General features: G+C 34.5%; 5 protein-coding genes across 6 annotated transcripts; 2 read left to right on the top strand and 3 right to left on the bottom strand.

Annotated features, from left to right (window-relative positions):
* The first annotated feature begins 7,436 nt into the window (after positions 1-7,436).
* LOC121258507 (phosphatidylinositol 4-phosphate 5-kinase 1-like) lies at positions 7,437-12,047 on the top strand. 2 transcript variants are annotated; one of them, XM_041160037.1, is made up of 9 exons: positions 7,437-8,844; positions 8,929-9,093; positions 9,250-9,415; positions 9,612-9,722; positions 9,798-9,991; positions 10,094-10,224; positions 10,323-10,416; positions 11,142-11,254; positions 11,375-12,047. In XM_041160037.1, exons 1-9 carry the CDS (start codon positions 7,667-7,669, stop codon positions 11,443-11,445), a joined length of 2,223 nt encoding a protein of 740 aa, XP_041015971.1. In that variant the 5' UTR covers positions 7,437-7,666; the 3' UTR covers positions 11,446-12,047. The 2 variants fall into 2 exon arrangements, with proteins under 2 accessions (XP_041015971.1, XP_041015970.1); XM_041160036.1 differs by having other exon boundaries at positions 11,142-12,047.
* Positions 12,048-38,217: 26,170 nt separating this feature from the next.
* Positions 38,218-40,148, top strand: LOC121257884. The gene is made up of 4 exons (XM_041159139.1): positions 38,218-38,945; positions 39,477-39,590; positions 39,689-39,848; positions 39,975-40,148. The coding sequence occupies exons 1-4, from the start codon at positions 38,218-38,220 to the stop codon at positions 40,146-40,148; spliced, it is 1,176 nt and encodes a 391-aa protein (XP_041015073.1).
* Positions 40,149-41,559: 1,411 nt separating this feature from the next.
* LOC121258506 (probable calcium-binding protein CML29) lies at positions 41,560-42,214 on the bottom strand. The gene has a single exon (XM_041160035.1). It carries the CDS (start codon positions 42,195-42,197, stop codon positions 41,658-41,660), a length of 540 nt encoding a protein of 179 aa, XP_041015969.1. The 5' UTR covers positions 42,198-42,214; the 3' UTR covers positions 41,560-41,657.
* A 3,818-nt stretch (positions 42,215-46,032) lies between these two features.
* Positions 46,033-50,403, bottom strand: LOC121258505 (nitrate reductase [NAD(P)H]-like). Its single transcript, XM_041160034.1, has 4 exons — positions 49,332-50,403; positions 48,987-49,127; positions 48,249-48,481; positions 46,033-47,601 (listed from the first exon to the last, which is right to left on the bottom strand). Exons 1-4 carry the CDS (start codon positions 50,296-50,298, stop codon positions 46,270-46,272), a joined length of 2,673 nt encoding a protein of 890 aa, XP_041015968.1. The 5' UTR covers positions 50,299-50,403; the 3' UTR covers positions 46,033-46,269.
* Positions 50,404-60,193: 9,790 nt separating this feature from the next.
* Positions 60,194-71,377, bottom strand: LOC121258872 (mitogen-activated protein kinase kinase kinase 1). Its single transcript, XM_041160402.1, has 9 exons — positions 70,121-71,377; positions 64,773-64,857; positions 64,548-64,610; positions 63,774-63,928; positions 62,526-62,598; positions 62,367-62,426; positions 61,540-61,650; positions 60,798-61,014; positions 60,194-60,695 (listed from the first exon to the last, which is right to left on the bottom strand). Exons 1-8 carry the CDS (start codon positions 71,101-71,103, stop codon positions 60,826-60,828), a joined length of 1,719 nt encoding a protein of 572 aa, XP_041016336.1. The 5' UTR covers positions 71,104-71,377; the 3' UTR covers positions 60,194-60,695; positions 60,798-60,825.
* Positions 71,378-72,089: the final 712 nt, after the last annotated feature.

Below are 72,089 nucleotides of genomic sequence, written 5' to 3'. Positions count from 1 at the left end.
TTTTTTTAATTGTATACCGTAATTTTTTTGAGTACGTGAGGTTTGTACATCCTAAAACTATATCTAACATTACTCTATAAATAAAGAAGACCATGTGCTATCTATTTATCTATATATATAATTATATATATATATATTATAATTTCAAACACACAAAGACCCTTTTTTCCGTGTCCAAGTATTTTGGAATAAGTTTACGTCAAGAACCACCTCGGCAGTATCAAGCACTATCGATCACAATGCATTGTGTGAATGGCGCCCATCTTTCTGATTCAGAGCTTGAAATGACGACTTCCTCAAGCTATTAGAATTCTTTTGAGACATCCATTCTTCCATTTAGATTTTGTTTTATCTTAAATCATTATTATATTTGCAACGCGTATAATTTAATTTAAGGATGTGTTTGATAAGGGAAGTAGTCCTACTACTATTTATTACTATTTACAAACAACTCAATATTATTTACACATTATTCACTATTATTTATAGATTATCTGAAATCACTCCAGCATTCAAATTAGGGGTAGCAATTCGTGTTTTCGGATTGTGTTCGTGTCGTGTTAAGTCATGAATATTCGATTATATAGGTCAACTGAAATCCGACTCGTTAAACTAAACATGTAAAACTTTCAAACCCTAACCCGACCTGTTAAATTAAACGTGTCAAACTTTCATACCCTAACCCGATCCGTTAAACTAAATGTGTCAAACTTTCAAACCCTAAATCAACCTATTTAGATAACGGATCATGTCGTGTCAACCATTTTGACATGTTTAATAATTAATTAGAAATATGTCAATACGACACAACTCATTTAAACTCGTTTCATATAAATTAATTGAGCTAACACATAGAATCCATTTGACTTTATTAACATAATTTCACATAAAAGTTAAAATCTATATTAGTCACAACATCTTAAAAAAATAAGACTACATACTAACAAAAGATATCATTATTTTTTAAATTTTAACATATAATAAAACTAATAATACAAACCCTACAATAACAAATATAAACATAAGTCTAAAATTACAATTACAATATAAAAACATAAGTATATTAAGAAATATCAATATTACAACTTAACAATAATAAAATTGTAAATTTGAAATAAAATCTAAGCGGGTCAAAAAGGGTTGATTTCGAGTTAAGCGGGTTAACCCGTTTATAAATCGTGTCTTAACGGCTCAACCAGTTTGGACCTAAACCCGTTAACATCAAACCCAGACCCACTAATTTCGTGTCGCGTTTGTGTTAGTTTCACGGATCGTGTCATATATTGCCGCCACCCCTAATCCAACATACCTAAGAAAGTTGATATATAAAGTCATTTAAGATATGCCATATCATTAGATATGATTAAGAACGGCAAATATGAAATGTGTGTTCTTCGTTTTAAATTTTGTTATCTTATACTATTTATGTGATACATTTTAAATAATTAGTTTTTAAGTAGTTGATATATAAAATCATTTAAGATGTGTTCTATCATCAAATATGACTAATGAAAAACAAACTTTAATAGGAGAGTAAGTTACTCACGACCAAAAATAGTGGTTCAATGGTTTTTGGATTACTGATTGAGTTGTACTATATATATTTATAATATTAGGGTACAATACCCATTTTTATCATTTTTTTAAAATTCAAATTTTAAATATAAATCTTGTAATCTTTAATATATCAATAGTCGACATGTCAACACATTATTATGTGAGTAAAAATTATAAGTACGAATAGTATTTTTCTTACTAGTTTGACATGTACTAAATCATGAATTCGAATTTGAATTCACCTAGACTAATATTAAATTTTTTTTAATAGAAGTAGTGGTCCAAACCCCAATTTAGCTTGGGAGGCAACAACCTAAACACATCACATGCCTATGTGGAGGACACACTTACTTGAATTGGGCCACAAAGTGGGCCACGTAAGCTAAACTTGAGTCCATGCGAATATGATTCAGCTTGCACCACACACTCCATCTCCATGGCTCGGAGCACAAAGAGCTATGGTGGTTGGTGGCGATCCGTCTAAAACTTTTGTCATATTTTGATCCCCATGTTTCCATCATTCATTTATGCCTTTACCATTCGTATCCCAAGTACACCAAAAAAATTAAAAAAAAAATGATATTAATATTCCATAAAACGACGCGTATTCCAGATCCCAAACCGCATTTTACCCAATTTTGTAATGTTTTTCACATCCCAAAGGTGTTTCTATTATTCTAAAATAAGCAACCCTTCCAATTGGGGGACTATCTTATCTAACTCCCAAATATCATTTAGTTTTAAATGTACAAAGCTACTATTATTGAGAAGTTGCGCTGTTGCAAACCAGACGACATTTCATTTTTCATGACAATTTCTAGTACTAAAAAAAAATTGTTACTATTATAAAAAAATTTAATAAAAATAAATTTATAGACTAATATGATTTTATATGATATATTATATCATAAAAATAATTTTACAATCTAATTAATCATGTCATGATACGTCATTTTATAATTTTACTTTTATGTGATTTTTTTGTAATTGAAAAAAAAAAAAAAGCTGACATGGCGATGAGACAATATTAATCACATGCTAGTTTTTTTTTTTTTTTATAAGTAATCATATGCTAGTTAGGTTTGATAATATGGTTAACCAATATTTATTAAATACTTGTTTTGGTGTGTATTTCATCTTAGAATTGATATGGGTCAATTTTGTGAGGGGATTTTGTACCAAAAACTTTTTTTTTACGTGAAAAAGAATTGGAAAGAAGGGAAGGAAAAAGGGGAAAATGATATTCTTGTACTGAAAACGAAAAGACAAGAACAAGTTAATAAAAAAGTGGGTTAATACAGCCAGAAATAGTTGGCCGATTTCGTCAGGTCGCGATAAAACCAGAGGTTGGGAGAGTGGAGAGGAAGGATTAGGAATAACCTGATGCCATTGACAACAAAGAACACAGGAGGGGGGGTATGTTCGTCAGAAAATATGGTCGACGAGGCGACTTTGCCAAAGTGGACATTGATACTGTACAAGGAGAGATGAATTCATCCACCTCTGTCTCTCTCTGTTTCTTTTTTCTTTTCTTTTTTTCTGTTGTTGTTGGGGTTAACGCATACAGTCATAGTACACTTTCTCTCTCTTGTTTACTTCCTCTCTCTGTCTCTCCGTATGCATTTCTCTCTAGGACTGTTGTGTGCGCTTGTAGGATTCCACCTATTTTTCCCAAAGGAAAATGATTCTTTCAAGCAAACTTGTGCACCGACCGAAATTGACATGGAATGATTTAATGATACGAATCGTTTTGATTTTACTTGATGTGAATGAGTTTTGGCGGGATCTGAATATAAATGAAAAATTCGAAACGCATGGACCCACGGTTTTGCATTCTCTTTTCTCTGCGCCTCTTCCCCGCGTGCCTTCTCTCTACTCTGCTTCTCTTCTCTGCGTGCCTTCTCTTCAGGCCGTCGATTCTCGTTCTCTCTTCCACCTAAAAGCTCACATTTTTCGTTCAACCCCCACTTTTTGGACCGAATCCTAATCCTAAGCCGTCGTTCTCTTCTCTGTGATTTGTCGTCGAGGCGAACACAGCTGCTGCCACCGGTATCTGCAAGTCTGCGATTGTGCTTCTATTTGTGCGAGTCTGCGATTGTGCTTCTATTTTCATTTGTGCTCTTCTACTGCTGCCCAGATTATAGGATGGCATGCAAACCCACAAAGAAGCCCCAATCGATCTACGAATTCACTATCAAGGTCGTCTCTTGCATCAAAGCGTTGGCCTTTTATGATAAGTTGACTTATAAAGATTTTCCTTTTATCATTTTACCTGGGTTTCTCTAGAATAAAAGTGCACTCTTTACATGGGTATTCTTTTTTCCAGACTTGGGACTTGGGATCATATAGTTTATGAGAGACGACCAACGCTCTGCTCTCTCACCTTTTCGCTATGTTGATGCTCAGTCTAGGCAAGCTTAGCACTAGTAATCCGGTAGTTGCATTTCTATTGGTTACGAACTAGGTTGTACTTGCCTTGTTGTGATACTCTAGGCAATGATGGTGACAGAACAAGGATTGCTTGGATTGCTTTTTTCTCAGGTTTGATTGCTTTATTTTTGCTGGTAGTAGGCAGTAGCATTGTTGTTGTTATATTGTGAGAAGAAGTTTTCAGTAGCAGCATATTGGTTCGTTTATCTTTATATAAGGGGAAGATTCGAAGTTTACTTTATATTTGGTATGAGCAGGTCCCATTTTGTGTGCTTTTTTATTCTTATTATGAGCCAAAATATATCTGTATTATTCTCAGGGGCATTATTACCAACCCAATGATGGATTTCGGATCTCTAGATGATTTTTAATGTTATAAAAATCCATCAAATATTCTCTATTTGTACTGCTTAATTTGATCCTCTAGCTTTCAATCATTTTTTTGCTATTGGTATGAAAATTGGGATTTGCTTGTAGTGGTTTGCAACTGAGAATGTATATTGATTACCTAGGATGATTGGAGAACAGGTTATTAAGTCCAGGTTATATAGTTTCCACTTGAAGAACATGATTCCCTGTTCCAAGGCATATTTGTTTTTTTATAAGGTGCAGGTTATTAAGTCCAGGTTATATTTTTTCCAATTGTGGTTTGTAAGATACAGTTCTAAGACTTTTACCATTGAGAGATTGTAGCTTCTCTTGTGTAGCTAGCTTCTCTTATTTTATATATGCATAGTGCATGGCTGATCTACGTTGGAGTGGACATGAGACTGTCTATTTTGCTTAACATTCAAACATTGTTGATGTGAAAATTGTAAATTTGTCATATAGTTAATTTTCAGTTGTAACATGAATTTGTATCCACTTCACAGGTTTCTTACTTGGGTGAAGGTTGCACAAGATGCATATTGAAGGTTTTATTTCTGAGCAAGTTCAACCTCGTCAACAGTCACCCAAATCCACAATCTTGGGGTTAGAAGGAAGGAAGCTGTTTTTTTGTTAGAGAAAAAGTCATACTAGGCTTTTTGAGACCTGCAATATTTGCTATAATATTTGTTTACTTTGTGTTTCATTTGCTGTAATATTTGCCAGTTATGAACTCAATTCAAGAACTATTGTTTCTCATTTCAATGGAATCTCTCCAAAACCATGTGCACAAGCTGTTTGCATTACACAACTTTTCATTACAAATGTTAATTTAATGAACATACAGATACCCCTTTACATCATAACCAAAACACTTGAGAAGTACCATTACAATTGAAACATTAAAAAATGATCTACTCCATACACTTGAGATAGACAATATTGTCAACTATGATCGGAGGTGGATGGACATTTGCTTTCTCAGAATATTCTTGTGCGACTGAATCCATCACAGACTACACCAAGTGAAGATCATCTTCACAGCAAATCAGCAAAACAGCAGGCTCTTTCAGCCTGAGCAAACTCTGACCAAATGGAGGAACAACCAAAACTCCTTTAACAATTAAACTAACCAAAATTCTGGTAAACCAATAGCTTATTGGCAGCTTCCTAAAAAATGGTCATATCTTCCTTAACATTACAGATCACTATGTCATCTCTAGTGGCCCCAATCCTAATTCTCTTTTACCTTCCCTTGTCCATATAGTGCTTCAAACTTGAATCAAATCACTTCTTATTGGTGCATCCATTGATCTACGTTGTGCATCCTCATCATAACTGCAAAATTGAGGTATTGCCTTCAGCATATAGAAGATTAAAGAAAAGATTCCTTTTTGCAGCTCCAAACAAGTATGGATCGTTTTAAGCACCTTCAACAACCATTCAGCTGAACAGACCATTCAGAGATTCTAATCAACATCAAAATAATGCATTTATTAGTGAAGATAACAGGTAAATAACTATCAAGCTAAAAGTTCAATTTGCAACTAGATGCATGTATATTTTATTTTCAAGTCTCTTCACAAATGAGTGCTTATTGAAGGTACATATGACAAAAAACCAAATGAGTGCTTATATTTTATTTTATAACTTGGTGGATTAATTCAGAAAGGGCCTTCTAATTAATGGGCGTAAAAATGGACAAGGCATTGACTGACCCTAGAGTTTGGGTCATGGCTGGTGTCTTGGTACATAGCTGGTATCACAGTCCATGCTTCCAAAACAAGAAAAGCAAACTAAAAGCATTGATTCAATGAAGCAGTTGACTTTGAGTTATATGCATGCATGTGAACGAGCATGGAAGACTTTGAGTACGCATATCGTTTAATTTATTGAGCCATGACCTAATTTTTCGGGTTTTGAATCACCACCAACTTTCAACACATCATCACATAGATATAGATAATGTCACCCACTTGTGATGATAAGCTGCTGCTGCCTACTAGTACTTGAATCTTTAATTTTTGTTGTGTATTTATGCATGGAAAAAGAAAAGTGAATCCCCAATTGTTTGTTACTTCTTTTTTTTTTTTTCCTAAAAGAACTAGAAGTATGTTATCTTAGTTGGACACCAACTCTGGCTAAAAAAGAAGGCTGGTCTTCATTTTCGGAATAGCAATTAGGACCTCTCTATACCACTTTGCACCCATTCATACAAAGAAAGGCAAGAAAGTAAGCAGCTTCTACAGCCCAACAGCGAAACGCAAAGCAACAACACAACACACATAACAGAGTAGAAAGCCAATCGACAGTCTACCCCTTCTCGATATGAAGGGAAGATCTCATTGGTCATGAAAAGACATTCACTTACTGGTACCTAGAGAAGTGTCAACTCAATTGCGCACAATATAGTTAAATAAACTGTTTCAAACATTATGTATGGAAGCATTCCCATTCAAGCCGTCCCAAGACACCTCATTGTTCCAAATTTTATTTTCAACCCCCATAATCAGTTTTGAATCCCTGTCGTATTTTATTCAACGTGTCTTGGAATTTTAATCAAACATCCGGAGTGCATTTAAGCTTTATATGTGTATTTCCATCGAAAAGGACACACACCACCCAGTGATAGAACTAACAGAACACACAAATAGTCGGCTATGCAGGGGAACACCCAGTGATAGGGATAAAAGGAGTGGACAGCAGTAGAGATGAGGGAAATGAACATAAGCGATCAAAGAAAAAAAACACTACACCTTACCCTTGTAGACTGTGGTTCTTCTAGAAGATGACGGTAAAGATTTGACGACAGGCAAAATCTCGAATGTGGGTCGCGCGCGGAGGAGACTGGCCGAGCTGCAGTAGAGGGAGGAAGGAGAGAGCACCACCACCGAATCTTGGGATTTGTACGAAGGGGAAGTCTTCTTCAGAGGAGGGGGGACGAAGGGTAGTCTTCTTCTCTTTGTTTTCTTTCTTTCTTTTTATTTTTTTCTTATTAAATAACTCTGACTGCAGCAGTTACACGTGAGCTGCGTCCCCGAATTCGTCCACCAACCTGCTTGTATCTAGCAGAGTTGTTTCCCAAAACACAAAAGTACCAAAAAGGGAGTTTTGGAGTGAGAAATACCAGCTAGAGGAGAAAAAGGGTGGGTTCTAGAGAGAGAAACTGCCGGAAATTGCTCCACACTCCGGCCAGTCTTGACTCTTCCCCTTCTAGATATAGAATCAAAGTGAAACCCGCAAATGCAGTGAGCACTTGTAAATAGTTCGCATATCGGGGATTAAAAGAAGGGTGAGAAAGAGCTTGGCTTTTATGAATGACCCCAAAATGCGTGAAGCAGCAGCACTACTCTTTGATGAGTTCAACGACGTCGTTTCCGGCGGCAAGAAGAAGAAATCGGAGGTGGACAAGCTAGGTAGAGAGACCCAGAAACCGTCTCAACTTGTCGGCGTAGGCCGTAGCCGATACCAAGCCGCTACGCGGAGGGTGACGCCGACCACCTTGACGACCTCGCCTGCCTTGACCGCCAGCGTGGCGTCAGCTTCCGCCTCCGAAGTCGAGAAGGCCCTCCCGAACGGCGATCTCTACATGGGGAGCTTCGCCGGGAGCGCACCACACGGATCCGGAAAGTACCTGTGGTCCGACGGGTGCATGTACGAGGGGGATTGGCGGAGAGGGAAGGCCTCGGGGAAAGGCAAATTCTCGTGGCCCTCCGGGGCCACCTACGAGGGCGACTTCAAGTCTGGTCGTATGGAGGGTTTTGGGACCTTCATCGGATCTGACGGCGACACCTACCGAGGGTCCTGGAGCTCCGATCGGAAGCACGGGTACGGCCATAAGCGCTACGCCAACGGCGACTACTACGACGGTTACTGGAAACGTAACCTCCAGGACGGGCATGGCCGGTACGTTTGGAAGAACGGGAACGAGTACGTGGGAGAATGGAAGAACGGCGTGATTTCAGGCCGGGGCATCCTGATATGGGCCAACGGGAACCGTTACGACGGGGAGTGGGACAACGGAGTTCCCAATGGAAGTGGTGTTTTCACTTGGCCGGATGGTAGCTGCTATGTCGGTAGCTGCAACAAGGACCTCAAGATTCAGCTACCGAATGGGACATACTTTCCCGGAAATGGCAAAGAAGAATGTTTGAAAAGCAATGACGCTTCATTCGAAGGTGAGAATTTGATGATAACGATGCGGAAGAGGTCGTCAGTGGACGGCTCCAGAGGAAGCTTGACGGAGCGGAGTTTTCCGAGGATTTGTATATGGGAATCCGATGGAGAAGCTGGGGATATCACCTGTGATATTGTCGACAATGTGGAGGCCTCGATGTTTTATTGGAACGGTACGGGGTTAGATCGCGACGGGATTCGGCAGTTTCAGCGGAGACCATGTTGTTTCACTGGCGAGGCCAAAAAGCCTGGGGAGACGATATCCAAGGGCCATAAGAATTATGATTTAATGCTTAATCTTCAGCTGGGGATTAGGTAATTGGTTGAGCTGAGGTTCTGGGCTCCTTTTTGTTTCTATTATCATGTTTATTAAAGGGGTTATATTTGGTTTTTTCGCAGATATTCTATCGGAAAGCATGCGTCTATATTGCGTGAGCTTAAGCCGAGTGATTTCGATCCCAAGGAGAAGTTCTGGACTAGGTTTCCAACCGAGGGATCGAAAATTACGCCTCCCCACCAATCAGTAGAGTTCCGGTGGAAAGATTACTGCCCCATTGTGTTCAGGTATTGCTTAATTTGTTTCCTCAAGTTCTGGATTGTGGTTTTCAATTACTATCTTCTCATTTTGCCGCTCTTCATGTTGTATGCCTTATCTTCTGGTAATTCAATTTTTCTTGTGTTGTGGTGGCGAGAATTTCTTATTGCGGGGTGGTTTTTCAGACATTTGAGGGAGCTATTCCAAGTGGATCCTGCTGATTACATGATGGCTATTTGTGGGAACGATGCCCTTAGGGAGCTTTCTTCTCCGGGGAAAAGTGGAAGCTTTTTTTACCTCACTCAGGATGATAGATTTATGATAAAAACAGTGAAGAAGTGCGAGGTCAAGGTAAGTTGCCCCCCTTCTTTGGACCTTTTTCGTATTGTGAAATTCCAAGCTTCCCCATGACATGAAAGTAGTTCAATAGAAATTGCTAGGACAATGTAAACTGTTTGTTTTTTAGTGTCCACTCTACCTTCATATCTTATCAAGACATGTGAAAGGTGGGACAATCATGTCTCAAAGTTCGGTAATCCTTTTTTAGGTGCTTATTCGGATGCTTCCAAGTTACTACCAACATGTTTATCGGTATGAAAATTCCCTGGTGACAAAATTCTTTGGGGTGCATTGTGTCAAACCAATTGGAGGCCAGAAGGTATGTGTTGTGAGATCAATTTTGGTTGTTTCAGATTAAGTGGGTTGTCTGATTTGTGTTGTAATTGAAAACCAGACCCGGTTCATTGTCATGGGAAATTTATTCTGCTCAGAGTATCGCATCCATAGGCGATTTGACCTTAAAGGATCCTCTCACGGCCGCACAACAGATATGCCGGAGGGTGAGATTGATGAAACTACAACCCTCAAGGACCTTGATCTTAATTTTGTCTTTCGCCTTCAGCGAAATTGGTTCCAAGAGCTCATCAAGTAAGTTCAAGTGTACATTTTACCTCCCGCTTGAATTTACTTCACTCGACTTTTTCCGTTTGGTCCTTTGCATCTACCTGATATGCTTGAAAACTTTCCCAGACAAATTGATCGAGATTGTGAGTTCTTGGAAGCAGAGAGAATCATGGACTACAGTCTTTTGGTTGGTCTTCATTTCCGTGATGACAATACATGTGACAAAATGGGGTTATCTCCATTTGTTTTGCGCACTGGTAATCAGTTGTCTAATTTTTTTTTCACATCTAAATTTGTGGCTTGATGGATTTATGGATTACAGGGATGTTGAACCCAATGTGTGCTCCTTTTTCAGGAAAGAATGATTCATATCAGAATGAAAAGTTTATGCGCGGATGTCGCTTCCTTGAAGCAGAGTTACAAAATATGGATCAAATTTTAGCTGGCCGGTATGTTTTTCTATCTGTTCTTTCCTCGATTGTGTACCTAGTGTTACTGTGGAATGGATTGAATAATCTTCGGAGGGTAATACTGCACACAGTTACAAGGTTTTAAGAAATTTTATGCCTTGTTCATCGTTAACACTTGAAAACGCTTGGTCACAAAGAACTGTATGAACACATTATGGTTGAGCTTTGTCTTATTTTTATGGATTTAATGGTGCCCAATAATTTCTTTCATTGTGTTTCGACGTGCTTGTTGGAATTATTGAGAGTGACTTGGATTGCTTTGGGTTGTGTGGGGGTTGTTCACTAGACAATGGTTTTACGTGGGGCATGTAGAGGGTATGGTCCATTGCTTTCACTGATAATTATTGTCCTTGATTCTTGGTGAGTTTGACCAATAGTGCTCATCCTGCATTATAATTGCCGATGTTAGAAAGGTGTATATTGGATAGATTGAGGTAGTATTTCAGTTAGATCATTTTTGTATTGGTAAAACAGTTGGTAAGATCATCATTACAGATATTTCTCCCCCTTGTGTTTCCCCTCCGGGAATAAATTATACAACAGGAGAAAACTATGTGCAAGGACATAGGAGATGTAAAGGCTCCTATGAATATGCACTGACGTGATTTGATGTTTTTTTAATTTGGTTTAGCATTGGAATTTTCATGCTTAGACATTTTAGAACCGAATAAACTGATTTGAAATCTGAATATTTTCACTATCAGGAAGCCATTGATCAGATTAGGAGCTAATACGCCTGCAAGAGCAGAGCGGGTGGCCAGAAGGAGTGACTTTGATCAGTATGGTGGTATAAGTCGCTTGACCCCTTCACGCAGTGGTGAGATCTATGAAGTAGTCCTTTACTTTGGGATTATAGACATTTTACAGGACTATGATATCAGCAAGAAGTTAGAGCATGCCTACAAATCCTTACAAGCCGATCCTACTTCCATTTCAGCGGTTGATCCAAAGCTATACTCAAAGAGGTTTCGGGATTTCATTGGAAGAACTTTCATAGAAGACAGGTAGCACAAAGGCAGATCATCAGTAAAGAAAAAACCGGAAATCCCTAACTGAATCTGAACCCTTAAAGAGAAAAGGATGGGAATCAGGCAGAGCTCCCATTGGAGCAAATACTCTATTTGATTGGTCAGAGGCCCGACCTCTGCAAAACTGTGTAGTGGTGATGATCAGGGGAACCTCTGGGTGGCCGATTCTGGGGGTTTCTAATGGCTGGTTTTTGAAGATACAGCCATGGTTTAGAAAGTTTTGGAAGGGACAAGCACTTGTACATACAAAAGGGGAGGGGATTGGATTTTGATTTGCCTTTTGTTTTTCAGTTAAAATTTTGTGGTAACCAAGGAATGTGAAGATTTGAAAGTTTGGTATAGGGAACCGAGAAAAATGTTGATGATCGGAGGGAAGATTCAAAATGGAAGGAGACTTGGAATAAACTTTTTAAAGTGTACAGGATTTATAGAAAAGGATGGAATTGTTTATGGAATTCCAGTTTTCCATAATTATTTTTTGTGTAAGATGTATTTAAAAAGAGAGAAAAAACACAAAGACAGAGAAAAGAGAACTGTTGTGGAATCATCTGCCAGTGAGGGACCCCATCCCATGGGATTTCTGAGTCAAATCTTTTTTTGTCTGTTGTTTATAGAAATGGATCTCTTAATAAGTGATGGAAATGGGGTCATTTGCCTTGCTTTTGCAGTGAAAGGGAAGCAAGCTGCAGTAGGTAAATGACATGAAAAGGAGAGAAAGCACGAGATAGATGCGCTGGCGTTTCTTGTTCCTTCTCACTTTGTATAATTTTTTTGTTTTTTGTTTTATTTCATTTTGTGCTGTTATCTTTTATGTATAGAATTAAAGCCTATTTCTAATGAAAAGGTCAAACAAAAATGAATTTGAATAGTTGGTGCCCCTCCACCCTCATCTTTCAAATAAATAAATTTCGAGTTTTCATTTTTATACTTCTTGCCCATTTTATTGATGTAATTGGTCAAAATAGAACTAATTATATTAGTAGAATTTGTAAAAAATTTAGTAGTGTGTTCAAAGAATGCGTAAAAATGAGATTTTGATCAATTGATTTTGATCAATTTGAGGAGAATCTATGACCGTCAAACGTGGCAGGCACCCGATTGTTAGTATAAGTAATGATATACACACAATATATTATATAATAATATTATAAAATTGAGATATTTTTATAAAATTATGTTATTTTTATAAAATATTTTATAAAAATACATTTCATTTAAAATATAATAAATATATAAAATATTGTAAAAAATATTATGTATAAATTATTTTCTTTATCGGCATTTGAAAGTGTGATTCCTCAAAATATGGGAGGGTAAGGATGTCATTTGGGGAGGGCGGTTCGTTTATCTATAGGGAGGGCCAGTGGCTGTGGGACTCCGGGCTAGGGATGTTTTGCTTTTCACTGCAGAGGTCAAAGACAGTGGCAGTATGCCCTGCCCTACTATTATGGGTCCGGTTCCTCCAGTACACACTTATATAATTATTTATTTCATTGTTTATTTTTGAAATGGGATCGATGAAATGGTTGAAGTTTTTCCCCGATGTGAATGCAAAATCTCAAAATCTGACTGTCTAGACTAATTGCATTTTATCAAGGAAAATGATTTTGTTTCTCACACCCTCTCATCAATCGATAATTATGGGCGATTACTATTTTACGTTTAGATTTTAAGATGATTTCAGATAATATGTAAACAGTAATAAAAAAAATAATAAATAATTTATGAATAATAATAAAATAGTTTGAGATTAAAAAAAATAAACTCCATCGTCTTAAATTTTTCATTTTTTTTCAAAGAGTTTAGCACACATATAAATTATTTTCCTAATCTTAGTATCTTTAATGAAAGAGGAAGTTGGGAACAGTAGTATTTTGGATCCGAATTAGCTGTATTCGGCTATTTGAACCATGTTTGATATGTTGATTTTGGGTGTAGGATTATGTAAAACCTTTGTATTTTCGTCAAAAAGTGCAATAGGGTTGACCCGAAAGAAAAGAAGAATAAAGGAAAGGATGATTAGCTAATGGGCTATGTCTAAAATATGCATTTACACTTTTTGATCCTTATTTAATTCCGTTCTAATCAATGCCACTTTTATTTGGATTGCGTATCATTCCACGTTTCTGTTGACAAGTCATTATCTGTGAATAATTTCTTTTTCTTTTAAAAAATACTACACACGTAGAAATTATTGCCATTAGAAATTCATATTTGTCTTTTCTCTTTTACATTTTAGGTGCAATACGTGTATGTATATATATTATTCCTGTACATTTTAATTATTTTTCTAATTAATTCTTACTTTAGATGATGCTAATATTTTTAAAATTTTAACTTTAAACATTTTGATATCTGAATATGATATGGAAGAAGGTAACAAGCCTCTTACTATAGTCTACCGAAATTATTATTGTGTGCTAAAAACTAATTATTTGAATCATAATGCTATTTTAAAAATTTTAGGAAATAAAATTTTGTTAATTCAAAGTTTTACTTCCGATGCTAATATTCAAGTTTTAAAAATGATTTATTTCATTTTTAGAAAAATATTATTCTTCCCAATGAATAGACTTTGGAACATGAAATTTCGTCTATGAAAGTTATTTCTAATGAACTTAATCTTATTTTATTTAACAATATTTAAATAGTACTGTAAAAATTAGTTTTGATCAACCTTTAGTTAACAACGAAAGAAAAAATTCTTTTGCTAGAACTAGAAACTCTTTTGCTAGATCTATTGATGATAATCTAGAAATAATAGATCAAATCTCAAAAACTTTCTAGAAGATTCAACCAAGATTGTTAAGTCTTATTTAAAATTGAAAGGTGTTTCTACCTCATCATAGGTTTCTTTTGCTACATTCCTAAGACTCTTACTTTCATTATCTCTTTGGGTTTCTTTTTTTCAAATCTTCTCAGAATTTCTTGAAAACTGATTTTGGTTTTAGAAATTTCACGTTTTTCGTGAACCATGGTTTTCTTAAATTTTCTTTATATATATTGGGCTAAGAAGTTCAAGGTTATTTGAAAAGATTCTCTTGTTTCTTGAAAGTTGTTCGGGAATCGAATCTCAATACCTAAATTCTTGCATAAAAAAAACAAAGAAAAAAAAACCATGCAAGAGATCATGACCAAATAGGAAAAAAAATTAATGGATACAAAAATGTTATGAAGTATTGAAGAGATCTCTTATTATACATATTTATCTTTTTTATTTAATTTAAGTTTCGGTTTTATCGTAATACAAAAATAGTTTAAAAAGCTAAAATATCACTGATAAAAATATATGAATTAAAATTAAAACAAAAAAAAAATCATTTAAAAAGTGGTATTTGTTAAATGGCATAAAAAGATCTACATCAAAACACCATTAAAAAAAAAAAAAAGAAGAAGAAGAAACGTGAGTACTATCGCACCAAGAAGTAAGATAGTAGCATAAAACATGAATCCTGAGACTAAAGAAAAAAAAAATAGTTTTGGCATGTATGTGCACTCATTTTTTAAAAAATAAACAAATATGAAATTCACAAAAAAAAAAAAAAAGATTCTATTCTTTTACAAAAAGATCATGATGTTATTGGGACCGATGTCCCAGTCGATGGTCCAACCGGTAAAGTGTAATTTCAATTTTTTTTCTTTTCTTTCAAATATTTTTTTAATATTTTCAAATATATATATATTTTTTTAAAAATACATAAACTCAATAATATTCACTTAATCACTAAAAAAACAAGAATCGAACAAAACCATCTGTCCTTCATCGTTTCAATAAACATTACTTAAAAAAAAAAAAACGCAGCAATTACACAATTTAGCATTAGTGAAGATCGTTGATCCGGAGAGGAGGAAAGGGACAGGGAGGCGTGCAAACACAGTTCTCAAAAAACTGATCAGGGTAGAGTGGCTCTCACTGCCTATGTACTATATGTAGCATGCATGCATGCAGAACAAGCCACAAGGTTTTATTTTCTGCATGCTAGCTGCTGCTTCATAAATGCTAAATGCTTAGCTAATCAATATATGCACATGCATGCCCGGAAAGAAACCACAAAAGCATGCAACAACTCGTAACACGTGCACGGAGCTATTTCTTCAACTTAATTTGATCGATATAGACATCATCTACTGTATAAGCAAGCCTTGGTCCGTCGTTGTGGGCTGCTAGCTAGCTAGCTGTCGGGACCATGATGCAGAAAAACCAATTTATTCACACTACCCACCAACTCTAGTACTACATCAGACACACTCGTCTCGTCGTTTCTGCTGGGACATCCATTATTTTTTGCACACCTTGCATGCATGTCTCTTCTCTCTCTCCTTCAAGTTTTGGTCAGCACGTACTTCCCGTGATTGTATACCGTTTCAAAGAGTCATGAAACATCGAAAACGAAACCTTAATTCCCCCCACTATTTGATCATCTTGTTGCCCATGCCAGAAGTACTCGTTCCTGGTTCAATCATGTCATTATGATCTATTTGGCCGGGCGCCATTGTTGTCACAAGCTGCAACTCGGCTAGCATATGATCAAGCTGGTAGAGTATATATGCATGATTTCTACTTTCTTCTTGGTTCAACAAAAACTAACAACATTAATACTACTATTACTACTTCAACTTTGAAAGAAAGAAAAATTGAAAATCGCCATTAAGATCATCCACGGACCACACTGTCCTATCTGTACCTAAAGTTGTCTTCTTTAAACATGCATGTCTCCTTTTGTGAATCATAAAAGGCTGTCATCAACCTTTGAGAAGAAAATAAATGCAAAGAAAAAGAAAGAGAGAAAAGGATCGATCCACACGCGACTAGTAATTGATCATTAATTTGAATGGAGGCTCAGATCAGGAGCTCTTAAAATTTCATAGAAATATTCTCCAATTACTAGCTAACATCAAATTAAATGATCTAATTTTAGAGAAAATATATATGTATCATATCTTATATTTAATTTCCAACGTCCTACCTAGCTGGCTTCGAAAGCAGCTAGCTCGATCGACAGTCATAAGCAGACAAATAATAATGCAACTACTATGCAAGCTGATCATGAGAAGGCAACAAAACTTCATATTCTATGTTCTTTTCTGCCGTTCGTTCTCTCATGTGGAGCCATGCAACGATCGATCGAGCTGTTTACGTTTATGACAAAGTTCTCCGACAAAACATTTGTGGTTGTGCTAGTTTTCCGTGCGTTGCTACGTACAATTTTTACTGTTTTCATGTAATTCTCGAGCAAACTGTACGTACGTTTTGAAATTTTCATAGCATGCAATTAAGATCAGTTTAATGTTTAATTTATATGAAGTTTAGGATTTAAAATGGTGGAGATCAGAGTACGTGATCATGACATGAATTAGCTAATTATGCCATATTTATTAATTGCTACCTATATATATATATATATATTTTTTTTTTTTTCTTTTGATATTATATATATATATATAGGACTTTGTTCAGAATTTAAAATATTTTTATTTCAGTAGTTTTAGAATAGCTAGCTAGCTAGGCTACTTGTGGCAAATAAGAGTAAACGATTTAATCTAAGCTATCAGACTAAGTATATACTTAACTAACTTATAAGTGTTTTAATTAAATGTAAAAAGTTAATAATTATATATGTTAATAGTATTTATATATAGTAGCAATAATTAATAATTAATACTCTAATATCTTAAAATTCTTAACCTGTTTTATAGATATAATCTAAATATAAATAATTAGGTTCGAAGAATATCACATGATTGTTTGCTTTTATATTTATATAATTATTTATTATTTAAAAATTTATATAGTAAATTCGGTCGTCCATCCGGGTAAAAAAAACCGCACGGACTCCAAAACCAAACCGAAAATCAAAATTTCTTACCTTTTTTAGACCGAGATCACCAGCTTATTTTTTAATCGGTCGTCTGATCCGGACGGTGGTCGATCCGGTCCATTTTTTCAGCCGAGAGAGAAATTCTTCTATACGTACCCTCCTAAATAATTTTAACTCCTGGCTTTGTACCATGAGGGGCTAACCTTTGTACCATGTAATTAATACATTTGTATAAAATAAAAAGAATAACTATATATAAAATTAGATCTTGCATATACATAGAAATAAAATTCTAAAAACAAAATTTAATATATGTTTCAGGTTTCTGATAACAATGTTTCATTGAACAATATTACTTCTCTATTATTATTTTCTTAATGAGATATTTAGAATATGTTTTATTCATAGAAACTATCTAGTGATTTTTTAGGAAGGCCATATTTTATTTTAGTATGTAAGCTAGTTTATCGGATTTCATGTAAAATTTAGATATTTTTTAATGTCATAATTGAGACCTTAAATAAGTTTTTTCTTGCTCAACGAAGTCTAGATGATAAACCTCTCAACTATTTTTCATATAAGAATATTATTTATCCTAAACTTAGCTTTAATTTAATTTTGATAGGTCCAAAATCCTTGAAAATAGATATATAATATATAAAAATTATATAAAATTTTGGGGCTATAGGCCGAAATAAATTGGAGAGAGAGAGAGAGACATTTCTATGTATATTAAAATCTTAGAAAATTTTAGAGAATATATAAGAATTTATATAAATTTTGTTGGGGTCATTTTCTATATTTATAGAATTATGAACAAATTAGTCTAAAGGATATTTTAATTTTTCAGAATCTTTTTCAAAATCAAGCATCAACATAGTTCGGCCACTGCACGTGGGCAGAAGGGGGACTGTTTATATATATAACGTCTTATGCATGGGATGATCAATAGAGACAAGATTATTGGACAAGTCGTTTAGAATTCTCTACACTAATTATTAAGCTGATGAACTCTAATTATATCGATATTATTGATTGTGCTCTATTTTTTTTTTAAAAAAAATGTGCTATAATAAATAAATAAATAAATCTTGCAAAAATAAATTTATAAACTAATATAGTTTTAAATACTACATTATAGTTACTGTACAATAAAAATAATTTTATAATATAATATATCATATCAAAGCACGTAAACTTATAAATTTACTTTTATGTAATTTATTTGTGATTAAAATATTTTTATTTTCCATTTGTAAAACATGCACCATATAATTAAACATGGTACGTAAGAAAATGTGAATTAGATCCTGTTAATCCACAATAAAACAAAGAGTTGTATTATACAGAAACTCCATAATATTTAAAAATATGTGGTTTTACTTTCGTATTCTTATATTTCATATTTTAATTCAATATGAAATATGAGAATAAAAAAATAAAATTATATATTTTTAAATAGTGTGTAAGGTGTGAAGTTTATTTTTAAAATTTTTCTAAAATAAAACAACAAAAGCATATATACCAACCATAACTATTAATTAGGCATTAAAAAGTTGTGGGATTGGTTTGACGATTTGCCAAAAATGATAAGTACAGCGCCCAAAATAAATTCAACGTCATTGAATTCCTAACTTTCGTAAAGATCATGAGATTCTGTTGGAGAACGAATGATAAATAAAATTGTGAATTTGGAAGTATTATATAATTATTTTTAAAAAAATAAATATATATATAAGATCAATATAAAAAAAAATTAATTTTTAAATAATTAATGTCATTTTTTAAAAAAATAACAAACTTGTACACTTTACAATAACATATAATCGTGCAGAAAAGTTTCGGCCTCCAATTTACCAAGGTTTGTTAAATATATCACGTACGTACGTACTTTGTTATCAGTTGACGCGGTATATATATATATATATATATAGTAAGTTTTGTCCAAGCTGCCAAAAAAACACACGCACACATCACGTCATTCCTGATCTAATTATTGAAGTTTTAGAAAAGAAAAATAACATGAGTAGACCCCCTGCTAGCTCTGCCATGATTCAACGACTCTGTATTGTTGAGATCTCTTATCATTTTTTACTCAAATACTTTCCCAAAACAATTAATACAATATAATACGTATATAGATTTTACTTCTATATTAAGTACTGATGTCAGTGAATAATATTATAGATTTTAATATTAAAATTACGTTTGGATAGTAAGAGATTCTTAAATAAATAATAATAAAATATTCTAAATATACCTAATCCCAATATCCAAACTAGGTAATATGGTGAGTTAAACGCATTGTGAAAATAATTTTATCTATTTTCAAGTTATAAAAAGTATTTATATAAAAAAACAAATTGTGTTGGTAATGTTTATAATACGAGTCGGGTTACTCTACTGCCTAGAGAAGGGCGCAGAGTAGTCCGCTCAAATTTATTGTTTTTTATTTTTTATTTTTTTATATTTTTATATTTTTTTAATTATTAAATAAAAAAAATCATATCAAGTAGTCAAATGGACCGGTATAATTGAGAGAGCAAAGTAATTTTTTCCTTCTAATATATGTTCACCTAACAACAATTAATGATGAGGCCAGGCCGGCTCCCATCAGTTGCAGGCACCTCAAAATTCATAGATGGTGGTGGGCGGCCACATGTCGGGAAAAAGCCATAATCATGGCCAACAAGACGCTCGATTGGAGGGCGATAGGTACTACTTCTCTTCCCCATAATTGAACACTTTATACCCATATGTACATACTATCATTCATTTACCCCAATGTAGATCGTGCAAAAGTAAATTAACCACCTAATTAATTATATATATATATATATGGTGTCTAATTAATTAAGTCATGTTTATTGGCTTCATGCCTCCAGACATCATGTAACATGGCTTTCGATCGAACCCATATATATGCAGCTTGGCAATGAGTATATATCAGTTTATTCAGCATTCAAGTAAACAGAGAGAGAGAGAAATTAATAATTACAATCGGTGGAAAGATAATAATTATTGATATTTTTTTATATTTTTAAAAAATAATAAAAAATATATATATAAGAAGAACGACACGCCAGCCGTCAATGTTGGGCAGCAGAAGGAAGATGAACGCCGAATGAACAGGAAAAAAACAGAAGGTGCATGCATGATAAGAATGTCAGAGCTAGCTAGCTAGCAGAGCAGGACGTGAATGTTGCACCGACCTTGCAATAATCCAAAAAAAAAAAGATAATAATAATAATGGCATGAAGAAAACGTGGGGGGGGGGGGGCACAATCTGATCATCACGAAGGCGCCGCGCCATCACATAACTGGCTAGATATCGATCTTCTTGTTTCCCCACTAAATCATTCATCAGTTGAATCACATTTATACATTCACCAGGTTTTTCTTCTTCTTCTTAAATTTTATTCCCTGAAACTCTGATTTACTGGTGATGATCTTCCTTTACTTTTGTCAAGTCTCGGGTCATGTTTTTTTTTTTTTTAATTTTAATTTATTTTGAAAATAGTACTAAAAATACTTGTAGATCAAAATCTTACAACAAATTCAATAATTAGATATATAGTTAATGTTTTTTTCCCCTCAGGAAATGCAATTTTATATGGTAGAAAAAAGTGGTAAAAAAGGAATAGGAACAGATCCAGGCCAGTTACCGATCGACTACTATCAAAGACATAATTATTTTGTGGAAATTGTCTTAGTCAAGTGGGGGGCTTTCTTTCCCCCGAAATGAGGTCGATAGAAGTAGATGTGGTATGATGGAGAATGGAGTGAAGTGGAGGTAAAGCTATGGCTGAGAGCAGGGACCTTATCAACAGGGACTTCTGATTGTTTGTTGTGGTTGGAGGAGCTCCTGGTCCTAATTGGAGTAATTGGCATGCATGGAGCCTGAAATGACAGTGGCTGCATGTTAGGAGTTTTTCACTTTCGAGAAATTGATACTTGAGTTTTACATTTTTGCAATTTGAGACCCTTGCTACTCTCTCGTCAGAAAACTAACAGGAGACCATGTGATTGGCTTACATGTGGCTAGGGATGTATATCGATCCGTTCGGTCCGGTTCGATCAATTATTTTTTCAGAATGGAACCGAATCGAACATCCATAGCGACCAAACCAAACTAATAGCTATCAGTTTTCAGATAAATTAATAAAAAATTTTATTTAAATTACTAAATTTAAATTAAGTGATTTATTAATGTGGATTAGTTAATTATATTAATTTGTAATTACAATTTACATATTTTATATTGTAAATAGTGATAGATTAGATAAAAATTATATAATTAATTATACAATTATTATGTAAATTATATATATAATATATATATTTTATTTTACTATTCGGTCGGTCCGGTCTGGCGTGAAAAAACACCACCCCCTAACCCGGAACCGGACCGAAAACTTGCGGTCTTCAGTCTCGATTTAGTTCAATCGGTTTGTGCAATCTGAACCAACCAACTTTCAGCCTTACATGTGGCACTAAGTCCATGCCAACCTATTGAAAGCTCATGCGTGACAACCCTTGGTTAATTTTCTAACATGAGATTGGCGATGACTCTTTGAACTGCAAAATGTGAAAACTCATGTATCAATTTTATAAAAGTTGAGATATCGAATTGTGAAAATCTAAATATTGATTTTATAATTAATCCTAATTTTCTATTCTAAGTCTAGATATAATGTACACCTCAATTTGTAAAGCCTTGAGTGGTAGAATTTACAATACCTTCTGTGAATACTGAATAGTCTTACAAGTCTCCTCAATGACACAGGACTTGGAAAGGTGAAGACAGTGCTTTGTGTGCCCCCTTGGGCAAGTTGTCGAAATCTGAAAATACAGATGCCGCCATTGGTCTACAAAATGTCCATACCAATGCAAACATCACGTTCCATTAGAGGGGACACTTTACCCAACTCGTTGTTTTTTTTTTTCATTTTAATGGTCAATTTTTCATTCATCATTCATTGAAAAACCTTTGTTCATATAATTATTTGTCTTGGGTTTTCTGAAAAAAGGCAATGTTTACGTTCGAGATACCAATTTATATTAATAACATCAGCTTGATGAAATTCTCTCTCTTATTTTTCTTTGTTTTTTTTCTTGGGAAAGTGACAAATTAGCTGCCTAACTCTTGAGAGCACGATTGATCTAGGAAAGCTTAGCTGCATTATGAATCCAAACATTGGGTCCCCCAACAATTTCAAGTTCTCTGTGGCAAGTAGGGACCCCATTTTCACACATCCTTTTTGGACAGTCATTCACACGTATCACAGGCACGCAATTAATTCAGTGGGCATCCATTGCCGACAAACAGAAGTACACTTTGAGGCAGCATAGGATCAAAAGAGAGTGAAAGCAGAAAGTATTCCTGCAAACGAATTCGTCTATTAAATCGCGCACCGATACTAATATATAAGGTATATATTTAATAAAACGGGACGAATTAAATACAAAAATAATTTTCATGAGACAGGCCAGGAGACCTCTTTCTTCTCTCTAAATTTTTCTTTCAATAAAAACAGTCATGTCAGAATCAATACGTAGTTTGGTGCGCCAAACTGCTTATACATAATAAGACTCAAGCAGAAAATGGAGATGATTCTATAATATCCGAGAGGGGTTTAACACGATTCATTTAAAAAAATTCTCGGGGTTCGACATGATTCATTTAAAAAAAAAAAACAAGTCCGAGTTAATTAATCTTTATGTTATCATGATCCAAAAAAACCCGTATTCTGCATGGAAAATGAAATGCATAAGATCGAAACCTTTCCATTCCTTTCAGGGATAGACATTACAAGAAATGTCAAGGTTTAGGTCTCTGAGGAGGGATGCAAGAAAGCCCCACATCAACCAAAACCGAACAGCTTGAAAGGACAGATCGAAAATAAACATGCAGTAGTACGTAGTAGTTTTGGTGAGTTTGTGATGATTTAGGTTTTAGGGGTATTATCTGGCCATTCATTTTGGTCCAGGTATATATAATTGGTTGTTGAACCGAATATTATTGTGGGGTATATGTGGAATCAAAACGAGGGAATCTGCATGTGGCAGGAAGTGTTGTCCCAGCTCTTTCTGAAACATGGTTGAGACATGAACAAATCAATGATCAACAGCCATGCATTTGAAGGGAAAACACGCCATATGGATGTTTCTCGGTTTCAAATATTCACACCCTATGACGTCTTTATTTGACTTGTTTGAATGCTACGAGAATGTTAGAGAAATGCAACAGCACAAATATGGCAAAAGTGTTAAAAATATAATACAAATAATTCAATATACCTCTTCATATTAGGTTAGACTTTTAAGACAAGTGATGATTTCACCTAAGATGAGAGCAGAGGTTTTGAATTTGAATCATAACTCTACACTATTCTTATGTGTGAACTAAGCTATTCTGTAGATCTATGTATCCCATCAATGATACCTCGATTGTTTTCATAACTTCTCTCAACTCTTTTCATCTTATCTCATCTAATCATTACAATTTTTTCAAAATCTCACACAAAATAAAATAAGCAATTCAACTTTTTCAAATCTTAAAATAAAAATTATATTAAAAATATATATTCTAATAATATTTTATTCAAATTTTAATTTTAGTCTCAACTTATCTCCTCTCACCTGCGAAAATAAATTATCCTTAAATAGCTCGATCCACAGTGGCCAAGGGCCAAAAGCCCTAAATATTGGAAATCAAGTGAGCCAGGCCGAGTATTCCAAAGAGACCACGCTTTTAGAGTGGATCATCTCAGCCAGGCCAGGGGCCCAAACAAGAAACCTATATGATGTTTTTCACTTATCTAATCATGTCATCATGCCATATTAAATAAAAATGAAAAGATAATGACTGAGATGTATTGATAAATAACATTTTTCAATATTATTGGGTGAGTTTTGAATTGTTTCTTTTTTAGTTTTTGTGAAAACAATGGAATCCAAAAAAAATATGTATTTATTTTTTAATCGTACTCTTGAAATTAGTGGTATTAAGTTAGGAGAAAAAATAATGGGATCCAAAAAAAATATATTTGTATAGAAAACATTCAAAAAAAAGGTTGTGATTATTGAGTTTTTTTTATATATTATAAAGCTGAGAGTAATGAAAAGCTATCGTTTTTTTAAGTACCAAAAAACTGTTTTGGTACTTGATGATTGAATTGAAAAAAAAAAAAAATTCATCTTATCAGCCACTATTCACTATGTCACACCTCACATCGTATGAAAAACAACTCCACTACAAATATAGGGTGTAAGAGTGAACAGTAACAGATGAGTAGAATTTCTCAAAATAAAATTTCCGAAGAGCTCAACATATAGTTGAGATGGCTGTGAAAAGTTGATTCTTCATGAAAGGGAAGATATTCGGAAGGGATTACATTTACATGAGGTGGATCGAATTTTCTCTCTTCTTGGGATGATATTTGCAGTAGAGCCTAGATCCATCAAGTCCCTGGGCTGGGTTGCTAAAAGGTTCCTAGATTCCTTGACTTTATAGCCCACAATCCAACCCACCGGGCAATTAGTTACAAATGGTTTGTTCTACTGGTTTAGGTCTCGTTTGTATTTAAAATCCACCTCAATTTATATTATCTTATTATTACAATTTTTTTAAATTGTTTACACAAAATATAATAAATAATTCAAAATTTTCAAATTCTAAAATAACTTTTTTAAATTTCGACACAAAATATAATAAACAATTCAATTTTTATTCTACTATTCATAACTCATATCAACTCATCTCTGAATCCAAATCACTCTAAAATCTAGTTTGAATTGAGAAATTTTTTAAAGTGATATCCTAAAAGTAAACTTACTGATTGAGTTTGTATGGTATATTATATTGTCAAATTATTTTTATTGTAAGCTAAATCTAACGTAAGTTTATTATTTTGAAAATCTCTTTGTGTATGGATTACATCTTATCCATATTTTAAGAGATATAAAGTAGAATAGAGATAAACATAAAAATTAGGGGTCATATCATTTATGATTGTATAAGCAGATTTTACTAATAGTATCAAATGTTCAAAAATTGGCAGTTATGTGCTTTGTCTACGTTTGAGTAATGATGTGATCTCAAAGGATTTATGAATAGTAATGAAAATTGAGAAAAAAAAAAGTAATTATAAAATATTAAATAATAATAAAAAGTAGTGAAAAATATGTGAAAGTAATAATAAAATATTAAATGATAGTAGAATAATCTGACTTTCACTGCCCAAATACAGCTTTAGGGATACGAAACAATGTTTTGAATTTCGTACCGTGCCGGTCGGTACTGTCGAAATATTTCATTTTTGTGGTGTAGCGGGTACAGAGAATGACATAGTTTCACACCGGTCAAAATTTCGACCGTTTCGACCTATTCCAACCGTACCGATAGATATTTCGGCCTTTACTTTGTTTTCTTTTTTTTTTTCATTTCTTCAAACTGCAAGTTCATGTTTTTATCCTCAAATGCAAATCAGACTATTTATAATGGGTAAGAGGATCAGGACAAAAAAACTAAGACAATATTTGAAGTGAAGTAAAGAGATATGAGGAAAAAAGTGGTGTGTACTAGGGGTGTAATCGGTCCGGTCCGGTCCGGTTTTTAACAAAATTTATGACCGAACTGGTATGTACTGATTTTACATTTTTCAAAACCGATTACGCCCCAGTTACCCTCCTAAACTGGTATCTCCAGTTTTACTAGTTTTCGGTCCTGTCCAATCCGGTTTTCCGGTTTTTTTAAAATGTAAAAATATATAATAAAGTGTTACCTCTTATGATAAAATGTTATTAATAATTTAATATATATTTTTTATGTTTAAAGCATATGATCAATTAAATTTTCATCTTTAAGATTAAACTTTTATTTTATAAATTATAATAACATTATCGTATATATAATTATATTAATAACATATAATCAAACAAATTACAAATGTTCATATTTAAGATTAACATTTTATGTTATAATTTATAAATTATAATATGAAATTATTTTATATATGATATATAATTATATATATTATATATAAAAATTTAATATCTTATATTATATATAAAACTTATATATATGTATATAATATTTTGTATAATATATAAAATTAATTTTTATATATATATTTTTTCAACTAGTCCGATTCGGTCCGGTAACTACGGAATCGAAACCGAACCAATTCCGGCCTGTTTTCAAAATATAGGAACTGATTTCGAATCGGATCAATTCAAAAACTGGACCAATCGATCCGGTTCGATCCAATCTAGTCTAATCCAATTTTTCAATTTATCGATTTAAATTTACACCTCTTACCATTCATGTCATGGCCGGGCAAACCGTGTTTTGATAACTTTTTTCATATATTTTTAGCTTAATTGCATAATCATGATCCGAATTTTATATATTTTTATAATTCAAGAGCTCAGTTTTTAATTTGAGAAATGCTCCTCTTCCAGATGGGGGATTCGACGGGACGGATATATTTTTTTTTACGTGATAATTAACTAAGTAATTTTAAAAAATAGTATGAATTTTTAAAAAATATATATTTAAAAGTGTTAAAAAAATTTATGGAAAAAAAAAAAAACAAAACAAAAAAGGCACTTTCCGGAACCCCGTCGGGACTCGGATAGATGCACTCTTATAATTTTATGAAATCGAAAAGAGTTCTGTATTTGAATTGGCTACTCCCCCTCCCACGTCAAACCTCCTTTTTCTAGGCCATTCTCTCATTACATATTTTTCAATAAAAGTAACAATCACGTCGACTATCTCATCCAAGCCTAGCTGTCACTCAAATCCCGTCAAATGTTTCTAAATACGCGCACAAACGCACACATATTTACCTCTATACATATATATATATAATATTATATTATATAACCTCCGCACATCATGTCTTTTTTAAATTCTTGAATTTTTTAATTTTTTTTAATTTTTGTTTTGAGTTTATAGTTTTAATTTAATATAATTCTCTATTCATTATTTATATATTAAATATTTGATAAAAAAAATAATAAAAATTTAAAAAAATATAATGTGTAAAAGATGTATAAATAGTAGGAGATTACATAAATTTTCTATATATATATATATGAAAAATGTTAGAGCTCGTTTTGGACTCTTTTTTTATTCGATCATATTTTTTTAGTTTTTTATTTAATAATTAAAAAAATATTATCTAATAATATTGTAAATTTTTTTAAAAAAATATTTAAAAATGTAAAAAAAATGATGTAAAAAAAATAAAACGAAAAATAAAATAAAAAATGCAATTGAAAAAAAAATATCCAAAACCTCTCTAGCATTGCTATATCTATATATATATATATATATATATATATATATGAATTTAATTTATAACCATATTTGACCACATTTTAGGTAAATATATTGAGAAATGCTTTTATCATTTTTGCACCACCTATTAATATATAATTTATAACTTTTTATAATTCTATTTAAATATATAAATTTACATATTTATATGTACATATTTAAATGAAGAGAAAAAATGACACATCAAATATTAATGTGTAATATAGAAAATGAGAAGTAGAATTTTTCTAATACGAATGTTTTGAGCAATATATATATATATGGATTTTTTTATCTAGCTGTGTACACCACACACTATATCTGTTTTATTTATTTATTTATTTTATTTCTATTAAACTAATTAAATTATTCTATTTATTATTCTTATACCACGTATGCTAAGAAAAAAAAGTTAAAAAATCAAAATAAGTATATGATATAGAGATTAGAAGTAAAATTTATATATATATATATATATATATATAAAGTTTAGATTTAATTTTGAGGCAATATGGACGTCATCACCTTTCAGACTCATTCAATATTTAATAATCAAGTACATGACTTATAAATTAGGATAATTTTAGATATGGTTTTAGATTGGACAAATGTCCCATATTTTAATTAAATAATCTCATTATTAAAAAATGAGTTTTCTCATATGAATTTTAAGTTTATTCTATTATAATGTAAAATTTATCCATTTTTAAAATGTACAAATCATTTTCTCATTGATAGTTTTATTTGAGAATTTTATACCACATTATATTTACACGGTATAATTTTATTAATAAAATTTTAAAATTAAAATTCATATTAAAATCAAATTATATTACATGAATAAAATATTATATAAATATAATTAATTTTAAAATTGTAAATAGCAGAAAAAAAACACATTTAACGATAAATTTTATCCAAAATTGCCAACATAACACAATTAATGCACATTTTTGCATAACAATAGAATAAAATATATCCGCCTTTTTTTATTCATTATTCTTACATCATATATAACATAATATATATTTTTATTTTTATTAAATTAAACTAATTATTCTATTCATAATTCACGTATCACATATTTCATAAAGAAAAAAATAAAAAATCATGTAACATATGAATAAAAAGAATAATGAATATAATTTTATAAAATAGAAAACTTTTAAGAAGTTTTTTAACTGTTAGTTTAACATGTTTTGAATTTTAAAAATAATAGATAATAATATTAATAATAATAAATATGAGAGTGAAAAAACGTCAGCCACAGACTCATATAGGGATAATGATTATATATAGTCTATAAGCTATTAGTAGGTGGTGCAATAAGAAGCATGATTTCATATCTTTCCAGGACGTCCTTTCGTACTGCATTCTGCATTGGAAGACTATCCGTCTCTGAACTCATAATCAGCGTGGCATGGGGATCTACAATTTTTTTATAATTTAATAATATTAAATAATTTCTCTTAAAATATTTTATTGAATTTGAGTAATGAATTAGGCCCATTTTGACCGTAATATAAGTTGAAAGGATGCGTAATAGTACTGTCATAATTAAAAGAAATTAGGTGAGATTATCCAAACAACCTATAATATAATAAGTTAAATTATAATTATAATTTTATATAAAAATATTTTTTTTTTAAAAAATCATATAAATTAAAAAACTTACTCGTTGCAACTTTGTATAATAGCACCTTTTTTTTTTTTATATATAAATGGTAATAATAAAGTTACTCTCACTTAGCTTTAGGGATGTTTGAAAATAATTTTTATCTTTTATCTCATTTTTTTAAAATATCATTTAAATATTTTTAAATTAATCATTATAATTTTTTTAAATTTTTAAATAAAAAAATAAAAAAAATTCAGATTTTTAAAATCTCAAAATAAAAATTATATTAAAAAATTATATTTTAATAATATTTTAATTTTATAATATTTCTTCTTCAATTTTTCTCTCTTATCTCTCAAACTCTAATAAATATTTAACTCAAATTATCTCTCTATTATTCGTAAATTATTTTACTATTATTTATAAAATTCTCATTTAATTTCATTCTCCAAACATCCCCAAGAGTATTGGCATTGACTTTATCAAAAGTCTAGCTAAATATAAAAATATAGTTTATTTCTTCCAAACATAACTGAATTGGATTAACTAAAAGATAAATTAGAAATTTTGACTTACAATAAAACACTTTTTTCCTTTATATTTAGAGTGTTGCTGTTCACCAACCAAATGTGTTTTTTATTTCAGTTTAAACTCACAACGGTCTTTTTATTTTTTGTATGCAAGTATCAATATACAAGTAAACAAGTATCTAGTATATAGTGTTGGAATGAGAGTCATTGAATCTATATTTATAGTAAACAAGTAATAGATGATGAGGCCATAGAAGTATAATATAGGTAATTAGATTGAGGAAAAAAATTAGTTAAAAAATAATAATTTAAGTATCAAATTAAATTATTAATATACATATGGATAGTGTAATTATAAAATATGAAAAAATAAATAAAAATATTATTATTAAAAAAATAATATTATACTATTATTTTGATTAATCTAATAGCTAATCTAATATAGGAGGATTATGTATAGAGAAGTTTTAGATTTATGAAAATATGTATTTTTTATCAAATTTTAAAAATAATTTTGATGAATCCAATGCCAATGCTTAATCTCTTCGTAATTAATAGATAATTTTAAATATAAAAATATCTTTCATTAAATTTAAAGCTTCAAATTAAAAGTAAAAAATTAAAATAAAATTACTTTATTACATACTTATAAACAAATTGTTATACGATAATAAAACTATCGTTTCTCCTAATTGAGATCATTTTCTTGTTTTGCTTGGGGCCACGACTTGTTTAGACAAAATTATATAAACACAATTATCATATAAGTCCATATAAATAATTATCAAGATAAAATATTATTTTCAAATTTATTTGAAAAAGAGTTCTGCTTTTAGTATGACAGATGTGTCACTTTCTTCTTTGTCAAATGAATTCTGTTACATTGAATTATTTTTACGTTTTTTTTTAATTTTTTTAATATAATTGATCAAAAACAATTAAATTATATTAAAAAAAATAACACAATCAACCATATTATTAGAAAGAATATGAAAAATAAAATTTTGGTAACCAAAATCAGGCATGGAATGACAGACGTACACCGCCGGAGTGCCAAAGCTCAAAAGAGGAATGGTCAGCTCCACTGCACGAAACAAAGATCAATCTGATCAGGGCATGCAGTAGACCTTCTTGCATGTATTTAGCCGAACGAGAGGCAAGAAATGGCAGAGCCCAGGGAAAGACACAGACAAATGGGAAAGTTCTCAGTCTTCACAGGCGTCAGGCTCTCTCGGCTTTTCTGAAACACGGTCTGGTTTTATATGGATGAATGAAACCTTGAGAATAAAAACTTGCAGATTGCGATCTTCGGGTCCATGTCTCTTCTGTGCGTTAAATAATGAAGAAAAACAAATAAAGAAACAAAAGAAAAAACTGCTGGGAAAATCGTACTTGTGGCGTTTTCTTGGGGATTTTGATAGCGATCTTGGAGCTTCAAATGCATCAAACAGACATCTTCATTTATGAAATGTCCATTCCATCGTACAGTTCCATTAAATGCCGATCCATGTTCTAAAAATAGGGCTGAAATGAAGATGGGAAAATGTGTACCATGACTTTAGATTGAAAATATTTTAGGATGATAAACTCTTATTTAAAGAAAATCTATTCATTATCTTTACAAAATAAATAAAAAATAATTTTTATATATTGATAAAAAAATTTCACTATACTAATAGAAAACCGGTCTGATATTTAGGTTTCTTTTTATTCCTAAATCAATCTTAACTTAGCTTTATAATTTTTTTAAAAATTTAATATAAAATATAATAAACAATTCAACTTTTTCAAATCTTAAAATAATAATAATATTAAAAAATAATATTCTAATAATATTTTATCATCTCAACTTAATTCTACTCTTCTTAATATAATAACAATACATCAAAAATGACAAATGACAACTTACCAAATTGAAATCTCTGTGTCACGGCAACGGCTACCACATCCATATTTGGAGCAGATTCCAATGTTTTAAAACTTGTGTTGTATTAGCCAGCACGATCAGTATTTGACGTATCAAAACAGTAATCGATATGAAAAAGGGATCTACTTCGTATCGGCTAAAATTTTAGGTGTATAGGAGATGTTGCGGCCAGTATTTCAAATTTCGGCCGATATGAACATTTTGGTCGGTACATGGGTTGGCAGCTATTTGGAGTCTTGGACAGGTTTGTAATTAAATAGAATGTGAGGGATATTTTTTCATTTTGTTGTCGGCATCATAGAGGAATTGAGGACCAATTGTCATTTTAGTAATATTTTTGTTTTGTGCTTCTATGAGTTCTCTCTCCAAATTGCCTATGAATTGAGAAGTATTATTCAATTTATGACTTATTTTGTTGTTATTTTGATATATAATTTATGTGTATATATATGTAATTTATCTATGTATAGACTATTCCGAAACGATACCGATACCGAAATATTTTATTCCAATACCTTGACCAAAACAGTCACCGAAACGGTATTTAAAACTTTTGCAAATTCTCCCGATCATTCATGCAATGGCTAGTTCTCATTTTTTGTCAACTTTGTATTTTTGTTAATTACCTTGTATAACTAGTCTCCAACGGTACAATACCTCTTGTATTGATGCAGTAGAGATTATAAATAACACTAGTAGACTCTCGGTATCACTCATAATGATTGTGACATTTTAACAAACAATTCAAGCACTAATTGTCTTTATGGTCTCAAAGACCGTGTGAGTGAAGAGAGTCTTCCTCTATGGCCACCGTTATTCTCAATGTGGGTAACTTTGTTACTCTACGACTCTACAAGAGCAACTATCCTCTTTGGCATGAACAACTTCTAGCCTTGGCTGAGAGCCAAGATCTTGTTGATCATCTCCTCCGCGAGGACTCTGCTCCTCCAAAATTTGTCATCCTGTTCGATGGAGCATTGGGCTCAGGCAAACCATAACATTCCAAAAGTTATTTGCAGTGGCGCAAAATTGACTGATTATTAAGAGGCCGGATCATCGACACTCTCTCATAAGAGGCTCTCGCCCTCGTCGTGGGCTTGGACTCTGCCCACTAAGTCTAGGTGGCCCTCAAGGCGATATACGCCCATGACTCATAGGTGTGAGAGCTCCACCTCACTCAACAGCTAACCTACCTCAAGAAGGAACCCACGACCCCTCTTGCAGATCACCTCCACACCTTCAAAGGCTTATGCGACAACTTGGTCTCAATCGGATAACAAGTTGCTGACAAGATGAAGGTGTTTTCTCTGTTGAACAGCCTTGGCGCCCGCTATGAACCTTTCATCACCAAGATGCTAAAACCACCCACGTTGTCCTACGTTAGATCCACCCACTCCTCTGAGGGTATGAAATCTACACTTCTCTTCATGACTCTAACTCATCTTTTGCTTTCTATGGCCAACAGACAGATACGACGACGTCTAAGGACCACCGTGGTGGCAACTGATCTAAGCAAAATGGGGTTCTCCTTCTCAAGGCCGAGGGTTTCACCCTACAAGCCACTCGGCCCGAGAGTCTCATGTAAGAGCTCATTCAGGAGCCCCATCTTCTACACGTGAGCCCAATGCTCGACCCCCAAGGCCCGAGACCCACCCAACATTTGTTAAATATGTGGTAAAAGGGGTCATGTTGCCCTCAAGTGCTAGAACTGATTTAACCACTCATTCCAGCCTGTTGATATTCCTCGAGCATTGGCCGCCATGACGTTGGAAACTCTTTCTCCTGATAATGAATGGATTGCAGACACTGGAGCATTTGCCCATATGACAGGTGTATGCTTGAGAATTTACGTAGCTATTTTGGTAATGAAGCTGTCATTATTGGTGATGGTAGGTCACATGCTATTACACATGTTGGCGATATGTACGTAAATAATGGTACCACTAGAATTAACTTACGTGATGCACTTTTAGTGCCGGCACTTGCAACAAATCTTTTATCTATTAGGTAACTTGCCAATAATTATCCCTATAACTGTGAATTTTATGGTGTTGATTTTGTTGTTAAGAAAAGAGAGACCAACCGCGTCCTAATCAAAGGACGATGAAAGGGTAACTTTACACCTTATTTGTAACTTACAAAGTGCACTTCTCTACTCGTTTTTAGACAGCCTCTGAATAAGTGTGGCATCTGCGTTTGGGACATCCTCAGACCTCTGCTATGCAAGTACTCGACTCCAAAGGACTTATTCAACCTTCTCGACCCAATAAAACTCGATTTATTTGTGAAAGTTGCTAGTTAGGCAAACTGAACAAATGTCATTTTTTACGATCTTCTAGTTTAACTCATGCTATATATAATAAAGTTTCTTGTGATTTATGGAGACATGCCCCTGTTCTTTATGTTTGTAAATTTCATTATTATGCATGCTTGGTTGATGTTTTTTCTAAATTTATGTGGTTCATTTCGCTCCGAAAAAACTTGATTCTTTCTCATCTTTTTACTTTTTGAAAAAAAATGTAGAACATCAATTTAATTAAAAGGAAATTCAAACCGAGAGGGTGGTGAATTTACTAACAATCAATTTATCTCTCATCTAAAACAACATGGCATTATTCACAAGTTTTCATGCCCCCATACCCCTGAACAGAATGGCGCTGTGGAATGTCGTCATCGTACGATCCGTGAACTTGGTATGACAATGTTTTTCTATAATTGTGTTCCAAAATGTTTTTGGGTTGAAGCTTTTGTCATTGCTACATTTTTAAATAATTGTCTTTCCATTACTACTCTTGATTTACAATCACATTTTTTAATTTTTTTTATAGAACTTTCATAATTATTGTTCTTTGCGTGTTTTTGATCCAAATGTTATTCATATACTTGTGATACCAAGCGCGATAAATTTGATCTAAAAACCTTACCATATGTCTTTTTAGAATATTGTGATCAACATCGTGAATACAAGTGCGATCACCCTCCTACTTGTTGTACTTAAATTTCTTGCCATGCTATTTTTGATGAACTTAATTTTCCTTATAAACATCCTGGGAATCTTCACCTTCTCCCACCCTTTGACCCGAATTTGTCTATATTTGACCTCTAGATTATACCTCCCTCAGCCCTAGTTCCCCTTACTCCTTCCTCCCCTCTCCCTAACTCAATATTCCATTACCACCACCCACCACCTCTCACACCCTTAACCCAATTCCTCACCTCCCTACTCTCGACAGCTCTATGCCGCCTTCATCTCTATGTACTTTGTCTTCCTTGATCCCACATTAACCCCTTGAACATAACATGATTACCTGCTCCCATGCTGGTATTCACAAATTGAATCTGAAATATGCAAATCTCCATGATATCTCTACAATACCCAAAGAGTCCAAACCCATCATCTCTGCCCTCAATCACCCCGATTGGACCAAAGCTACGATTGATGAGCTGAGCTGAAAGTTTTGTATGCTAACAATATGTGGACTCTTGTCCCTCGTGATCCCTCTATGATTGTTATTGGTTGCAAATGGATTCTCTCCCGTACCCTGAATTTTTCTCTCCCGTGATCAGACCAAGCATTATCCGTACTATAATCACTATAGCTCTGATCAATCATTGGGACATTCATCTACTGGAGGTCAATAATGTTTTTCTCCAAGGTGATCTCCATGAATCTATGTACATGGAACAACCTCCAGGTTTTATCCATTCAACTCACTCTTCTCATGTTTGTAAATTAAACAAAGTTTTGTATGGCTTAAAAAAGTCCCACGTGCTTGGTTTGATAGGTTCAATAGTTTTTCACTCACTTATGGTTTCAGTTGTAGCACTGTCGATTCCTCATTATTTGTTTATCGTTCTTCTCATGGTCGTCTTATCTTACTCGTGTGTGTTGATAATATGCTACTCACTGGTTCCTCCACTAATTTCCTTCATGAGCTTATTTCAACCTTTAGCAGTCAATTTGCCATAAAAGATCTAACTCCACTAATTTATAGGGATCCAGATCACTCCGACTCCAGATGGTCTTACCCTAACCCAAACTAGATATGCTTTTGACATTTTTGACCCTTCCCAAATGATTGATTATAAGCCCATGGGCACTCTAAGACTAAAGGTCTTATGTCCACAACTCATTTTTCTAACCCAACCCATTATCGAAGTCTTGTCAGTGCTCTCCAATATCTTATTCTCACTTGCCCTGACCTTATATATAGTGTCAACTTTGTGTTTCAATTTATGCACTCTTCTATTGATGTCCATTTTAAAATGGTCAAATGTATGCTTAGATATGCCAAAGGCACAGTTGATTTTGGACTTTATTTTAGCTCTAATTCTACACTTGATCTTTATGCTTTCTCTAATGCAGATTGGGCCGGACGCTCCCTCGCCCGACGCTCCATGACCGACCATATTGTCTTTCTCGGTAGTAATTGTATTACTTGGTCTGCCAAAAAACAACATAGTGTATCTTACTTGAGCACTGAAGTTGAATATAGAGTTATGACCCACACTACTACTGAGCTCACTTGGATCTCTTTTCCTCTTTAGGACCTCGGCATCATGCTCCACACATCACTGTTATTGTTTTGTGATAATTTCAATGCACTTTACATGACTGTTAACAAAGTCTTCCATAATAGAGATGAACACGTTGAGATCGACTACCACTATGTAAGTGAACGTGTTGCTCTTGATCTTCTTCATACCCGACATGTCCCGACATCTTTGCAACTTGCTGATCTTTTTACTAAACCGCTTGGGTGCCCAACTCTCTATCATTTTTATACTAAACTTGACCTCGTACTTTAGCACAGTCTGCAGAGAGAAAATGACAACTTACCAAATGAAGACCCCTTTATCAAGGCAATTGCTACCACATCGATATCTGGAGCAGATCAACCCAATCACTCATGAACCGGCTAAATCTCATTTTTTGTCGGCTTTGTATTTTTGTCAACTTCCTTGTATAACTAATCTCCATTGGTACAATACCTATTGTATTGATGTAATACATTTACATTTTATAAATAGCAATTGTAGACTCTCGGTATCACTCACGATGACTGAAACATTTTATCAAACAATTCAAGCACACATTGTCTCTAATACTATCCCCAATTTAATTGTTTAAAAACCTTATTTCAATTGTTATGAATTTATAAGCTTTCATAAAAAATCATGAAGGAAATCTAAAAGCATCTTAGCCTCTCTCTTTTTTTTTTTTTTTTGAGAAATGTTATAGTTGAGAAAAATCTTATAAAAGTAAATTTCTATATTGATATAGTTTAATACCATAGACTTGATTGTAAAGCTGAAATGTAATTTTTATTTTTATTTTTTTGCATTGCATCACTTTTTTTTATATTTTTTGTTAAAATTTTTTATTTAGTAATCTTATAATATATTTATTAAAAAAATAAAAAATAAAAATAGTTTTGTATGTTAGAAAGCGGTGTGTAGAAATCTTTATTTTTATTTTTGTAATCAAAACAAGGTTTTGATTTTCGTATCGTACTGATTGGATTGGTTGAAATATTTTGTATTGATCATAATTTCAATCAATACCGGTTTATATTTTGACTCATATCAGCCGATATTTTTATCTTTATTTTTTTTTGTCATTTTTTTAAACTGTACGTTTATTTTTTAATCTCTAATTTAGACTAATTTATATATAATTTATATATAATTTATTTATATATAAATTATTTCTAAATAGATATCGAAATATCTTATTTCAGTAACTCCACCGAAACAGTTACGGTAAAGTATTCAAAACATGATTCAGAATTTTGCCTTGTGCCTGCTCCTCGCGTTTAGCACGATATCGGCCGAAACCAGGAAGAAAAAGCAACCCCAGTAAAAAGGAAAATAAAAATCAGATCCATTCTCTCTTTCACCCATCAGATCATATAATGATGATTGCACTTTCGATCATATCGCCATTGTAATAGCTATTTATAATAAGAAATTATTTTTTCCCTAGAAAGCGCGACGATCTAAACCCTAGAAGTAGCATATCTTTATATCTAAACCCTAGTGCTGTAATGTTTTTATTTTTCGGGCGCGTTTTGGAGTCTTGGAGCGGATGAATTGCACATGGGACTGAATCCATGAAAGTTTTTTCTGTCTGAAAGATGTTGCGCCGCCAAAGCATACTTGAATTTATCGGGCAGCATTTATGAGTATCTCAGTTTTTTCTCTTGGCTATAATGAGCATCTCTTTTTCCAACGTTCAACATAGCAGATATTTTTTTGCCCCGGAAATGTGAAAGACAAGTCTGCACAGGCCTTACCTTTCTTACCAGACCTGGTTGTCCCTCCTCAGAACCCCCCCCTCCCCAATCGCGATCCCTCGCCGTCCGATTCACATGCGAAACGCCTTCTGCTGTGTAGCTTCACGTCCTTATCGATCGTATTCACTTGGCGTTTTCTGCCTCATGATATAAGTTGGAGACGGTAAAGCCACCTTCCAATCGCTCGAAGCTTAATAGATATATATATCTCTGTTCGAGAATCCACCACATATACATGGCCTCCCCTTTGTCTACTAGGAGCCATAGCGGCATGAACCAACGGTTCAGTCTCTTGAACCCGAACGCCCAGTCCTTCTGGCCTGAACAGAAGGTAATATTCCCCACAATCATAGGCAGCTTCTCCCACCCTCCACCGCTTCCGCTCCTGCCATCTCCGTTTCAGTCGTGGCAACCGGTAGTTTCCAGATTCTACGACCTTTCCACTTATGGGTATCCTTTAGAATTAGCCGGCCCTTATGGATCGTACGGATCAGTACTCTACGATACTTGCTCACAGCCTCAGCCTGTTTATGAGGTTTCAGATTCTGTTGGCTGTTTCGGGAACGATTGTGAGGTTGAAACGGTGGCGGAGAAGTTGAGGGGTCTCGTGTTGCATGAAACAGCTTTTGGTTGTGGGGCGAAGATGGATAAAAGACCAAGGGGGCGGCTGCTTAGACCGAGATTTTCACGTGGAAAGCCCACTGTGAGTCTCAGAGGGAAATTATGGATGCCCAAGAAGGGGCTAAAAAACTCCGACATGTGCGCGTCCGATGGTAACAGTGTTCGCGGTGTTGGTGTGTCGAGATCGGCAAGCAAGGACATGGACGACCAATTTAAGAGGGGTGCTTCGTATAAGAAGAGCGGTGGTCTTGGTCGCATTATTCCCTTCCCTGGCATGGTGGAAGAAGTCGTAAGCACTGACAGAACCACTGTCATGATCAAGAACATCCCCAACCAGTTTAAGTGGGCTCTTTATCCCTTTCTCTGATCTCTCTCTCGCATGCGGGACCATATATACGCATTTGTTACTTTGGCTAGTTTGCTGATTTTAACTAATTAATTTAGAGCCTGTAATTGTGGGTTCATCCTATTATAAGCTCAGTTTAATTTGCGTCGCTCTTATTTATGATTATGTGTAAACTAGTCTTCCCTAAGTAAAAAGTGAAACGAGTGGATTTGAAGTAGTGAAATGGGGGGAAGTCATTGTTTGGTGGGTTTTTCGGTAGTTCATCTGTTCTTATTTCATTCGTCTACGTATGTCCACCCCATTCACCATCTGTAATTATTTTTTTTGGGGGTGGGGGGGTGGAGGTGTTTATGAACATTTATTCAGAGATATAAGGGTTTCCAGCTTTTGTTCCTTTTGTCTGTGTGCGCGCGCACGTACATGGTCATGATTCATGAGCAGCCTTGTAGCTGCTTTTGTTCCTGGATATCATATGCTATTCTGTTATAAGTTTTGTAAACATCCTCATGTCTTGTATCAATGCGCAGAAGGGATGACCTGATTGCTATACTAGACAAGCATTGTGAGGATGAGAACATTAAATCAGAGTCGCGTACGTGCAAGTCCGCGTACGATTTTGTCTACTTGCCGATGGATTTCATGTATGTTGCTACGCCTTGAGCGATTAGTTCCATTTTGTCCATACAGTTACCTCTTTATCTTCTTTCTTTGTTTCAATTTTGTTGAATGTGTTTTGTAGGAAATCTTGGTATCAGCGTAAGATTTCGAATTTGGGGTACGCTTTTGTGAATTTCACAAACGCTGTTGCTGCGTTCAAATTCTTCAACTCCTTCCACAAACATGTATGGATGGTACCGGAGAACAGCAAAACTTGTGAAGTTACTCTTGCTGAGCTTCAGGTTTGTTATCCATGCATTCTCATCTGTCATCCACAACACAAACTTTGATATAAGCGCTTACCTTGTGGTGGATGCAGGTATTAAGTAATTCATGATCATGTGTTATTTGTATATATGTTTATGCAGGGGAAAGAAGCCCTAATAAACAGTTTCAAGAACCGACTTTTCTGGTGTGACCGTCATTCGTTCCTGCCTGTGGTTTTAGACCCTCCGAGGGACGGTTCGAACGACAGCGTGGCTACTACCGTTGGCGTGCTGGTAGCACGCGTACCCCCGAGACGCCTCAGGAAGTGTTCCTGAAACAGTGGAACGTCCACTTAGCTCCGTCGTTTAGTCTACTCTCTGTTCATGCATAAGTTCTCTAGCAATCGGTACCGAATGCTAGGCTTGGTTAACTGCATGGGGACTGATCTGTGTCGTTTTTTCGGTTTAAGGCTATCTATATATATTATATAGATATAGTTGATCAGGACTTTGGTGTATGTTATATTTTTCGACCGTCTTTTTCATGGGGAGATGATCAGCTTCAGCTTCTGTGTTTTCATTCTCCCCCTGGGAGGAGTGGGGTTTGGTAATGGCCGAATCTTCTGGGGTGAATTGGAAACACGGGTTTAGGTCAATTGTCGACGATGTGGATGTAAATTGATTATGTATGTTTGTTTTAAGGATGATCTCTCTATATGTGGGGACCGACGTTGTATATTTAAAGTCATATGTATGATGTTGAGCTTTGTTTCCAGATTTATGTATCGACTTCTAAATTACTGGTCGATCGATTCTAGTTGTTATCTACAGCAACTATATTTCTTAGACAAGGTTTATAGCATGCGCTATTTTCAAAAGTAGTGTCCCTGGAATCTTGGATATTTGAAGCTGCATTACTCTTCCTATATACATATTTGTTATTGAGTAATGTTACATGCAGTCGCAGAGTGTGCAAATATTCTACAGTTGTTTTGAGAAAGAGAGGTCGATTATTAAAAAATTGATTTTTTTTCATATGGATTTTGTATATATTCACTTTTTTTAAAGTGATTGGACGATGTTATGTATTCTGTGATTATATGTAGTATTATTTTTTATTATTGATGAGAGACAGAAAAAGAAAAGAACTCAATAAAAGTGTCATTGCAATCTCCATGAGCTGCTCCATGTCTTTGAAGGAAATTGCTATTTACTATTTGGAAAATAATTTAGCTGCAAAGTGATTAATCAAAAATAAACCTATAAATTGGTATGGTTTGATATAGTTTGTTAGATTGTAAAGTTATTTTTATTATAAAGTAAATTTAACTAATTTCATGAAATTACATTAGTTTATGAGTTTATTTTGTATAATTTCTTTATGTTTGTAGTATTTTTTACTATTTATACTGCTGACTGTCAGATTATGGGTTTAAACTTTGATCCTGTGTTTGAATTAAATTGAAATTACTCTTTAATACTAGTTGGGTTAAAGTTGTGTATGTATAAGAACAAAGCATGTTAAACTTTGCTTTGTGTATAAGAACAAAGCAGGTTCAGCAAAAGCTTCATGCATATATTGCTTACGGAAAAAGTGAAAAACAAAATCCTTCTTGCTGCAAGCTAGATGCATGCTAGGTATTTGATGGTGATTAGGGGATGTTAATGTCGATATGGTACGCACAAGAACACGAGCTAATTGAGTTGATTGGTGTGTGAAGTGTGAACCTCGGCAACTTGATGGATGACATAAAATCCCCATTTATTATTTTGTTCATGACTCAGGCGCCATTAACCCTTGTGAGTTAACACTCGTTTTATCTTAAGCATAAAGAACATGAGAATCTAGAGGAGGGAATTGACTATAAGTTTGAAATCCTCGAAGCTAACAGCTCCATCTCCGTCTACATCCATGGAAGCAACAATAGCTTGGCAATCCTGCAGAGACAACGTCCCTTCGAGCTGCAGATTTGACATCACCCCGAATAGCTCCTCTCCTGTCAAAACCTCATTCCGATCATCATCGAAAGCTTGGAAAGACCTTAGAAGGAGATTTCCCCAAGAGTCAAGTTCCAAATTCTTCGTGTTAAGCTCCAAGAACTCCTCTATGCTTAGCAACCCATCCTTGTTAGTGTCTCCCTCCAGCATCATTTCGCTTATCTCTTGTTCACTCGGATTGTACCCAAGTGATCCCATGATGCCACCGAGCTCAGGAGCCGTTATTGACCCATCATTGTCCGTGTCGAAAGCTCTGAATGCCTCCGCAAGACTTAAGACATGGCTGAGTGTCTCTGTTTCAACACGCGCAGGGCGAGATTGAGCCATGGATTGGAAGAGCTTTAGAGATGGTGCAGCTAGAGCTTGTGTCTTTATATTCAAGCTCATATCTTGCTATAAATAGGGCGTGCTAAAGGTGCATGGATACTATTATTCTCCTTTGGTCGACATAAAGTTCAAAAAAGTAAAGGTTCTTATGCTCATAAGTTATTCGTTGTTATCATCAATTTGTAGGGAATAATATTATTCTGATTGCAACAGTTGATGTTAACTGCCTTTTAATTCCGGGCTTGGATGATCTAGCTACTTGTTGCATGCATAATTGGCTCAAGTTGTAAATGCCTTGAGCTTGGATATGTTTAGATCTAGGGATCTAAGGTTCATATGTATGAGGTACAAATAATCTTTTAATACCATTGAATTGGGAAATTTTTTTCTTAAATTATCCAAACTGCATTTATAGAAAACTCCTTATTGAGAGTCTGTATACCTCCGAGATTGATTGGATCACTTATTGCCAAGTGCCAATCTAAAAAAAAAAAAAAAAATTGAGTGCACGAGAACATAGCGTTAGAAACCATCAAGATTGACGAAAGATCAAATCATAGCAACTTGGCTCACGAGCATTTGCTGGCCTGTGGTCTGAATGAAAAAAAAAGTGAATCATAAAAATATAGGAGCAGGATAATTAATTTCATTTTCCATTTATCATGAATTAGTTTTAATTTACTTCGATAGGAAATTTCTTAAAGTCTTAAATTAACGAGGAATATATTTTACAATCAAATAAGTAAAAATAGCAATTAATAAAATGTTCAACTTCAATTTATTTGAAGGATCTGATCGTATGGTCTGAATCCTGGAGATGGAAATATATTACAGAGGCATATTTATAGAGTTTGTCAAAATAGATTTTTTTTTTTTAAAGCGGGTCTCAATTTTTTTTAAAGAAAAGCTTGCATAATTTAAATACCTTAAACCGACTTAGAGTATTGGTATTGGCTTAGTTAAATGCTAGAGCATCTTCAAAATTTAAAGAAATATGATTTTGAATGATTTTGAATTAATTGAAACATATACTTTGAATGATTTTGAATTTATTGAAACATATACTTTTAACTAAATTTTAAAGTTGACCTTGATAAAATCAATGATAATGCTCTTAAAATTCACCAATGCAGCTGTCATAGTCGCCATGTACGTCTAGGGACAAATTTTCTAGTCAAATTCGGTAGGAAGAAATTTTTTCAAACTCAATTAAAAAATTGAGGTGTTATTTGAATATATGACAAGTATGTACTTTTTTAATGAAGAGATAAGAAAATGTAAGTAACGTATTAATAAAAAAAAAAAAAAAAAAGAGAAGTAGTACATATATATATAAAGATTATATAAAAATAAATTTATAAATTGACATGATTTTATACGATTTGTTAGATCTATTTTACAAAATAAATAATTTTATAATATAATGTACCATATCAAACTACACTAATTTGTAAGTTTGCTTTTTGTGTAATTTTTTTGAGACTAAAATAATTTATATAAAAAAAAAATGTTTTGTACATGCTTAATAGACATTTAATATATTAATAGATCTTAGTCTTAAATGTTCATGGGTTTAAATGTCTATTTTTTTTAGCACCGCAGTCTTATCGCCAGTTGTTTTTACAGCTTTTTTATTTTTTATTTTTTCATTCATATTTTTTTAATATATTTAAATATTTAAAAAATAAAAAAATTATATCACAACACTTAAAATCACTTTTTATTATCAAGTATTATACTTGAACGATATCATTAGAGCAGCAAATCTTTTTTTTTAGGGTCAACTTAGTGGCATGGTATGGCATATTGTCTGCAAGTATATGGCGTGTACGCATCCCTAAATTATGGTCAACAATAATTAATTGAAGAAACTCTAGAGCTTTCAATCAGATGCAGTTGTTGATTGAGGACCAACTCGACTCTGCCATAACTGGTGGATTTTTCTTTTTTCCTGATGTTCTATCCCTGCTCGGCCACTGTTTTCCTACTGTGTCGGTCTCTTTCAATGGTATGTCCGGTCCCCCGTGAGCCATTCTCATGAGCAGCAACCCGCGCCCAATTCTTGCTGTCGTGGCCCATCAGAACTCATTTCGAATATAAGCCTTATAGATGAGTCCAAGTTCTTTTTCAATCATGGGTCTGTTCTCTCTCTCTCTCTCTCTCTCTCTCTCTCTAGAAATGATCTAATTTTATTTTAAATTTTATAATTTTCGATCGCAAACTGTTTAAATAATTTATTTTATATAGTTGCTTTTAAGTGTGACTTGGTGATAAGATTTAAAACAAAAGGTAGTATTGAATTTGATCCTCACTTTTATTGCTTCTACTCATGTGGTTTTGTTTTTTGTTTTTTAATGATATTATTCATAATTTTTAAAGTGGGTAACGTTTATATTGACTGCATCGTGGTTGGGGCATAACACAATGAGAAATGTCATATACTCACAAAAAATTTATATTAAAATAAATTTATAAATTAACATAGTTTCATACGACAAGTATAACATATAATAATGAGTCACGTTACTTGTGAAATTTATTTGTCACTATCATTTTTCTAACATAAATCATGTATGTACTGTAGTTGTGAAAAGCTAATTGGTATATAAAGATGTAAAACATTATTATATACAGCTGTATGATCTTGTAGACTTATTTTATGTTCATAGTATATTATATACAGCTGTATCGCGTAGACTTATTTTATGTTGGTTTATGAATAGATTATATATTGCATCTCTCGATCGGGACCGAAGAATATTCCTCTAGGTCCAATTTTAAATTATGTGTAGATGAAGATTTTGGCCCCCCAAGTTCTTGGTGAATGATGTATGTCAGCATTTAAGAAAAAGGGATAAACAACGTCTATATAAAAGGTTCAAAACAATTCCAAATAACTTTGGATATTGATGGGGGAATGTATATAATATATAGGAGAAGAGTACAGTACCCTAGCTAGCTTGTCGTTTTTGCCCTATAAACTGGGAGTTTTTTAAAGGGATCAAATTAAGTTTCATGGTTAGGTGGGAAACAGGAGAATCTGATTACCCAAGTTGATACCTGCACACATGAGAATCCTTGACTTAATTTTATATATAATACAGATGAATTGAGAATATTATATTGGCCGGGCTAAAGTTAAGGCCGGGAGGAGGGGCCACGTTGTTGCGCGCGGGGAAACTCTAGAATTATCTTATCCCAAGATGACCTTTCCAAGCGCCAAACAACAAGCTAGCTAGGAGGGCCAAATATATATGGTTGCTCTTTGGCTCACCCTGAAAGCTGCCGACGCTCGCATACCTCTCGGATGCGGCGGTTGCCAAAATAACCTTTTGGTTTACTTGGTCATGCATGCATGAGCTCTCTCTCTCTCTCTCTCTCTCTCTCTCTCACGTTATCAGGTCCACATGTGAGCATCCTTTTCAATAAGACATGCAATATCAATATTATTGTACGTATAAACCAATTAGGCCAGGCTATATTTAAGTTAATTAGCCATGATCTCTATATATATACCGTATACGTATCCATGATTAATATTGCATGATAAACAAAGAATATCATTGATATTTCGCTAATAATATTTATTGGGTTTCGTTAATAACAAATTTATTGGATCGGTAAATAAGTTGATCTTGAATATGCACTCCAAACCAAGATATTTCCTGAGCTTCAGCCATTTAACTTTACTCGTTGAATATTCAACGTACACCACAGATCTGAGGTGGGACATGAGTTTGGGCAGTCATTCATGGGAAGCCCCACTACTACATGATGAGGTTTAGATGAGAGAGAAGCAGCATCACGTTAGATGGAACCATTCGATCGATTAGATTCCCAAGCTAGCTAGCTACTTGACACATGAGATCACATGACTCCCAAGTATATTTGACAATAAACAATGAAATTATTACCTTTTATAAAATATCGTACTCAACATGAAACCCCCCATTGGATCACAAATTCTACAAAGGTTAGAACTTAAGCTTTCCTTAGTTAAAGATAAACGATAGAAAAGCTGCCTTAAAACAGACAATTTAATCCAAAAAAGAATGCAGGATTTACATGCAGTATATACAACCTCGCCTTACCTCATCATGATGACCTTCTGAACTTCTTTCTCCAATATCGTTTAAAAGAGCAGCAACGAATTCTTGATATCATAATTCATCTTCTCCAAGTTTGGCTGCACGGCGAACTGAATCATCGGCGGGGGCCCACATGCCAACGCCAAAGTATCCTCTGTTCCTTCTGGGATGTGCTCACGCAGAATACTCTCCGTGATAAATCCAACACTGTACTGCCACCCTTCCTTTATAGATTCTTGGACCACGTACCACACCTTTAATCTGTCATATTTCTCAGACCAAGCATCAAGCTCTTCTCTAAGCAAGATATCATCTTCGGTGCGGTTCGCGTAGACCACATACATTTCTGTCTCGTCCTGTGGGTCCTTTAGAATCGCCTGAACCACTTGATATATGGGTGTGATCCCTGTCCCACCCGCTACCATGGCTAGCTTCTTGGCAGACTTATGTTTTCCATGTACTAAAAAGTTGCCGCGGCCAGTATATTCTATGTGACCCAATGGACCCTTCACATCTAGAACCGAACCTAGAGGAAGTGCGTCTAGGTACTGTGACATGAGCCCTCCATTAGGGAACTTTGGATGCACGTTTTTGAAGTAAATCTTAACCACCAGATCAAAGTACCCGACTACATCGACGGTGCTCGCTGGAGTGTAAGCCCGCATGCACAGCTTCTCGTCTATGGTTGCGCACAAAAATATATGCTTCCCTACCGGTAAACCCAATACCTGGTCATCGGATGGCAATCCAAACCGGAAGAGCCGTACGTCATGGGATATTGATCTTTTATCCACGAGCTTGCATTGGATTTTCTCACGCGGGACGAGCGCCACACTTCTTAGTGGCGCAGTCTCTTTGATGGGAGCAAGGTGGGATGTGTTCGACGCGCCATGCACTGAGCTGTTGGGCGAAGAGGTGTTCGAGTCGTAAGCATAGCCCGTCGTGATCAGCTCGCCTATTCGATACTCCTCGAGCAATTTCTTGGCCTTGTCTGAATGAATTGCGTCAAACTCTTCGGTACAGTCAGTACCGGCATTGATGAGAATGCTGTCGGTACCACCGGGGTGATCATTGAGGAACCGAGTACAATCATAGATGTGGCCGTGGACAATGATCCAAGCTGAATCGGCCGAGCTGTGCTTTTTTACCTCAGACATTGGGTACAAGTTTGAGGAAGTGTTCATGAAGGGTGATGAGACACTCTTCTTGAGGGATGGGTTTGCTTCGGATGATTTCTCGAGGTGCTTTTCTTTGGCCATCCATCCACCGGACTGGTTTCCGGGAAGAGTTGGGTGCTCAAACACGATTCCAATCTCCCCCTTGTGTGGCTTGCACACATTTGTTTTTACCCGGAACCAGCAGTTGTTCATCATTCCCTGTTCATTAACGGAATACGAGTATAAATTATCAGTATACAACGAAGGCCTCTAGTAAAACCAAGCGGCATCTACGCTGATAGGCGTTGAAATGCATGGAAAATTAGTGACATGATAGTTCAATAGTTTCTCCTCTCTACAATGCAACCGATATCTCGACTATCTATAATCTTGTCTCGTTGTTATTATGATTGCACCAACTTTTAAGCTGAGTTGCTAGCATTCTCACCTGGAAATATAAAAATAAAAAATATGGTCGGCCTAGAATCATTCACCAACAACGAATGAATGAAGGGTAAGAGACCCTAGATACGTGAAGCTTTTTTTTTTCTCTTTCAATAGTTCGGTAGGGTCCCAATATTGCAGTGATAGTGATATATTTGTTGGTTTGACAAAGCACAGAAACTCCACTCTTGTAGAGGCGGCAAGCAGGACGGATCCAATGTGATGGAATCAACGGTACTCGATCACACTACTTTTCACGCAACCATTTGTAGAAAATTTATCAGAAGACCGGCCGACAACATCAAACTAACCACTGGATCTCCAATCAAGGCAAAAATAAAAAAAATGGACCACTAAGAAGTGACAAGAATTTATGAGCGGCTCAAAGCAAAGGTAAGTCAGAGAGAAAGGTATGGACGCACCATGACATTCCAAATGAGCTTCTCGGGCTGAGTGTTAAGGGCCTCATCCCAGGCTCGAACAGCAATCTCCTTGGTTCCAAGCAGGTCCAGCACCTCCACCTCCAACGACCAGAAGCACCAGCACCAATATTTGCCGTACTTGTTCGGCTTCTCCTGGTGGTCCAACGCGCACACCCACCATGTCTCTCCACCGTCTGTAGTGACCTCGACACGAGTCACTTTTCTCCCACCTCCTGGGTACGAATAAAATAAGAGAAATAATTAAATATTCCTGCTCAAAGCTCTCTCTATTCAAAGACAAAGAAGGTAGACTTTTTTTATCAGGGTTAATTTATTACCCCGCCCCTGGTTTTAGATACTAACCAACATAAAAAAACAACGTTCCAAAAAACAATAATTATTAATAATTCCAAGTTCCGAGGAAACGGATGCAAAAGCCAAGTCTCTAGACAAAACAGATTCTCTTAGAAAAAGCGATGAGATCACAGAATATTTTGATAAAGAATGATAAATACAGTACTTTAATAATTTGTAAAATAATTTATAAAATTAATATTATTTCATAAAAATATTTTTATTTTATAACATATATTGTGAAATATATTATAAAATATCATTATTCTATTTTTATATGCCACTCAATGATAATACAAGACCTGACCCATGCACGCGAGCAAAGCTACAGTCTTAAGGGTAAACAAAAGAGTTGGTTAAGATATTATAGGATCAAGAACTCACCGGAATATGCATAGCCCCTCAAAGTGTATGGCCTCTGCGTTGTCCACGAGTTTATCGGCAAGATCTCCTCGTGGCATGGCGTCGTCATCACAGAGTTTATGTTCAGCTCGTTAATAATGTACTCAGGCTTATACCACCAAGCTGCACAAACCCCAAATCATTTCACTTCTTGCCATTTCAAGATAAATTCCTAAAACTCACACGCGAAATTTGACTCACACGCTTCAATTGAAAAGCGTTTAGGAGAAATGGAAAGAAGATAAGCATATACAAATAAAGGCTGTTTTCATTCCATGCTTTGAAAAAACTCGGTCAGAATCGTGCGCAAAAAGAGAGGCAAGGCACCTTCGGCGTTCGCTAGCTCTGCGTCAACGTGTGAAGGAAGTACTCTGTTGTCGTTGAAATGGTAGTAACTATCGGATTCTCGGGTCGTCACAATAATCCGCTTCAGCCATTTCACCATTCGCCCGCCTATGAATCCCGGAACGATCATCCTCACTGGGAATCCGTGGTCCGGCGTCAAATGCGCACCGTTTTGCATGTACGCCAACATGATGTCCCGAGACGGATCCATGGCGATCTCGTACTTGATACTGGTCCCGTAGTTGGACCCACCGCCACCTGGCAATTCCTCAACCCCTTCGAAGCACACATTGAGTGCCCCGCGTTTGCGGCTCAAGATCCCACACCGCTTGAGCACATGGCGTAAAAGTACACCTCGCCACACCGAAGTGGAGATCCCTGCGGCGCCCCAGTTGAAACCGATGGTCTTCTTCACCATGTTCTGCTCTTTCCGTCTGTTTCCAGCGCAGACCAGCGTGACCGGGAATTTCCGGCTCTTGAACTCAGTGACGAGTTCGTCCATGGTGAACCGGCCAGGTCGCTTGACGAATCCGCAGACCTCGATGGTCCAGTCGTCCCACCTGGCCTTGGGCACCGTCCCGTGGTTGCGCACGTAGTGGAGTGGCACCGGGGTGATGAACCCGTGGTGCATAAGCCTGGTCAGTGGCGGTTCCGAGTTGAAGGGGTGCTTCCCGGTGAGCCGGACCATGGCGGGGTTGCGCTCCACCCAACTATCGGCCGTCGCCGCGTCTTGTGGGTCCAAGGTCGACTGCTCCAATTCGCTGTTACCTTTCTCTACCAATTCTCTGAAATCGTTCGCATCTTCATCCTCGCTCGAAGAGTCTTCTGCCGTCACGACAGTCGAGTCGACAGACCGGTAGTTGTTGAGACCCGATTTGAAGGTAAGAACAACGTCGTTAACGGTGGGTTGGAGAGGTGTAAACCGGCGGTTGTCTACGGAGGTTCCCATGAAGAGAAAGAGAAAGGAAAAAGTTGATATTTTATATGAAGATCAAAAGTGAGACGCTTTCTAGGAACTACTTCCTCTCCGAGTTTGCATTGTAAGAGGAAGGAGCTAATGGCAGAGATATATATAGTGGTCGTGAGGGGGATGCGTGGCACCTAAAACAAAAGGGCCCACCTACAGAGAAGAGACGATTAGGTCCCATTGACAGCATGCAATTTGCTGCCTCAGAGATAGCCAGCTGGGCGGGGTAATTAGGATGCCTTGCTTTTTTTTTTTTTTAAAACTAATTAATTTATCCCACACATAATTTATATATCACAAAAAAATAAAAAATAAAAAATAAAAAATAAAAAAATTATATGTAATGTGTGGTCTAATTGATGTCAACTATTATTTTATTTTTTTCGTCCCTTTCCAAATTGCCTACGTACGTTATTATTGGCAGGATGGAGAGACAATGGGACTGGGGAGTCGGCTATGTACAAGAGGGATTACTGTTCGATTGCTACGTTGAATTTGAGTCACGACTGGCTACGAATATATTAAACAAACTAAATACAAGCTGTTTTTGTAAAAAAATGAATTTTATTTTTAAACAAATTATTATTTATAATTAAAATTTATATTTTTATAAAAAATTTGTATAAAATTTGTTTATTTAAAATTTATATGTAGTATTGCTCACATATATATATATATATATATATTTATATCCACGCACTTATAAAAAGGACAAATTAGAGATATTAAATATAGAAGAATGCTACTCATCATTCTATGCTACACACTTTACATATTTTAAAATTTTTATTTTATTTTATTTTATTCTTACTAAATTAAATAAATTTTTCTACTAATTAATCTATACATTATAAGCATAGGCAGCTTCGGGTTGGAAATGGTACTGCTTCTAATAATATTGACGAAGAAAATAGACGATCGTCTTATACTAGTGTTTACAGTGAACTCCATGGTGTGAAATGCGTCATTCTAAACCTGATCTCTTCATTGGCCAAAAATAATTTTACAATCTAACATACCATATCAATCAATGTCAGTTTATATATCTATATAATCTATTTATAATTAAAACATTTTTCTATCTTATAATTACGTATACTTGGATATTCATTGGCCAATATATAATAAGATTCTCTGATCCAGAGGATATGCAGAAAAGGCATGAGTCAGGAATAAATACTGATCCGATCGATCTCAATATATATAGTGTAATTCTATATATATATAACCACATTCGTAAATGTCACGTAATCGCTTTGAAAAGAGTGGAGTCTACTATTTAAAAATTAATTTTTTTATGTGGATCCCATATTTTATTCATTTTTTTCAAAGCAATTATGCGGCAGTTACACAATTCACGGTTACATATATCTTTTCTCATATATATATATATATACACACACATGAAAGATTTTCATAGAATTTTATAACAACGTTTCACCAATATTTGATCATCACCATCTCAATGGATCGAATAAATAATATGTATTCTCATATTCTTGCTTACATTCGTAAACTCTTATCAGTTATCACAAGTAATATATACCTCTACACAAATCGTTGTTACATTAGACTAAAAACATATCATTCTGCATTCACGGTTGAAAATTTCAATGACGACCTGCGAATACGAATATATTGCACGCCACTCCTATTGAAAAATTCAATTATAGTAATTAAGTTGATCGTAAACCAGCGTCAAGTGGTAATTTGATTAATTATGGGAGATCAAAGATATAATTAATCCAATTAATTAATTCCAATATATGTAATAATCAATTCTAACGTGTACTGAAAAAATCCCACATAATTTAATTATGGAGATCACATGCTCGTATCCAAATTAAGGTTCATAATTATAAGAAATTGATCATCATGTTCAATGTACGTAGGTGTATATATATATATATATATATATATATATATATATAGGATCAATCTAGGTTCTTTAAAATACTAACTAATTAGCTAGCTGAGATTAAACAGTTTTTTGTTCACCTTGAAGTTCTGAACATTTGATTGGCATCAACATCTGAACGTGCAAATTAACTAGATCTAAAAAACTCTGCATTTGTTTAAAAGCTAATAAATATTATATAGCACGCACCTCAACTTAGCTAGGTTTCTTAATTAATTAAGGTTTCACAAGTACTAGTACTCTTAAGATTGTGGTGAAACAATCTTAAATGAAGAGAAGAAAATTTATTGGATGAGTTGGAAGAAGATGTGTGAAACAAAAAAGAAAGGTGGGATGGGATTCAAGGATTTGAGGATCTTTGATGATGCTCTTTTGGCCAAGCAGGGATGGCGAATAATGTCAAATACAGACTCGTTGCTACACAATTTGTTTAGGCTAAATATTTTTCAAATAACTATTTTGGAAAGCAATCATTCCTTTGTTTGGAGAGGAATTTGGGGCACAATTTCAAAGCTGAAGGAAGGGTGCAGATGGAGCAATACAGTATAGCTCATACTCTTGCCAAGCTTGGTTTGAGTGTCTCGAAAATTAGTTTATGGTGGAGTTCTTACCCGGATGTAATTGCTAATTTCCTTTGGCTTGATTATTCTTTGTAATTTGTTTTATTATATGAATGAAGATTGGTTTTCTATAAAAAAAGAAAAAAAGACCAACATATGAGAAAACAGAATGTCAAAATTCTTAATATTTGTGAATAACATCATGCGGTGTTTTTTAATACATAAGAATTGCAATTTTTCTAAGGTTGGCAATATATGACACAATCTGTGAACCCGACATGAACACGATATAAAATGAGCAGGTTTGGCTTTAATATAAATGTGTTTGTGTCAAAAAAGGTTATAACCCGATAAGACACGGTTCACAAACAAGTCGACCTACGAAACACCAATCAATTAACCTATATAACATGAATAAGTTCTATTTTTAAATTTTATAAATGTTCTAGTTTTATATGTATTTTCTGTTGTTGGGAATATGTGATATTAATAGTATTTGATTATGTTATATCTCAAACTATTATTTTTTTGTTAACATGTAATTTTATTTTATGAAAATATAATTAGCTTTCTTATATATTATTGGTTTGAATATTGATAATAAATATTTTATCATGAATCCAGTTGCAATTGTGAATTATATATATAGTTATCATTGTATTATATTTGAAATTATATTAATTGTGTTAAAAAATAAATATGTAGGTCAATTCAACACATTTATATGAAATAAATTGAAGCAAATTAAATGGGTTGTGCCCAAGTTAACCCAATAAAACTTAATTACTAAATGGATTAAGCAAATCGTGTTATGTGGCTCGTTAATTAAACGGGTCAAGTTTGAGTTGTCACATATAATCTAATACTCATGACTTCATGTGACACAAATACAACCTGAAAACATAAATTGCCACCCCTAGTTTCTCCGCTCTACGTGCAAAGTTAAATCAAAGTTTTGTAGGGGTAAAATGTGCATATGCCATCTAGAAGGCTAAATCATAACGAAAATTTCACTGCAATCTCTGGGTCATCTTCAAACTCGTATATGTATATGTTAGATCCAAACTTATATAGCCTCAAATATATAATATATTAGACTCAAACTTATAGCATCATATAATTAAGATGATCAATCTACGTTTTTTAAACATATAACGCTTTATAATTAACAACAATCCATCGATCTTGTCAATTCAATCTTATGAATTATTAATACTATTCATCTTACATTTTATTATTGTCCATCACACTTTACTTTATTGATGTGATATATTTTAAATAATTTTATATTTGCATCAATTACTTAATTTAATTAGGCGATAGACACTTTAAAATAAAGCATATACGAAGAACATCAATATATATAATTTCTCATGTAAATTATAATAAAAAATAAAATATTTAGTACTCCCCATGCAAAAACCTTTTCGAATAATGTTCTCTCCTAATTAAGGACTTAATATATAACCTTGGCAATAATTAGTAGCTCATGAAGATATATATATACACATGATCTTCATAAGATGTATATCTCACTTGACTTACTTTTGGCTTATACACCACTTTATATCATGTGTATTTTAACCTAGCTAGTACGTATAATATATTTAGGGCGCATGCAACAATATAAATATATATGTGTGTGGGTGGGTGGGTGTTTGATTCGGTTTGAGGTTTTAAAACAGTACTAAAATGCGACCAAAATACAATCAAATGGAAACCTAAGGTCATAAATAAAAGTAGATGATATATATGGATGTATAGTACTAAGTATTCCAATCAATTTAGGCAACGAGAGCTAAGCTAGCGTGGCTAATTCCCACTACCACAATAGGGGCTTTTAATTATAATTAATGGGCTATTGGATAATTATTACTTATATATAAGGCTTGTCGCGACTAGTTTTTCTTTTAGAGACAAGTGATTAGAGATTATTTATTATATTTTATTTATAAATTTATTATTTAATGTCGTATTATGAGATGATAAAAAAATGATAAAAAAATAAATAATGAATAGATATTTTTATTTATTTATTATATAGATAATTAATCCATATGAAAGATTTCCCACCATCCCCTGAATGCAAAATATATAGTTATATATGCATGAGATGGTCTGATCAGAGAATTAATTACTACTTATAAGTACCGGACAAAGTAGAATTAAATAAGCAGAAAAGGACAGCAAGCGGGTAAAAGATCAAGTTGAATCAAATTGAGAGTACTGCAAATTGGTGGGTGGGTGGAGGGACACAGACAAAATTCGGGCGAAACCTGCGAAGTGCCGCATGGGAGCCTCCAATGGTCAATGACCCAAAAAAAAGCATGGGGCTGCTACGTACAAGACCAATTAGCTATAAAAAAGAAAGTGGAAATCAGGAGAGGATTAGAGGAGAGAGAGCAAGGGTCAGAAAACTCAACAACTGGGGTTAGGGTTATGGCTAGTTAGGGTTAGGGACGCCATATCTGCACTTGGCTCTTCGTTGAACCCTGGAGCCACCTTTGATTTTTCTCTGCTACTTGACAAAAGAAAGAGAGAAAAAAAAAACTATGGTCGATTTTCAAAGTTCAATAAGGTCCACAGATTTGAATTGAAGGCAGTTTTTGACAGATTTTTTTTATTTAATTCCCAGTTAAAACCTGTTCCTCACATGAGTGATCTATGATCATCGAAAAATAGGCTCGAAAATCTGATCCAACAATGTGTTGTTGAAGTGACTCTGGAGCACTATTTAGATGTTAAACTAAATTGAGTTAAGATAATAAAATATTATTAAAATATTATTTTTTAATATTATTATTGTTTTAAAATTTAAAAAAATTAAATTATTTATTATATTTTATATTAAAATTTAAAAAAATTGTAATGATAAATTAAAATGAATTAAAATGATTTTGAAATCCAAATTTACCATAATTGATCGAAAAGAAGTTTTATATGTATGTAAAGATAATTATAAAAAGAAATTTGATAGGTAAAACTTAAAAAAGGTTGATGTGATTTGGATAATGAGTTGATATTTAAAATGAGATGAATTGAGATAAAAGTTAAAATTAAATAAAATATTATTAAAATATTAATTTTTAATATTATTATTATTCTGAGATTTAAAAATGTTGAATTGTTTATTATATTTTATGTAAAAATTTAAAAAATTATAAATTATAATAATTAAATAAGATGAGATAAAATCAACCCTCAATCCAAATGGAGAATTAACTACTTTACAAACCAAAATCAAAATCAAAACGAGTCTCGATCAAAACATTTTTCAGATCATCAGTCTAGCGAACTTCACCTTAGAATAAATGATGATTTATAAACGTTAATAATTAATATCAAACAAATGTGCAATTTTTTATTTTTTATTTTTTTGTATACGCCTAAGTTTGGAAATATGATTTTAAAGTTTAAGAAAAACTTAAATACAATTGCAGAAATAATAAAAAAAATAAAAATGTTTTACCAAAAAAAGTAATTTAATTAATTAATATCAAACAAATGTGCAATTTTTTTTTTTGTATACGCCTAAATAATTAATAATTAATTATTACTTTTTTGTGTTTAATTAATTTAAATAATGTTTTCGTGCATGTGTACCACAAAAACAGCATCGATCTTATTTTGACCCTGTGGCTCAAGTTTGCTCAGCTCTTGTGCTGGTTTATGAATTCTACCCATGATATGAAACTGATCAAAAGATTAGATATTATGATGTCGACCTAGCTAACTAGCTACAAATTCTCATCGATATTTGATGAATCGTAAAAATTCTGAAGCCCACCAAACACATGACAGTCATTGTATCAGATCATGACTCCGATTCGTTGAAACACTAATATATTTATATATATATAAACAAAGCCTTGGTTTCAAATCCAATGCAATCATTTTTACCATTTTTATATGGAAAATGATTTATATATAATATTTTTTACAATAATTTATATAATTATATTTTAAATAAGAAATATTTTTATAAAATATTTATAAAAGTCACATAATTTTATAAAAATATTTTTATTTTATAATATTATTATATAATATATTGTAAAATGCGTGAAGTACTAGTTTATCTCCTCTCTCTCTCTCTATATATATTAATGCTTAGTACTTTTTTTTTGAAGGATTTATGCTCTCCTGGATTCACGCAACCTGCACAGATATTTTTGGTCGGATAGGTTCACCTTTTCCATTTAAAATCCCCAATAAAATCTTCCTGAAATCGATAGAACTAATTTCTTTTGTATTCAACAATGATCTCAGCAGCCCTTAAAAATAAATAAATAAATAAAACCAACAACGACAACAATCCCCGCTCTGCAAACAACACAATTTCACTGATTAACTCAATAAAAATTCAATTTTTGGATGTGTCGTGTAACGTGTCATGATAATTTGGAGGCATGCTAAGTGCCTTATTATTTTTTAATATTAGATTTTTTTTTTTAAAAAAAATAAGGCACAAAAGTTACATATTTTAAAACTGTATCTAGTAAAAAAAAGTATTATCTAATATTAAAAAAATAAATTTTTTCTAGATTTTTTATTATTTTTTAAATAAAATATGCAAAATTTACATACGGTACGTAAGACTGCAAGTAGAATTTTTCCATTTATAACTTTCACGCATGCTTTGTTTCTTTTTCCTCTCCTCTGTTGACATTCTCTAATATATCATTTTCAACTTTTTTTTATATTAAGAAGAGATTGTTAAAAAGAGAGAAACCTTACACAAGTATCTAGTGATGAATTGACCGTAACCTTCGACAGATCGAATTAACCCACCCAGTCATTTGCCCAAATGATATATTCAGCCTGTTGGATTGAGCTAGCTTGTGCACAAATTACAGGCCCAAATCCATTTATGGCAATGATATTTGCAATTTAAGGATCCCAACTATAAAAACCAAACCAAGCCATTAATCGCTCATGAGTTGCATACCGATCGATCTGCTCTATTTTTCTTGCAAACCCAAGTTGCATGTTCTGGAGAAGTAATTCCCAGAAGGAAGATCTCAAGATCCATGGGGAAGCAGAATATAAAGGAAGAGAACAACAATATGGACGCAAGCAAGCCGAGCACCCAGAATATTAATGGAGTGATTATCTCTGTCTACGTCGAATCACCCAAAACGCAATCGCCTCTCATGAGGACGGTTCCCGTCAAGAAAACCAAGCCAAAACCTGTATCCAAAAAGCCTCAGACCGCAAGAAAGCAAGTCGAGTACTCTGATCGCAGGGCTCAGCTCCTCGCCTACGCTCGAGAGTTGCGAAGGAGTACTACTGCTGCTAGTGATCATCCCCAATTACCCAGAAACAATTTGAAGGCTAAGCCCAAGGTATAAGTTCTTCCGACTCCCCCCCCCGTATGCAAATAATATAGCAAAATGTAGGTAAATGCATCTAACAAATCGTGATGCATGCCTAGCTTGAACAGGAAAAATGGGAATGGATAATGGCACCAGCAAGTATATGCTGTCCGTCACGTCGGAGGCTTGAACGCGCAAGGAGACGATGGAGATACGAGCGCGTACCTGTTGAAGAGAACGCCGAAAAAGCAGATGATCACTCGGTGGTTTCCGAAAGCAATATCGGTGCCGGCAAAAAGAGAAAAGGCACCACAAGGAGATCATCTCGCAATTCTCACAGCTTCCTTGTAAAGCTCATTAACACATTGAATTGCGTTTATTATTTGTTACCATTTTTTTCACAGTCACATGAACAGTTATATAATATGGATCATTGCGTTACTGTCTAATTAATTCTTCGTTTTTTCCCTTTTGCAGAATAAATTAAGGTGTAGGCTAAGGGAACTATCTTGTTAGTTGCCAAATATATATGGACGATGGTGGCAATGATGAATTATTAGGTATTTTAGGTACGTATCTGTTCATTCCTTATAAGATGTTATGATCTCAATTAAAATTAATGTTTGTACAAACAATTTTAATTACATATATAGTATCTAATGATACGATAGGATTTCTACGTCATCCATCTTTGGAGAATACCTAATAATATTTCGGCAATGATATTGTTAAGCATATGATCATGGTTTCAAAGAGTACGCGGTTATATATTCTTGGGAGGTACTATGAATGAAGATGAGAAAAATCTATTTATCATCATCTTATCAACATCTCTAACGTGATATTAAATGATAGACCCATAAGTAAAATATGGTGCAACCAACTTTGACCGAAGTGCCCACTAGTACAAATTTCGTTTTTTTTTTTTTCTTTCATTCTTTACATTTTTTTAACATATTTAAATATTTTTAAAAAATAAAAAAAAATAGACTAATAGTCACTTCCTTAATTAGAAAGTAAAAGAAAAAAAAAATTAAATGATGAGCGGTCAAAATAAGAAAAAGAAATGAGGCAGCATAGTATCATTATTCATATAACGAATAGTTTCTAATCATTTAATACAACATCATGGGATGATGAGAGATTGATAGTAAAAGAAACTATGAGTAGCATTGTTCAGGAAGATAATGCATGACGTGCTCTAGATCATGGAAGAAGAAGTGGGATGCATACTAGTACTCATGGTCTTTTGCTTTTGATCCATGCACTTATTGTGGCAAGTTTGTTAATTAGTACTGAAAATAGTCAAAAGATCCGTTATTTTCTCCAATGTGTTGAATTAGATATAGTTTTTACAATTAGTAAGTGTGCTCGTGTTGCATTACCATTAGACATTGGTTCCGGGTCAACTGAGATTATCATGCATGCACAGCTTTTCACGGAATTGTGGGGTTCATACATATAATTGGATTAATTCAGCATTTATCACTTTTGAATTATCAATATTTTTAAGCTCCAACTACGTACAACTTGCTGCACATAATTCTCTTATAAAACAGGTGAATTTAATTTTAATTTTCCCTTGTGTTATATTATTCTTACATAATTACCATGAACTTCATGTAACAATTGAATCTGACTCATTGCTGGTGGTACTCATGATGATCTCATCCCCCTCGGAAATGAAATTATATTCAAGATTATGGGAGGGAGGTAATCCTCCAAATTAATGCTGCAAACTTGGATCCCTCCTTTACGTAGGTGCACTAGAGAGCACTAGCTAGTAAAGATATCTCATTCCCCAAATCCTCATTAACACGTTTAAGTTTATTGTAATTTAACTCTTTCCTAAAGTTTGGTTTTGAGGTTTCCCTTATATCCCAAATTTATATTTGTAAAAAGATATTCCTCCGATCAATTAGATTAGAATTCTTCTCTTGAAAACGAAAAGAAAAAAAGACATCGCCCTACAATCGACCTCTACACCTGACACATCACATACGTTATCCCATCATCACAATGTACGCAATGAGACAAGAAAAAGTACAAAAGGCAAAATAGGCAAACTTTCAATATAAATGCAGTTTTTCTTTTTTTTTTTTGGATTCATGGGAGAGGAAGGATTCGATCCGTGGTTCTTTTAGTGAGAAACCAAGAAATATAAATGCAGTTAGATATATACAAATTGCACATGTTTTTCGAATATTACAACAATGATACCTCCCACCTTGCGCCCCTAAAATCTTTCAATTCCTAAAATTTAAATTCCAAAGATCAGGAGAAAAAGAATACTGGAAACATTTCATCTTCCTTTTTTTTTTCTTTTTTTTTTTTAACACAATAGAGGAAAAAATAATTTAGGAGCTGCATGCTCTGAATGCTGGCTTTTCTGCAGTTATAGATCCATTTGTGACCTCACCATTGCTTGAAAATTGATTTATCCCATAACCTAAACAGATTCGAGAATGTACCGTCTATTGCATGAGCAAAATTTAATGGTTGCCACTCTGGTTGCCACAACACTTTACCCAACTTGAAGATTCCACAAGAAAAAGCTTCCAGCATGTCTAAAGATGGACGGGGCTGCTGTCAAGAGCAAAAATATAGTATCAGATATGCATCACCACATTCAAAGTATGAGAAAATTCTTGCACCTAAACAAAACAGAAAGTGAAATATAATTTTTACCTCATTATCTTTTAACCCCCATTATCTTTTATGTCGAACCTGCTGAGGAAGTGGGAAGTGGCCTCTTTACAAATGGATGGTCTAAGAGCTGAGCAGCAGTAGGACGACGATCTGGCTTAGCTTGAAGGCACTGCAGGATAAAATGCCGTGCATCTGTTGAAAGAGAATCAGGAACAGGAGGTGGTTCACCCTTTCCAATTTTAAACAATGCTGCCATCTGCAAAGTTACAAAATTGGAAGATGCTTTCAACCCCAACAGATATGCAATGATAAAATAGCATGTAAGCAAGATGGTGTTCCACTGAGGGTTTTGCATCAGCAAAGAGAATGTATTTACAACAACATACAAAAATTGAATTTATATATATATATAAAGAAAAATTGGCCTTGTACTGCATGTGTTGAACTACTAAGAAATTTCTTAAAAGCAACAACAAGCATATACACAAAAGGAAAAGAGAACCTCATGCTTTACAATCTACAAACCGCATCATCATCATCATAACACTAGGAGTTGCACTATATATTGCACTGATCTCATTCTACTTCCATCCCACTGCTGATGTGATAGTACCCATCAACCATTAGATCAATTCTTGGTTTTTAGAATAACAAATCCAATAGTTGATAGATAATATCACATCATTACAGTAGGATGGGAATGAGATGAGGATGTAGTATATATCATTTTCCTAATAATAGATATCAAGAAGAAAAGTAATTAATAAGACACGACACGCACAGGTTCCCAATCCGAGTACGGAATCCGACGTGTTAGCATCTCCAATACAGTGCATCCAAGGCTCCAAATATCAGCTGGAAGGCCATACCCTTGGTTCCTTCTATTAACCACCTGTACATGCACAGCTTGATAATCAGAGAAAGAATTAGATGATCTTATTACTGTATTAATTTTTTTTTTATAAGTGATCTTATTACTATATGAAAAATTAGAATCCCAGAAATAGTTTGTACCAAATACTTTGTAATCTGGAATGAGTGGCCATATACCTTCCAACCCAATGGACTCAAGAAGTCTTCCACTTCCTAGAGCTCACCATGATTTAGCTGACACTAAAGGTTTTGCAGTTCTTTTTGCGAAATAATTTCCATTTTAAATCCAAAAACGTTCATTATATCCACAACACAAATGGTGCATCACCAGCCAAGCTCTCGTGTCAGTAGCCGGGCTAAATGCATAAGATCATAACGGTTTGTATTCTCAAGGAAAAGAATTTGAGACATCCAAACAAGTTTCTCCTACATAAAGGTCCAAAGCCAATGGCTCTATCAACTGCAATCACCACCAATGCTGTTCCAAACTGAAACGGATCCAACAATGTACACATCCTAGAGAACAGTAGCCCATGACTTAAAGATGCCAGTCCATAACAAATATGACTGACAAAATTATAAATGCATTAACAATAAAAGTTAACCACGCTAGCATGCATTCAAATTAGTTAATATTATAACATGTTTTCCAGTTTTTGAAGCTGGGGATAAATAAATTCATTATCACTGGAACCATTTGTTAGCTTATAACCATAACAAAGGATAAAAGAAAACCTCGGGGGCCATCCAGAATGGAGTTCCCTTGCAAGATAAAAGATCATTGAACTTGGTAGCCTGAAAAATGATAAAACTATTAATGTTAGGGGGAAAAAACAGAACCATTTTGGAAGTTATTTACAATGAAAAATCATGACAGAGAAAGGGAGGAAAAACCTTTGCCAATCCAAAATCTGCAAGCTTCACAGATCCACTAGCATCCACTAATATATTAGCACATTTGATATCCCTTCAATACAGGAAAGAAAGAGATAAGACTTCAAAGATGAATTACAAATAGTAGATATGTGCATGTACGAGTAGTAACAATTACTTCTAAATTTATCAATCAAGATTTACTTTTTTTTCCTTCATAAGTAATAAATTTTGTTAAAAGTGCAAAAGGCACAACCCAGGTATACAGGTGTATACATGAGAAACACCAATTTAGAAGTTTAAAAAGATACAAGAAAGTCGTGAAAGTTAAGCTCGTTAAAGCTTATAGCAGCTGTCTAGTCGAGCATTCCTATTACAAAGCATTAATCAGGGCGAACAAAAAATAATTTCAACACCTTGATATGGGAAACAAAAAGTATAAGGTTCAAGGGACCTATCACACAACTAATTTATTATTTGCTGTAGATGACCACTTTAACATATTATAGCCCGGATATGCTTCCAGATCAAGAGTTAATTAAGCCCAAATAGCCAATGTTTAGGAAAAATTTGAAGCACAATACCAAAATTGACTCATATAACTCAGAAATTTTCTTCTCAGTTCAAAGAGCCGAAGACGCAAGCACCAGAGGCTAAGGGAAAACAAGCTTAAGGTCTAGGTTTAATATGAGGCATAACTCATGACCTCCATGCCATTCTAGAAACTACTTACTACAGTTCTTTGCATTAAGAAAGCCGGTGGATCATTTTAGCAATTCCCCACTTTTCTGAGCAGCGGAGAAGGGAAAGTATGAAGCATTGACATCATGGATATCAAAGGACAAAGGTAATAGAAGAAAAAACAAGAAACCATCTTCTCAACTAAACATTTGATGCTTTTTTTTTTTTATTGGCACCGAGTGTCTAGAACAAAGTCCCGACTAATCCCGGGAGTGCACAGGCTCTCTGCATGTAATTTTCCATAAATGCACCTTAGGTAATTCAAGGAGAAATTCCCCTAGTTCGATGGCCCCTAGAAATTATTTGCACTAAAGGGTTCAAACCTTAGACTTGAAAGGAGCATACCACCAAGACGAGCGCTCTTACCACTTGAGCCGATCCCTAAGGGTGAATTTCATCTCTCTTTTTTTTATTTCAAATGTTTTTTTTTTTAACTTTGTAAAAAGAAATTCAAATTTGAGAGCAGGACAACCAAATAATCTGAGGATCACATTAATATCAAATGACATAAGAGGACACTTTTATCACCTGTGAACGACATTTCTATCATGAAGATACTTCAAACCATGCAGAATCTGTCTTGTATATGGGGAGACTTGGGAATCTCGAAGAGAGTAACTCTCATAGAGCCTTAAAAGGGAGCCTTTTACAAGCTCTAGAAAGATATATAGTTTTGATTCGTCCTGCAACCGCCATCAAGCAGAGCATAAGATAGGCTTTATTAATGAAAAAAAATATTAAAAAAACAGTTAAAAACATATTGGGCACAGTTCAAAGTGATTGGTAATGCAATTTCGAAAGAAAAAGAATCATCATATCAAACACAAGGATATAGTGGCGCTGACCTTTTTTTTTTTTTTTTTTATTTATAGAAAGTGGCGCTGACAAGGTACCAACCCCAGAACTAGATGTGAGGCTACAGCTATACGTCTATGAGACACCATATTGTATGTATACATTTACCACTGTTTGAATTGGTATGTGATTAAGAAAGAGAGTGTGGAATTGCACAATAATAATAAATTATGTATCAGAAAGGAGTAGATATTAATATTTTGTACTTTGATAGCGCACATAGTAGTTCTCTTTTATAAATGTGCGGATAAGAACCAGTGGCCATTGGCATGAGTGTCATGCCTGATGTGCCACACAAGTCATTGTGAAGAAGATGCTTACGTATCGTGATGTGAATAGGAGCAATTTAAACTTAGAATAATGATGTGAACGAACATAACTACTTCCTGTGGTGTTACAAGTTCAGGACTAAAAAACAACATCAAAAAAATTTTGAAAAGAAGATACCTTAGCTGTGCCATAATATTGAACTATGTTCTCATGTTCGAATTGGCTTAAAAGAGCAATCTCCTGAAAAGGAAGCATAGGTGATGAAATGAGAATCAAGGCAGAAATTTTAAAAAATAAAATAAAAGGAACAGGGTACTTTCAATTCCCGGGATGTTATTGAGATTGTATGTCAGTAATCAAAACCAAAATATTACAGCAGAACAAAATATAAACCCGTCTCACCTGCTCAAGTTGAGAAACGCTTTCATTTCCCTGGCTTCCTTGATCAAGCAGTGAAACTTCCTTCACAGCAAGTAAGATTCCATCTCTGGAGGGGGGTAGGAAAATTAACAATAATTTATGAAGAAAAAATAACCAATTAGCCAAGAACTTATGCATTTTGCAGAAGTACCAAAAATTTTGGACATAAAAATATAGATATTGCCAAATTTCGAGGAGCACAAACAAACACATCATATGGAATACCTGCAGAATGGGAAATAAGAAAGAAAAGGAAAAAAATGTGATCCCTCTTCCAAAATGACCAAACAAGCAGCATTCCGAAGTGTTTGGAAGATCCAAGACCAGGATCTGTGCAATGAAATGCACACCTCCATGGCACATACAAAACATTTTCTATTCTATCACGTTTGGCAACCGTAAAAACTACAAGACCTTTATCACAAGACCAGATTAAGTACCTCTTTTGCATCGAACAACTTTAGCAAAAGGCAAATATGGTGTAGCAATGAATGGTCTTTAGGCGGACCACCAGTTCCTAACTAAACAAAGCCAGGTAATAGGCACAATTGTCCATATAAAGATTAAGTGTTCCCTTAGGTGTTCCTCTTGTATTCTTTATGTGTGCTTGGGCTATGCCATTTGCATTTTCTAATAAATTACTCAAATACTTATTTAAAAAAGAATTAAAGAATCCCATAATAAAAACACTCACTACATGGTTCATAATAATATTACACAAAAATCTGCTATTTTCTAACATCTGGGATCTAAAACACCTTAGTTCCATATCAATTCAGTATCAAAGAATCTGCCCAATTTAAGCATGACATTAGAAATGAAAACACTGAATATGAAAAGCTATCACTGAAAAAATGAAACATAGGAAGCTGTCACCATTGAAAACCTCTCAGAAGAGCCATCAACAAAAGTCAGGATTCTTTTTTCTTTTGGAAAAACAACAAAAAGTCACTCTCTCAACATAGTACCCCTTGAGTATGGGAAAGTGAAATGGGATCCAAATTGTTTGGAAATGAAAGTTCTTGCCCTTTGTAATGATTCTAAGCGATTCCAATTGTAATATTCGCTGGTCCTTTTAGAGTATAGGATTAGATGTGGCTTGGGTCTTCCTTAGGTCATTAACAAATTATACCAGAGCCAAACTCAACCAGAAGTGTGAGACTTAAGCAATGCCACCTAAGATGAAATGACCTAATGAGGATGTCAAGGATTTAAGGAGGGATTGTAATACCCTGGATTTGAATATAGGAAGGTGGTGAATGAAATCTCACATGCTTGGGAGGGAGAAGTTCTTTCCCTTTACAATAATTCCAATAAACCCAATAAAACATATTAACTCAAACAATTTCACTATTATTCACAGACCATTTTACTACTATTCACATAATTCTAAGATACTCCAAGTGTTCAAACAAGCCCTAATTGTAACATCAATTAGTCCTTTCAGAATACAAAAGATATGGTTTGGGCCTTCCTTGAGTCATTATATAACACTAAAACTAACATTATAAGAACATTAAGCACATTAGTGAGCAAAAATGCAAAAAGGTAAGTAGGCATCATTTTATGTTTTAAATAAGATTTTGGAGGTGGCAACATTTTTTTTATTGGCACCAAGGTGTCCAAAACGTCCTAACTAATCCAAGAGGGTGCACAAGACCTCAGCAAAAGATTTTCTGTAAGTTCGCCTAGGGTTGTAATTGGTCCAGTCTGGGGGGGTCACGGACCGAAAATTTCATTCCACCCTTTTTGCTGGACCGATTATAGACCGGACCGGACCGGACCGAAAATCTTTCACCCCTAAGTGCGCCTCGGGTGATTCAAGGAAAAATCTCCCAGTCTGATAGACCCTAAAAATTGTTTGCACCCAATGGCTCAAACCTTAAACTTGGAGGGAGCATACTGCCAAGACCAAGGTTTTTACCACTTGAGCCAATCCCTAAGGATTAAGATTTTGGAGGTGGCATCATTAAACCCCTTCAAACATATGTAAGGCAAGAAAACCTTCAAACTCGATATATCCATCTCTTTTCAAGCCCCTTCCTCTATGGCTGATATGAAATGAAGTGAAACCCAAAACCATATGTCCAACACTTTCTTCTGATGATGTGAAACCTCACTAGAAAACCCCACTAGAGTAAACCTTGAATACACCTTTGGACTCAACCCCACTAGAGTAAGACCCTTTGGACTCAACCTTGAAGAGTAAACCTTGGATACACAACCACACGAGACAGACCATTTATCAAGTACTTCAAAAAAACTCCTAGTGTGGGATCAAACGATTCAAACCTAGGATGTCTAAGAGTGTGTTTGGATGTTGAAGTGAGTTGAGTTGAGTTGAGTTGAGTTGAGTTAAGTTGATAAAATATTATTTTTCAATATTATTATTATTTTGGGATTTGAAAAAGCTGAATTGTTTATTATATTTTGTATTGGAATTTGAAAAAGTTGTAATGATGAGTTGAGATGAGTTGAGTTTGGTTTAGAAACCAAACGTACCCTAAGTCTGCTGATCCCAAGCCCAAACTAGGCTGCACTCTCACGGGTATATGTTCTACAGTTTTTGCCTCTAGTTACGGTCCAATACAAATCATTACCACAAGCATTCCTATTGCAATCTTTGAGACACTAAGATGGCATCAAAGGTTTGCTCTTAGTTCATCAAATTGCTTTAAGAAAAGGAAATGACGAGATCAATTCGTGTGACATAGGTAAGAGTAGAGAAAACTGGTCAATGTGTGTTTGTGGTGGGCTTAGGGTTTCAAAATTAGTTTTTTAAGGATGTTAGAATTATGGACAGAAATATTACAATGTTGGTGGCTTGATTTAAGGGGTGAAAAGGGCATGAAACAGAGGATGACAAGGTGCAGCAACTACGAAGTAGCAGCAAAAGTAGATACTGTATGGCTTGTTTTGATGTTTTCATAGCTATTGAGAAAGGCTAATGGCAGGAAAATATATGGGATTCTAATGTTTTGATAGCCAAGGAGAAAGGCTTGACTTGAGGTTGTAGAAAAAGAAGAAAATAAAAGTTTAGACCTGTGAACAATATCCATGAACAATACCAGAATGCAAATCAGGGAGAGAGAACAGTTACAGCACATATACCTCCAGTAACCAGATAGTCAGCAGTCCATTACCAAAACGTCTAGATACTTCGTATGCTTAAAGTATATTAATGAATGTCTTGAACGTGTTTCATTGTCTGCTAGATTTAAGACTACTAATTGACTAGTAAACTAAGGACCAAAAAAATCCAGTAAAATGTAAATTTAGACTTGAGAACATAAAATAACACACTGGACAAACTCCAATACTCTACCATATTTTCAAAATATCCTCAATTTACAAGACTTTCAAATGCAACAATTCTCCCCTCGGTACAAAACTAATCATAACCCATAAAAATAAAACCGTATCTCAAGAATTGATTCAACCTAAAACTCCTAAATGACTTAACCTCAAAACCATATGATACTTGACCCAATCTTAGATTGCACGTTGGCCACAAAATAAATCTTGGAATATCTGAAATAAAAAGTAACAGCATATCGATCTTCCACGGCTGCATTAAAATATCACTATATATTGAACAGGAGGAAGGAGCTAGGGGTGGCAATATGTGACACGACTTGTTAACCCAACACGAACACGACACGATAAAAGCGGGTTAGGGTTTAGTATTAACGGATTCGGGTTAAAACGGGTTGACCTGTTAAGAGACGATTGCTTAACGGGTTGATAACGGGTCAACCCGTTATGACCCGTTAAGAAAGTTAAAGTAACAATTACACCCTTATACCTACAAATAAAATTGTTGGGATTTTAATTTCGATATTTTTATTGTTTGGATTGTAATTTTTGACTTGTAGTTAGTTTTATATTTTTTATAGATATTGTGATTTTAAAATTTATATAAAATTGTGCTAAACTTAACTAGGTCAAACGGGTTAAGTTAATTTCGGGTCTGTTCAACCCATATACATAAACAGGTCAAAACGGGTTGACATGACATGACCCATTATGTTAATGGATCGTGTTAGAGTTTGAAATTTTGACACGATAAGCTTAACGGGTTGGGTTAGGGTTGACCCATATAGTATAATATACATATCTTGACACGACACGAACACGATCCGTTAACATGATTTGACACCCCTAGAAGGAGCCATGTTTTTTGGAGGGGGGGGGAACAGTCTTATGTTTCCTTTCAAAAACTCTGACCACAAGCTTATGAGGATCTAACAAGGCAAGCAGTCGAAAAACACTTTATCAACCAAATTGTTGTCTGTTTATTAACAACACAACACAACGTAGGCAGTGGAACTTTGCAGGTAGTAAAGAGGGTAAAATGGTGCAAGGAAATTATCAGGGTCACAGTTAGAAGAGGTATGGCTTGTGCAATAAAGATTGCAATTGATTGCTGAATACAACTTGAATACATTCACGTATTAAAATCGTCTTATACTCAAAACATTTTCCAATCATGGACTTCTCAATAATACCACCACTGCTCTATTAATTGAAGGAATGATGAATCATAAAAGAGGCAGGTGTTATCAGGAGAACAACTTAGAGAGTAACAAAGGTTAGGAGCTGAAAATGTCTAAAAAGATAAATATATATAGGCACTTCCCTTACATTTAGGCACTTACATCGAATTTAGTTTACACAAACTAGTTTATGTTTCAAAATTATAACAAGATGCTTCATCAAATGCTTGAAACTATGAATGGACCCTAATCATGCGGATCTAACTTCTCAATAGGTCCAAAAATCATATAGGATCAGATCTTAAACTTGACATAGAATTAGAGATACAAATCTAAGTTGGCAAATAGTTGCAAATCCTTAGCTTGATTGAGGATTTTTTTTTCAATACGAGTAAAAAAAACTTCTCTATCTGGCTAAGGATTTGCTAGACCTACTTCTTTGAGTAATCTAGTTTCCTTTCTTTTTCTTCCTTGGATGATCCTATTTGAAGCTCTAATGTGGATCTCTAGCTGTTAGGGGTTAGTACATGAAAATGTCTTAAGTGAAAATAGGGAAAACCTCTTAAATAGGGTCCTCTGATAGTAGCCTTACCCTTTAAGGAGGAGAAGAATACAAATATTTTTTAGTGCTAAGTTACACACACCAAGTTCAATCGTCATTCCTTCAAACTAATTGTTAGCTTAAGAGGAAGATATCTGCTTATAAAAACAAAAACAAAAACAGGAAGATATCTAAAGAAAACTCCAGATAAAAGAATCACACACTTAACATTGTCTTACGCCAGAAAGCTGATTTAGGAAGTGCTTATATAGTTCGAGCAAATCAAAACTTACTCAGAGATTCCTTCATACACTGATCCGAACGACCCGCGTCCCAGAAGCACACCCTTTTCCCAAGACGTGATAGTAGGCCGAACTCTCCCGTTAGGAGAAATATTCGACATACGCTCCGTGGTACTGCTAGACGAATCGTCACAATTCGACGTGGTAAACGAACACGACTCCGAGAGCGGAGCTACGTCGTCCTCCACCTCTCCCTTTTCCCTTACCAGCACAACTCCTTGCTCTTCTCCTTTTTCTTCTTCTTCTTTACCCTCCTCTACTTCTTCATCGGAAGAAGAGCTAGAACTACCACGGAAAGTTTCCCAACCGCCTCTCTCGGCCTCCGGCGCAAAGTCCTTCAAAAGTTCCCAAGTAGACCGCCCATGATCGATTTCCGGAAGCTTCATCGCGGGTGGCCGCTTGAGCACCGGCGGCGGCCGAATCCCTTTAATGCCATTTCCTCCACCACCACTGGCACAATTACCACTTACACAACAACCACTTGACTCGGCGGGATCAGCCCGATTCAACTCTGCAATATCCCCAATATTAGCACCAACTGTATCTCTCACACGCAAGTCAGCTGCAGCTACAATTTCCTCCGTGTTTTTCACTTCCTCTCTTTTCGTACTATCCAACTCGAGCGGTCTCGACCTAGGTAGAACATCCGAAGACGATCGGATCTTCAGCGCCTCCCACGCCTCCGCGGGTATGGCAAAGTCTTCGGGGGATAACCCCAAACTCTTGCATATCAAATCGAATTCGCCGTCGGTTCCTTCCACTCTGAAGCTCGTACGGTTCGAGAGATCAAGGGATCGAGTGTGGAGAGAAGAAGACGACGTAGAGTCCTCGAGGGAGGACGACGAGGAGCCTGCGTCGTACTCTATGTGCTTCGCCGCATTACGACGCTCGAGCCTCGGTCTCCTCGGATTCTTCCTCCGATCCATGGTTCCAGATCCCTTCCTATGACTGAAAAATCTTGGTAGGTGATGCATAGAGAGTTAAACCCATGAAGATACACCGCCGGGGTTTTTGTTGACAAGAAGAACAGCGAAAAGTGCGAGAAGGTCCCCCCCCTCCAAAAATTCTCTCTCCCCGATGAAAACTACTAAACGAACAGGAGAAGTAATTGTAAACAACTTCAGTAACTTTGCCAAGAAATTTTGGATAGAATAAGGCTTGGTTTTGAGCAGTACGAGGGGAAAAATAAAAAACAGAGAAGCTGAAGGAACTGTCCAAAGAGCCACAGAGGCGAAATGGTTGGAGAGAGAGAGAGGGAGAGAGAGAGAGAGAGAGAGAGACTGGTAAACGCCGTCGAAAGAGAGAGGGAAAACGCGGTGTCACGTGGACCAGAGAGTTGAACGACTCAGATCAGTGATTTTGGAATTGGACGGTTATATTTTGTTCATCGTCGTTATTTTCTTTGGATTTCTCGGCCGTAGAGGATCCAACCCCAAAAAAGGATTCTATATAAATAAAGTTTGCACCCTACGCCCACGTAAAGAAAGGCAGGCCGTCATGACTTTATCGATGTTTTTGTTCGAAACTGGTTTTGCGTTACGAATAATTTGAACGTTAGATATTGACGTAGATACTAATTAGCCTTTGATAAATTGACTTTTCGTTTCCGTTTGATTAATTGACTTTTCTATGATAGCTTATATTTTTAATACAATCAATGTATTTTCCTTCCATTGCCAATCATTTTTTGCTTTCTAGATAAAGAAAATGAAGAGAATAAAAACCTTGAAGATCCAACATCGTCGGGACTCGGGCTGGCTAGACCCAACAACCCAATTAATCATTGCAGATAAAGCGTCAGGACTGCCTTTAGGACGACTCTTCTCAATATAGGATGATAACTGTTCCGGTTATAAATAAATTTTATAAAAATAAATTTATAAATTTATATGTATTTATATAATTTTTTAGATCTATTTTATATTAAAAGTATTTTTTTTTATAATTTAACATACTATAG

This window comes from Juglans microcarpa x Juglans regia, chromosome 3S, assembly GCF_004785595.1.
Source record: "Juglans microcarpa x Juglans regia isolate MS1-56 chromosome 3S, Jm3101_v1.0, whole genome shotgun sequence".
Taxonomy (NCBI): Eukaryota; Viridiplantae; Streptophyta; class Magnoliopsida; order Fagales; family Juglandaceae; genus Juglans; species Juglans microcarpa x Juglans regia.
This window is presented reverse-complemented; position numbering and strand designations above follow the sequence as displayed.

Excerpts from the sequence above, each read along its gene's own strand:
- LOC121257884 (XM_041159139.1), top strand. The coding sequence starts at position 38,218 with ATGGCCTCCCCTTTGTCTACTAGGAGCCATAGCGGCATGAACCAACGG. Across the intron at positions 38,946-39,476 it reads AACATCCCCAACCAGTTTAA|AAGGGATGACCTGATTGCTA; the intron begins GTGGGCTCTTTA and ends ATCAATGCGCAG. Across the intron at positions 39,591-39,688 it reads TACTTGCCGATGGATTTCAT|GAAATCTTGGTATCAGCGTA; the intron begins GTATGTTGCTAC and ends TGTGTTTTGTAG.
- LOC121258506 (XM_041160035.1), bottom strand. The coding sequence starts at position 42,197 with ATGAGCTTGAATATAAAGACACAAGCTCTAGCTGCACCATCTCTAAAG.
- LOC121258507 (XM_041160036.1), top strand. The coding sequence starts at position 7,667 with ATGAATGACCCCAAAATGCGTGAAGCAGCAGCACTACTCTTTGATGAG. Across the intron at positions 9,094-9,249 it reads TACTGCCCCATTGTGTTCAG|ACATTTGAGGGAGCTATTCC; the intron begins GTATTGCTTAAT and ends GTGGTTTTTCAG. Across the intron at positions 10,417-11,141 it reads GATCAAATTTTAGCTGGCCG|GAAGCCATTGATCAGATTAG; the intron begins GTATGTTTTTCT and ends TTTCACTATCAG.
- LOC121258872 (XM_041160402.1), bottom strand. The coding sequence starts at position 71,103 with ATGCATCACCTACCAAGATTTTTCAGTCATAGGAAGGGATCTGGAACC. Across the intron at positions 64,858-70,120 it reads GTGTATGAAGGAATCTCTGA|AGATGGAATCTTACTTGCTG; the intron begins GTAAGTTTTGAT and ends ACCCCCCTCCAG. Across the intron at positions 62,599-63,773 it reads GATAGAAATGTCGTTCACAG|GGATATCAAATGTGCTAATA; the intron begins GTGATAAAAGTG and ends CCTGTATTGAAG.
- LOC121258505 (XM_041160034.1), bottom strand. The coding sequence starts at position 50,298 with ATGGGAACCTCCGTAGACAACCGCCGGTTTACACCTCTCCAACCCACC. Across the intron at positions 49,128-49,331 it reads AGAGCTAGCGAACGCCGAAG|CTTGGTGGTATAAGCCTGAG; the intron begins GTGCCTTGCCTC and ends GGGTTTGTGCAG. Across the intron at positions 48,482-48,986 it reads GAGGGGCTATGCATATTCCG|GAGGTGGGAGAAAAGTGACT; the intron begins GTGAGTTCTTGA and ends ATTCGTACCCAG.